The sequence below is a fragment of the Elephas maximus genome, chromosome 7 (genome assembly GCF_024166365.1).
Source record: "Elephas maximus indicus isolate mEleMax1 chromosome 7, mEleMax1 primary haplotype, whole genome shotgun sequence".
In the NCBI taxonomy this organism is placed as follows: domain Eukaryota; kingdom Metazoa; phylum Chordata; class Mammalia; order Proboscidea; family Elephantidae; genus Elephas; species Elephas maximus.
The window spans coordinates 85374708-85446796 of record NC_064825.1 but is presented as its reverse complement, the minus strand read 5'-3'; the positions used below and the strand labels follow the sequence as shown (position 1 = coordinate 85446796).

At 39.4% G+C, this 72089-nt stretch overlaps 1 protein-coding gene across 6 annotated transcripts; it reads right to left on the bottom strand.

Moving 5' to 3' along the window:
• Nucleotides 1-35773: 35773 nt before the first annotated feature.
• On the bottom strand, nt 35774-47864 carry ARL14EP (ADP ribosylation factor like GTPase 14 effector protein). Of its 6 annotated transcripts, none has more exons than XM_049890787.1 (6): nt 47776-47796; nt 46998-47578; nt 46826-46884; nt 42907-43396; nt 37714-37841; nt 35774-36685 (listed from the first exon to the last, which is right to left on the bottom strand). In XM_049890787.1, exons 4-6 carry the CDS (start codon nt 43330-43332, stop codon nt 36457-36459), a joined length of 783 nt encoding a protein of 260 aa, XP_049746744.1. In that variant the 5' UTR covers nt 43333-43396; nt 46826-46884; nt 46998-47578; nt 47776-47796; the 3' UTR covers nt 35774-36456. The 6 variants fall into 6 exon arrangements, with proteins under 6 accessions (XP_049746744.1, XP_049746745.1, XP_049746746.1 ...); XM_049890788.1 differs by having other exon boundaries at nt 46998-47076; nt 47774-47791; XM_049890789.1 differs by lacking the exon at nt 46998-47578 and having other exon boundaries at nt 47774-47863.
• Between the last annotated feature and the right edge of the window lie 24225 nt (nt 47865-72089).

Below are 72089 nucleotides of genomic sequence, written 5' to 3'. Positions count from 1 at the left end.
ACTGAGCTAGATGGGGATAGAATTCACTTGACTTTGAAGCCCTTGAATTTTCCACTTGCCTATTCTTTCTCAGGTTTAAAATATCCTAGAGTAACTTCTTCTCCTCTGTGCTGAAGTAGTGTTTAAGTAGATGGAATAGGCATACATTTAAAATATGAACATATAAATATGTAAATATATATGTATATTCATACATGTGTAATAAATTCAGAGGCAATAAAAGATTAAACATTTTACTGCATAAAAATAAACAAACATGTTGCAGGGTAAGAAATGCCATTTAAAAAGGTCAAAAGACAATCAAAAAGCTGGGGAAAACGTATTTGCAAGAATACCAAAGACAAAGGGCTAATCCACATACTACATAAAGGACTCTTTAAAATTGAGGGCTAAAGGAACAAAAACCAGATGGAAAAAAAAAAAAAAAGAACCGACCTTATACAAAAATGATGTAAAACAAGCCTTAAATGTATGAAAAAACATTCAGATTCACCACCCATATAGAGAAATGTAAATTAAACCAACACTTAACTACCGTTTCTCACCTATTAAGTTGTCAGGCTGTTGGAAACAAGTACTTTCAAATGTTGCTGATGAGAACACAACCTGGTACGACCATTCTTGAAGGGAATTTGGCAATACCTGACAAAACTATATATTCATTTATCTTTTGACTCAGCAATCCTAGGTCTAGGAATCTACCCTGAAGATGTATCTCTACTTATATTTCATGTAAGTAAATATATAAACAGCAAGATTATCCATTTCAGCATTCATTTTAGTTGTAAAGCATTTAAATGCCCATATGAAAGAGACCGGTTGAATAAACTATGGCATATTCATTCAATGGAGTACTATGCAGCTGTTAAAAAAAAAGCTGGAGTGGGAGTACTTATCCTATAGACTTGGTATTCTTTAGTAATATTTTAAATGGCAGCAAAACGTTTCATAGTACAGATGTGTAAATTTATTTAACCCAATATTTCCTGAAGTATATTTCACAGAACCCCAGTTCTGGAATATATTAAGAACTGTTATGTCATAAAGGGGTTCCATGGACAAATGAATTTGAGAAACATTAAGTTAAACAAGGTTAAATAGATTTATTTATTGCAGGACTTCTTTTGAGAAAAATATGCTGATATGCTTCGTGATTCTTCAAAAGAAGGATATAGTACATGTGTCCCACATACGATCCTCTGTGTGAGGAGTGTGTCAGTGTTTAGAGAATATTATGAGATGTTTCTGCAGAACACATTTTGAAAAATTACAATTTCCTTTAGAATATTCTTAATATTTCATTATCATAAGTAATGCTATCTTGGCATATAAATCTTGCCATATAATCTTGCCAGGTATCTCTGATTGACTTAAGATTAAATCTTAGCAGTACAATTGTTGGGTCAATGAATTTCTTTATACCTAATAGCCAAATTGTGCTCCTGAAGTAATGACATTCCTATTAGCAGAAGACACTCCTACCAGGAAGGAGAAAGCCATTTGGCAGAAGAGAAAGATAGATTTCAGAAGCTAAAAGTAGAGACTGTGGAACTGAATTTTATCAGAGATAGTAAAGTTGGGGCTAGGTAGCTTCTTTGAACTTTTTTACTAAAAGCATTTCAATACTGGACTGGACCCAACTCTTTCTTGGAATTTTTTAATGAGAGAATTTAGTACTGGTACAGAGATGGCTAGTTATATAGTAGTGACTGGAACTAGCTCAGTTTTTGCCAGTTTATAGCTACCAAAAACATTTCACTCATCCATCTACAATTTTTTCCCTAATGTTTTAAAAAGGTTTGATTCCATTTGATCAAATAATTCCTACACTTAGTCAGAATCAGGATGGTTGCCAATTTATTTGCAGTTTGGGGTCCAGAGGGACATGTGGAGAGTTGGGGGAGGGGCATGGTTATCCTCCTTGACATGGAAAACAAGGAGGCCTTTTGTCCTGACTTTACCAGCCCAGCCAGAGGCAGGTGAGGACTTAGAACTCTTTAACAGTCTGACTGATGTCAGTGCTTGTCCAGAGGGGGTAAAGTGTTGTTCAACTTCCTTTAGGAATGACAGATTTTTAGGTCATCATTGGTTAAATCAATCTGTGATGAAATTAGGAAACCCAAGCTAGATTAAAAAGAAAAAAATGTTTATAAAAGCTGATGATGCTCTGTCTTTGGGCTGCCATTCCATAATTATAATTGTATATGGAACTAGGCACCAGATTCGTTTTTCAGACAGTGACCTATGTGAAATTATGTGAAGACTCTAGGAAGACAAAGCAGTGCTGTGTAAGAACATCACTCCGGGAATGCAGAAGCCAGGGCTCTCTTTTGGTCTCTTCCAGTAAGCTAATTTGCCAACCAGTTGTGTGACCTTGGGAAAATTTCTTAACCCCTCTGGTCCTCATGTTATTTCATCTATAAAATTGGGACTTGAATAACCTCAATTTGTATACCCAGATATTGACAACAATGCAGAATCAACGTAGGGAAATAAAGCACTTAATCTGCAATCACAACAACTGTTCGTGGTGTATCAGTTATAGTTGGGCAGCAACATAGGTAAGGCAAGTTTCTCCTTCAGAGAGCATATTAGGTGCCACATGGCCTCCTTTCTGATCTTCCAGCCCATGAAATTCTTTTTTCCTTCAGGGCATTTGCATTTGTTACTAGTTTGCCTGAAAACTCTTCCCTTTGACCCGTAGCTCTTTCTCATTATTGCAATCTCAGCTAAAATGTCAGTTCCTCAAGAGGACTTGCCTGGCTGCCAATCACTCACTCTCTATCCCACAATTACCCTATTTTAATTTCTTCATACCATTTGAAATGATCAAAACTACTGATTTGTTCATGTGCCCATTACCTGTTTTCTCCCACCAGAATATAAGATCTGCAAAAAGATAGATCTTGAGGTCTTGTTCACCCTGTGCCTAGCACATTGCCCAGTAAGTACAAACGCCCTAAAGCTAGAAAACCTTAGTGGATTGAAATCAGAAAAAAGGCCAAGTGGTTGGAGCTTTTTGGGTGAGAGGAAAGAGGTGATGTCAGGGAGGTAGGCAGGGGCTAGACTGTACAGGGTCTTATTGGCTATGGTGATACGTGAAAAACCTTTGAATCTTCTCAAATGTATGTATCTTTAAAAAGTAAATCATTTGCAAACGTCTATACTTTTCTGACAGCAGTGGGTTATGCTTTACCTGTTATTAGTATCCAATTGCTTAGGGTACACCTCACAGTTGACTACCACATCCCAGTATGTCACAGTTTTATAGCTTTACCAGATAACCTCAAAGGGAGGGGATCTTAATCTGAGCTCCAGAGAGGGGGTTCAGAGAGTTTGTAGTCCCTGGAGTGAAATGAAAAATTTTGCTTGTAAGTGCAAGCATGCATGTGTGTTCCTGGGGAGAGGATCCATTGACTTCAGCATATTCTCAACGGGGCCCTGTAACCTCTAAGTTTAAGAATCATTGACCTCTGCTCTCAGCTCCCTCTGAAAACCATGGCTCTTGTCCTAGGCTGTGGATATGCCTGCTGTTTATTTAAATCACAGCTTACATTTGTGAACTATAGTCTTTTCAGTAAGCAGATAGGGAGTAAATGTGGGAAACATTTACTTCTTAAAAAGATCGATTAGCAAATGACATCATATGATGCATCAATGCCCGTGTGTTAAATAACCTGAGTGCAGGTGGCTGATTTTCCTCCCAATAACACTGGCTGAAATATCCACATAAGATGATCTTTCAATATTTGACTGTTGCCTTAAAATAGCTACCCTGATTTTTAAAAAGAACATAATTTAGAAACCCTTAGCTTATTTTTAATTTATAGTCCTTGAAAAAAAAATAAGTGGCTGGCCCAATCATTTATATGCCTGGGCAAAAGCAATACATCTATATAAAAGTACAGTGATATATTTCTGTTGCTAGTTTAATGTGCTGCTCCTCGCCCTGTATGTTCTGATTCATTGGAGAGTAGCAGTCATGTCGACAGGCGCTGTTCTTCAGTTCCCATCAGCAACAACTAAAGGCCAATTCAAGGTTGTGGTGGGGTCATGAATCTAACACAGTTGCTGATAGAACAATTTCCCTTCCACACAGCATTGTCAGTGGGACACACTGGGAATAGACAGGGAGGCTGGCTGTGTGTATCTCTATCTTCTTGCTTTTCCTTTTGTTTCTGAGCCAGTGTCTGTGGTGTGTACCAATCCAGTGCCATTAGGGAATAGAGGGCCAGTCCGTGGAAAATTGATAAGGGAGAAAATTTCTAATGCCTCAAGAATTTGGAAAAAAAAAAATCCTGTCCCTCTGTGCAAACAAGTCATCTAACAATGTGTTACAGGGGGTCAAGAGCAGAAAGAACAGAAGGAGGGGCAGAAATAAAGCCTGGCCTACGGGAAACAAGGGAAGTCTCAGGGCTTTACAAAGAACATGTTTACATTCCAGAGACTCTGAGGGTTAATTAAATAACTGAGTTCTCTGTTCTTTCATTTCCCAAACAGAGCCTGAGTGAGGGTGGATGCTGGCTCTGAAGCTGCTTTGTCTGTGCTTCTTACTCATTCTAGGCTGCTGCCCGAGGTGGACCAGAAAGCCAAGCCTTACCCCTGCCAGTTCACAGGGTAAAGGCAGGTTTAACATAAAACGAAGTCCAAAGGTAGAGAGCATCTTTGGTGAGACATTTATAGGTGATATTGTAACTTTTGTGAGCTAAACCTTGAGTTTTGTTGAGATTAAAGACATCTGGAAAGTGGGTGAAAGATTAGGAGAAGGAACTAAGCTGGTTGTGGGACAGGTTTCCTGAAATGAGTGGTCCCTAGTCACAGTGTCCAAAGAGCCTGGAGCCTGTTGACATTAACAGCATTTCATAGTGATTTTAAACATTGGACTGGGACCCAGAGAGGGTATACAGCAGTTAAGAACTCACCCAAGGACAAACTGTTGGGTGCAAAGCTGTGATATTAACCGAGGCCTAAGTCCAGAGCTCACACTCTTCACCTCTCAGTTGTAGATTCCATATCTAGAAGGTTAACCATGACCCATCCCACCCTCCATGTGTCCCTTTGGGCTTCAAAAAGCAACTTGGTTGAGAACAGTCCAGGTGATAAGCATGAGAATTCTTTGATCTAATGGACTCAAATGTTAATTTATTTGTTTGTATTGTGGTAAAAATATACATAACAAAGCATTTACCATTTCAACATGTTTTTTATATGTACATTTCAGTGACGGTAATGACTTTCATCATGTTGTGAAACCATCAGGAGTTAAATGTTTTTAAAACATTAGAAAAACATTGGAGACAGGTGAGTGAAATGTTTTGGTAACTGTCAATTGGTAAAGACCAAGCTAGTTCCAGCCACATAATTGACCATGCCTTGCTTCTTATAGCCAAGACAATACCTTAGCGGAATAATAATAATGCACACTAACTAAAAAAAAAAAAAAAAGAGTTGATAAGTGCATATAAGGGGCCAATCCCTCACCACAAGTCTGAAGTTCACTTGAGGGACAGTGTCTTAGTCATCTAGTGCTGCTGTAACAGAAGTGCCACAAGTGGATGGTTTTAACAAAGAGAAATTTATTTCCTCATGTAAAGAAGGCTAAAAGTCCAAATTCAGGGCACTGGCTCCAGGGGAAGGCTTTCTCTCTCTGTAGGCTGTGGAGGAAAGTCCTTGTCCTCAACCTTTCCCTGGTCAAGGAGCTTCTCAGGCCCAGGTACCATGGGTCCAAAGGACTCACTCTGCTCCTGGGCTGCTTTCTTCGTGGTACGAGGTTTCCAACTCTCTGCTTTCCCTTTCCTTTTATCTCTTGAGGCCACACCCCAGGGGAACTCCCTTTATGTTGGATCAGGGATGTGACCTGGAAAGGGTGTTACAAGCCCATCCTAATCCTCTTTAGCATAAAATTACAATCACAAAGTGGAGGACAACCACAGAATACTGGGAATCATGGTCTAACCAAGTTGAAACACACATTTTTAAAAAAAAAAATAGGGGGACATAATTCAATCCATGACAGTTACTCTGTCCTTTTCTTTTTCACAAGAGAAAAAAAAAAAAGTTGATTTTTTACATGACATTTTTTTCTATTATAAAATGAATACATTGTTACTATAGCACATTTTAGAAGTACTAAAAATAGGAGAGAAATTACCCAGCCATAGCCCTACTACACTAGTAGTATTTTAGTGTATTTATGCTTTACCTTTTTTGGATGCATAATTTCTTTTATAGCCATACAGCATATTTAATTTTGAAACCTAAATTTTAAAATTTGACATTTTCCCATGTCATTATAAGCTTTTAGTAAATCATTTTAACAGCTGTTAAATGTTTCCAACCAGTGAATATTCCAGAGTCTACCTAATGATTCTTTACTCCTGAACATAAGGTAGTTTCTAATTTTTTGCTAGTACAAGTATGTTATGATAAATACTTGGGGGCGTTTTCCACATTTCAGATTATTTCCTTAGGCCATATTTACAGAGAGAGGATAGCAGGGTCAGAAGAAATGAAAACATTTAATGCTCTTGAAAAATATTATCACGTTGCTTTATAAAAGGGTTGATTCCATTTGTACTACCGCTACTAGCAACTAATCCGACAAAACTGAGCTAAGAACAGCCCTTTGAGTTAGGACAAGGCTTACCAACCTCAGCACTATTGACCTTTTGGGTCAGATAATTGTTTGTTGTGGGTGCTGACCTGTGCATCGTAGGATGTTTAGCAGCATCCCTGACCTCTACCTACTAGATGCCAGCCAGTAGCACTCCTCTCTCCAGTTGTGACAACAAAAAATGTCTCTAAAAATCGTCAAATGTCCCCATGAGGGCAAAATTGCATCTGGTTGAGAACCACTGCCTACTAGGCAAATCTGCTACAAAAGACTAAAGATTTAAAAAGCAAAGATGTCATTTTGAGGACTAAGGTATGCCTGTCTCAAGCCATGGTATTTTCAGTCACCTCATATGCATGCAAAATCTGGACAATGAATAAGGAAGACGGAACAAGAATTGACACCTTCGAATTATGATGTTGGTGAAAAATATTGAATATACCATGAACTGCCAGAACAAACAAATCTATCTTGGAAGAAGTACAGCTAGAATGTTCCTTAAAAGTGAGGCAAGAATTTCGTCTTTGGTACTTTGGACATGTTATCAGGAGGGGCCAGTACCTAAAGAAGGACATTATGCTTGGTAGAGAGTCAGTGAAAGAGAAAGACCCTCAATGAGATGGATTGACACAGTGGCTACAACAATGGGCTCAAACATAGCAACAATTGTGAGGATGGTGCAGGACTGGGCAGTGTTTTGTTCTGTTGTACATGGGGTCACTATGAGTCAGAACTGACTAGACAGCACCTAACAACAACACATGCTAGTTTTGCCAACAAAGGTAGGTTACTTACTCTCCCTGGCTCATGATTTATTCATTGTGAACTTGGGATGATCACACTCAGCACAGGAGTTGGTATAAAAGATTAAATAAGTCAGGTAAGGTATCACAATGCTTGGCACATGGTAAGAGCTACTAACCATTTGCAATGCAGATGATGGTGTTAACACTTCTAGTACCCAATGAAATGTCCTGGCCTTTCTATGTGAATGAAAGAGATGAGTGTCTCCTTTGATAAATCTTTGCTATTCACTCATCCATTCATACAATAAATATTTACTGATCCCCTACTATATGCAGACATTGTTATAGGCATTGAGGATGCAAGAGTGGGTAAATACTGTACTCATGGAGCTTACATTGTAGTAGAGGAAACAGTAAATAAGACTGAAAGAGTAAATTATATGCTAGGAAAGGGAATAGGAATTGTTTGGGAGGTGGGATTGGTTAAAATTTTAGATAAGGTAGCAGTGCTAGATTAATTACTTTTGTGTGTGGCCTTTCTAGCCATGGTCTTGTAACTTCCACCCAGGTGACTAGGCAGGACTGTGTAATAGGATAATAGTGGCCCAGCAAAGGGATGGTCAGTTTTGCCTTAAAAGAGAGACAATTCCAGAGAAGAGAGGAGGATCCTACCACCAAGAAAGAATAGCCAGGAGCAGAGAGTGTGTCCTTTGGACCTGGGATCTCTGTGTTGAGAAATCTCCTGGAAGCAAGAGACAGAGAGAGAGCAAGCTGTAACCCTGAAGACAGTGAGAAGCAGTGGCAAGAGAGACCCAGCAGCAGGAGATGTTGCAGAGGGCTTCCTGGTCCATGGAGAGAGAAAACTGAGTACCTCTGGGGAGAGGCCTACTGCCAGAGAGAGGCGTGCCTGGGAGCCCAGTTGGAAAGAGGATGTCCTGATGGAAGAACTGTATCCTAAGTCCTGAGTCTGAATAGTAACTATTACTTTCCTTATAACAAACCCCATAGAAACCCTGGTGATGCAGTAGTTAAGCATTCTACTGCTAACCAAAAGGTCAGCAGTTTGAATCCACCAGCTGTTCTTTCGGAACCCTATGGGGCAGTTCTACTCTGTCCTATAGGGTCGCTATGAGTCGGAATTCTGTGTGGTCACTGCGGTGAATTCTTGAACCCAACAGCGAAGTAGAGAGTGCTGTGTGGGAGATGGTTGGTGTCAGAATTAGTAAAGATGGCGGAGAGAGGAGGCTTTGTCTAGCCTCTAGCTTATAGGAGTCAGCCTTACACTACTGATCTTGGTTCTCCTTCCCCCTTGTGGGATTGGAGAAGGTCAGTTTTTACAGTAGCCCAGGAAGTATTGAGAAGCAGCATTTGAGTCAAGACCAGATTTTTCCAAGTGGGTAACTGTGGTAAGAGCAGTCCAGATAGAAGGAATAGTAAGCATAAGGGCCCTGAAGCAGGAGCATAACTAGTATGTTAAAGGACTGACAAGTAGGCTGATGTGCTTGTGAGAGAGAACAAGGGAGAAAGTAGTGGAAGAGGTGGGTGTGGGAATCAAGACTGAGTGTTTGGGTGGTTGGTGGGTGATCTGATGATGAGGAACTTGGAGATCCTTTGCTTTTACTCTGAGTGAGATGGAAATCCACTAGATATAATTGCTTTATACACTTCAAAATCATTTTTGATAAGAAATCATTGAAGATAGAATAAGAAATGTAACAGTGCCCAACCAGGAATATAAATTGGAAGTTGAGAGTGGAAAAGTGGAAAATCCTGTTTCTCCTTGTTGACAGGGTTTACCTAGCCTAGCTCTAAAAAAAAAGCTCTAGATCTTCCTAATTTGGGAATTCCACCTTATCTCCACTGGGAGACCTAACATGGGTGAAGACAAAAGTTCAGGCTCAATAAGGAACCTGATTGCAGGGATTGGAAATCACCTCCCTAGGCGGAGAAGATGGGCTTTTTGATTCTATTCTTCCTGCTTGTGTGTGTGATGTTCCTGTCATGGAGTCAATGTTCTCCACAGAACATAGAACGGAACAATTTCCCCCCTCCTTGTATAAGAAATAAGACTTGTAAACAATTTATTGAAGGCATGTCCATTTCCCTTTCTCCTGAAAGTGATTGAAAGTTAAGTGTTGGAAAGAGAAGAAGAGACAATAACTAAAAAGAAAAATGTAGGGAGGTGAGGATGCTCAATCACAACATACTAGTAAGGCTGAAGAGTGACTGGACAATATTTGAAATGAATTACCTTGTCTCTTGAGGGACTTGGAATGTTGACTGTATGAGTGGTATGGGTTGCTCAACAGTCTTTTCTTCCAGTAGAACGACTCAGGTTTGTTTGTGTGGCTACCTTTATGAACGTCAACAAGTATAAACCCAAGTTTCAATGCTTTTACTCTTTTACTCCAAAATGACGTTAATCAGAATTAATTGCAGGCAAAAATCTCAACATGTATTTGAACTCAAAGGTGCATTCCATTCTCATTTTATGGAGCAAATCTCCTGCCAGCTCTGGCTGGGTAACTTGACTCGCCTGCAAAAGTCGATTCTCGGTGGGCAGATGTGTAGAAACAAGTTTACTAGTAGTTACCAGGAGCAGGAGGAAGGAGGGAAGGAGGAGTTATTGCTTAGGCAGTCCTGTTTCTGTTTTGGATGATGAAAACTTTTGGAAATAGTGGTGATGGTTGCACAACATGGTAAATGTAATTAATGTCAGTGAATCATACATAAAAAAAATGGTTAAAATGGCAAATTTCTTGTTATATACATTTTACCACAATAAAATTTTTAGGAGGAGGAGCTTCTATAGCTTGGGGAAAAGACTTAAGCTGAATGCAAATTGAATTAGCCTGATTGCTGGGTGTTTCATAAGGTTTGCAACATTTGAGGCGATTCTGTGAATTTCAAGGTTTTAAAATATCCCTTTGTGGTTTGTAAAAGTAAAACAGTTTAATCCCATTCTACCTTCTACTATTCATTTTCAGGCTTTCATGGCAGGATTTGCTAAAGGACCAAAGACAGCTGCCAACCCCTTAAAAGCAGCTTTCCTTTTTCTATACAAACGTCGCACAGGCAGATGGCTTGGGCCTGCATTTATTCATTTCCCAATATTCATTACCATGCTTTATCTTGGATTAATTTCTTGACAATGGCAGCTCATTGCTCTGTGGCCTCCATCCCAAAACGGGAATTCAGTTGCTGCCCTGGGCCAGTGGGCAGCTTCCATCTACGTGGGATGACAAAGATCTGCGGTGCTTCAGTCACCTGTTCTTTAGTCTACGGCCCTTCAATTTAGGCATCCAAGCTCCTGGGAGCACGCTCTGCCAGCCTGTCTGATGACTTTTAAGTCTTTCCTTGTCACCTTGTGGATGTGCCTTTTCAAAATCTATACCTTGGAGTATGAAGAAAATCTGGCTGTTTGTGTAGCCATAAACACTTTGTCACAGTTGAACATCTTCTACCCTCCTTGTGATGTTGTTTTTGTTATTGTTGTTAGCTGGCATGTGTTGGGGACCGATCCTATGCACAATAGAGTGAAACCTTGCGCAGTTCTATGCTACTCCCATGATCGTTTGCAGATCAGACCATTGTGATCCATAAGGTTTTCATTGGCTGGCTTTCGGAAGTACCTTAGCAGGCATTTCTTCCTAGTCGGTCTTAGTCTGGAAGCTCTGCTGAAGCCTGTTCAGCATCACAGCAACTACTGACAGATGGGCTGGTGGCTGCTCGTGAGGTACATTGGCTGGGAATCAAACCTGGGTCTTCCTCATGGAATGTGAGAATTCTACCACTGGACCACTAATGCCTCCCCCCTTTACGCCGCTACTACCAGTTGCTGATTCATGGTGACCCCATGTGTTTCAAAGTAGAACTGCACTCCATAGGGTTTTCGGTGGCTGAGGTCTTTTGGGAGTAGATCGCTAGACCTTTCTTTCCTAGGTGCCTCTGGATGGATTTAAACCACCAACGTTTTGGTTAGCAGCAAAGTGGTTAACCATTTGCACCACCCAGGGACCCTGCCACCGCGCCTTATACTAGAATGGTATAAATTTCTACAGTTTCTCCAGTTATTATCACCCCACAAGAGGCTCCATGAAGTAGCATGGGAAATTCCCTCCCTGAGTTTTCTGGCCACAGTGGATGATTTTGATGGTTTTAGGAAGCATACACAACAGTACTGGGGATCATACATTGATTTAACAGGTAAAACTTGGTTTGTGATCATCTGCAGATTAGGCTTCAGGACCAGGAATGGGGCTGTGGAAAATGATAGGCTAAGCTCAGCAATAGGAATAAACAGATATGGCTTTAGCCTGCTCTTGTTTCATTAGATACATCTACTTCTTTAGGTGAAGAAATATCAGAAACTGAACCAATTAAAAAACTTAGAAGAATCTACACTAATTTGGCAAATCCTGAATGGAATAGAATTCAAGTATTTTTTTTTTTTTTCCACTGAAACCGTGACTCAAACTAATATCACCATCAAGCCTATCTACCCCACCATATGTATGCTCTGGGAAGAGAGAGAGTGCAGAACTATTGAGCTGCTGAATAAGAAGCAAAGAATTATAAAAGAATATCAAATAGTTCTGCACAGTAAACATGAACTAAAGCAAAATTGTATCATTCCCCCGTTCCTATGGAAGACTGAACATTCTAGTAAATAAAATGAACTGCTTTGGGGAAAATTAATTCACTTTAGTGAAAATACAATTTTCCAACTTAAGAGTAGCTTCTGTATGATCAGCAAATGAATAAGAGACAATGAGGCTTCAAGTATCCTTTGGTCTGTAATAAACCAAGCATTATAACGAGAGTAATGTCTAAACAGCATTCCCTTTCTTGTGGTCCACACTGAAGAGAATGAATGGCCCAGCTTAGCTACGGAGAGACAGCTTCCAGGACAAGGAGGTGAATATGTCCTTCCTCAGCCTGTGGTGCAGGGAACCAGGACGGCTTGTAAACTTTAAGGACAGGTGTATCCTTTCTTTCTTCACAATTGAGAGTCTAGGATATCCCAGGTGCCTCCAAAATTGGCAGCAAGTAGGGTTAGCCAGCTATTAAAGAATGCAGAGGCTATCTGGAGGAACAGGCTCCTTCAGGCTCTAAGGATTCTTTGGCCTTTCACTAGAGGTCGTGTCCACCTAACACTCTGACAACCTGAGGGACAGCAGATGCCTGGCAAAGGGCTGGGATTTAGAAGAATGTCCACAGTGGCTTCGCAGCTTGCTTTCAGGACAAGTCCAAATCAGAGGCAGATCAAGATTAAGCTCAAAAAGAGAAGTTTTAGGCACTGAGTAAAACTCTACTTTCCTGATTACAGAAATGAGAGCTAAGGCGAGAGAGTGCTCATGAGAGATCCCAGGCAAAGAAATCAGGGCAGGCTGCCAGCTCACAGACTGAGCTTGGCAAACGGACAGCAGAACTCTGACAGGGAGTTTCTCTGTGCATGTTAGAAGAAGGAAGACTGGATCTAAATGCAGCCAACCTATTGATTTATTCTCTTTGTACCGGACATGGCTTTTTATTAAAGAAAGCAGATATTCAATAGTGTTAACTAGTAATGGGAATTGACTTTTCACTAATTGCACAGACCTTGGCATTAATACACTTTAATGGAACCTGGGCTCTGCATCCCTGAGATCAATCCTGAAGTTTTTCTCCAACTCTTTCTGGTCAAAGGACATGAATAGCATTATAACCAAGGGAGGCCTTTCTTAACCTTTTTTTTTAATTCATGGAATGAATAGGATATGAAACTTTCTTTAATTCCAGAGAACCAGAGGGAGGAATAACTTTGTGTCCAGTAAAACACATAGAAAATCTGTGGTCTGAATTGACTGTGAAGTGTGGGGTGGCTGCTAGGAGTTTGATTATGCAGGCTAGAAAAATAGTTCGGCTTCCCATGCACCTGGATGGGTTCTGCCTTTGCTGGATTCTCTGAGGCAAAAGACTCATCACTTATTTATTGTTCATTTGTTAGATTTATTAAAAGTCAATGGGATTCCTGACAGCTGCTGAGCTCACATACGGGCCTGGAACCAGGGATGTGAAAATACATGCAGCTCTGGTGAACATCTACAGCAGAACCTGACCTCACCCAAAGGCAAAATAGCATGAAATGCCAGATTCTGCCACGAGGGAGGGACATTCCTGAAATTCCCAGGGATGGCGAATATTCCATCCCCAGTTCTCCTGGGTTTATTGCTAGATTCTTCCTTTGGCCACATAGGACTAAGAGGACCCTCAAAGATAATGAGACTTCAAACCTAAACCTCCAGACTGTGAGGTACTCAAGGAGGGTGTTTTTATCTTTTTTATCTTTGAATACAATGGTTGGAGTCAGAGTCGAACGTTGCTTTTGGGTGCCATTCCGTTGATTCCGACTCAAAGTTGCCCCATGTGACAGAGTCGAACAGCCCTATGGGGTTTCCTAGGTGGTAGTCTTTATAGGAGCAGATCATCAGGTCTTCTGCCCCGAAGAGCGGCAGGTGAATTTGAACCGCCAAACTTTCGGTTAGTAGCCCCTTTCAGTTAGCAGCCCAGTGCTTAACCATGGTGCCGCCAGGGCTCCTTCAGAGTCAGACAAACCCACTTTAATTCATGGCTTGACATCTTTCTAGTTGTGTGGCATTAAACAAGGCAGCTTCTCTGAGCCTTTCTCTGTGTCTTCATTTGCAAAAGAAGAATAGAAACATTCTTCTCTGGGTTGTTGTGAAATTTTAAATAAGATACCATGTGTAAAGCTTTTAAAAAATTATTGTAATAAATAGATATATTTATATACAGAGAGAACAAAATATTGGCCTTTGAACATTCTTCACAGGTACAATTCAGTGACGTGAGTTGCTTTCATCATGTTGCACAACCATTATCGCTATACGTTTACAAATTTTTCCATGATTTTTAACAGAAGCTCAGCGCCCCCTAAGCAATGATCCCCCCTTCCTCCCTCCCTCCTGCCTGTCCTGGTAACTACTAATAAACTTTGGTCTCTACATCTGTCTATTTTAGGTATTTCGTATAAATGGAACCATAGAAAATTTGTCCTTTTCTGACTTATCTCACCCAGCATGATGTTTTCAAGGTTCATCCATGTTGTGGCATGTATCAGGACTTTATTTCTCTTTATGGCTGAGTAATAGTGTATGCATGTAACATATTTTGTTTACCCATATGTCTTTTGAGGGACATTCGCTTGTTTCCATTTTTGGCTATTGCGCATACTGCTGCGATGAGCATGGGTGTACAAGTTTCTGTTTGTGTTCCTTCTTTTAATTCTTTTGGGTACGTGCCTAGGAGTAGAATTGCTGAGTCAGATGGTAGTTAACTTCTTGAGGAACCACCAAATTGTTTTCCACAGTGGCTCTACACTTTTTTATTCCCGCTAGCTATGGATTAGGGTTTGAGTTTCTCCACATCTTTGCCGACAACTGTTGTTTTCTGTTTTTTCAACATCTTGGAATCTTTTGTACTTAGGCATTGGGCATTTGGTAAATGCAAGTTCAGTGAATAGGTTTATTCCTTGACTCAACAATTTCTGTGCCTACTATGTGCCAGGCACAGTTCTGCAATGCATAAAGAAGACACACCCTTAGACCACATGGTGCTTATACTTTGGTGGGGATACGGGTAATAAACAAATAAATGAATTAATAACCTATCTAAAATGTAATTTTAGGTAGTGATAAGGGTTGTGAAAAAATTAAGCAAGATAAAGAAATAGATAATAACTGTATATGTTTATGGGAGAGAGAGAGAGAGAGAGACATGCTGTGAGATGAAGGGATGTGAGGAGGACAAGTGAATAAATAAACAAGGTTGCAGGTACCGGTAACGCACTCTGTTCAGCATGTTTTAGTTCCTCTGACCATGTACAGCAAGATGTAAAAAAAAAAAAAAATGGCATAGCAGCACTTACAAAAATAGCTTGGGATGGAGAGTGGTTGGCAAACAAAGGTAGAAGGTGCAAGTTATTTGCTTAAACTTACGGGTAACTCCTCAGCAACTCTCTCTACCCTATGAATTCTTGTGTTCTAGGGTTTCTACTACATAGCGAGGTAAGGGAACTCCCATTGTCTAAGCCTCCTTAATCTTCCCATCTTTGGCCTTGCCTCTTTTGTTTTAACCACGCCCCGCCCCACCACCAAACCAGGACTTTACCTCGAAAATGCATACTACAATCTAGAAATTTCTCTACTACATTTTTACTTGAGGGGGGCAGGAAAATCCCTCCCTTGTCATATCTGACATCCGTATCTCCAGACTGGCCTTCTAGAAGTGGACAGCCATGGACACAAGATGTCTCAGAGTTAGAGGGAGTTTCTGCTTTCGATTTGGCCTTGCAAAATATTACACAACTAGACTGCCCCATTGAATTATTTTCAGCAGTAGGAATTCTTCAGTACCCCGTTTCAGACCAGGCTCTAATTTGAAAGTAATAACATTTGGGCAAAGCTCAGAAGCACTAAGTTGCTGCCTAGGGCTTGGTGGGTTTTGAGGTAATTGGTTTTACTCAGTTGCTGATGCTTCACTTGGACAAATGAGAAATCAAACTACAGCTCAGTTTGCAGAAAAGCCCACGTCAGCAGTTTTGTCTGACTACTATTTCAGAGCTTGTTATGTTATTGGCAATAAAATGCAACTAATATACCGTTAATTAATATCACATCTTACAGCTAATTTATCACATTATTAATCAGAGTGATAAAGGCAAGGAAAATGCAGCTCACCTTTAGTGTCTTTTCATCTCTTTTAAGCAACCGCATTTTTGCGCAAATATGTGTTTTGGTCAACACTACCAAGTATTTGGTGGTTCCTGGATGAGCGTGTTCTATTTTCAAACAGTAACTTGCCCCTCAGGAATATTTTATTTAGCAAGACAGGACTTAAAGTGAAAGGGTAACCATTTCTGATCGTAACCTTGGCTTTGAGCTTCTAGTAATTATCCTTTAATTGCATTACTCTATTTGAAATAGCGTTGTAATTGGAAAAAAAAACAATTTGACATTCCCTGATGCTTACTCTGACATGCACTATTTGCTTTTTATTCAAATGTAAATTTTCTCCATAATACTATCAAAGAAAGAAAAAAAAATTAAGCAAAATTGAAATGTCAGTAGCAATTTCTGACATGCAGGCAGTGTCATTCACTCGTGCTGTCTGGAAGGCAAGACTTGCAGTTTAGATGGGGGAAAAAATCAAACTGTGAAATTAGCATGCTCTGAGGAGAGGAAGAGATGGATGGCAGAATTACAGGTCTATCCCTTTGGGATATGTGTCCACTTCGCACAATGGCTTCAAAATATCAAACAAGCTGCCAGCTATAATTTTTGAATGAATAATCCCTCCTGCTTACAATAAAAAATGTTTTTCTTTTTAAAACTGAAGGGTAAGAAGCTTAACTCTAAACTTATTTCACCTTAGGCGTCTTGAATGTGTAATTTTCATTTGGGGCATGTGATAGACAGCCTCTAAAATGGCTCCAATGATTTCAGTCTCCTGATTATCACATGTAATCCCTTCCCTCTGAGTGTGGCCTGGACCTAGCGAGTTGTTTCTAAGGAATAGAACATGGCAAAAGTAAGGGGATGTCAACTCCAAGATTAGGTTACACAAAATACTGTGCTTCTGTCTTGGGCTTCCCTGTCTTGTTCTCTCATGTGCTCACTTTGAGGGAAGCCACAGCCATGTTGTGAGCTTCCCTGTGGAGAGAATGTGTGGAAACTGAGGGAGGTCTCTGTCCTACAGCTAACAAGGAACTAAGGCATTCTGCCCAACAGCCCATGAGGAACTGAATCCTGCCAACAATCATATGAGTGAGCTTGGAAGCAGATTGTCCCTCAGCTGAACCTTCGGATGAGACCACAGCCCCAGCTGGCACCTTGACTGCAACCTCATAAGAAACCTTAAGTTATAGTGGCACCTGGCTAAGTGGCACCAGATTCCTGATCCAAAGAAGCTACAAGGTAATAAATGTTTGTTCTAAATTGCTAAATTTTGGGATAATTTGTTATGAGGCAATAGATAACTAATACAAGCTAGGAAAGGGTAGTTATTAAACAAATAGTAATAGTAGATATGCTTGGCTATCCTTAGATAAGTCATATAACCTTTCTGTGACTCAATTTTGTATATTTATTATAGGTTCCATGTACTCACAAAAGTTTCCTGAATTGTAAATGAAATAGTGGATTCAAAAGCCCTTAGAAAAGTACAAAGTACTGTACATATATGAGACGATTAGTATTAAAAATTTCTCATGGGTTAGACAACAACTCTCTCGGCCCCATGCCCAATGTAGGACTCAACGGTGCAGTGAAATGCACATTGGTCCACGTATCCATAGACCTGGAATCTAATCCAGGCGTTTTCACTAACTAGCTGTATGACCTTGAGAAAGCCACTCAAGCTCTACCAGTTTCAATTTCATGATCTGATAAACCTTTGGGATGCTGAAAGGAAGGGAAACAAGACAAGTAATTTTTGATTGATGAGAGCAGCCTAGGAGCATAAAATATATAAAAGTAATTGGGACCCTTTGGTCAAAAGTGACAGAAATCCAGCTTGAAATAGATTATCTCCAAGCTCTACTCTAGATTTAAAAACAAACATTGATTTTAAGTATTTGTTTACCTTCTATTAAGTTTCCAGCAGAATGTGACTGTAATTTTCCTTCACCAAAGAGCCTACTTTTAAAGACTTTTGCATGTCAGGTTGAGCAAGAAAATATGTTCCTTGAGAGCATGGTTAGTCAAGTGAATTAGTTATGCACGCAGGCACTGAGCACAGGCGCTAGGGGAATGACGTCTAGAAGCTAGGCGTGATAGAGTCGACCACCAGGGCCTATTTCTGGTCGCCTGATTCCTCTATGCACCTCTCAACACTTACTTAGCCTAGAAGAGACACCTTTATTTCAGAAGGAATCTCACATACTACTGGTGTCTGAATTTTGTAGCAATGACCTTAATGTTATAGGGGCAGTGCAGGCACTTACATGACCCTGAGAGTAAATGCCCCCCTTAATTTGTTTTTTGTTTTGTTACCATTTTAACCATTTTTAAGTGCATAATTCAATGGCATTAATTACATGCACAATGTGGAATCATGACCACTATCAATTTCCTAGAGAAACTCTGTATCCATTAAGCAGTAACTCTCCATTCCACCTTCCCAAATCCCTGGTAACCTCTACTGTACTTTCTGTCTCTATGAATTTGCCTGTTCTAAGATGCTTCAATAAAGTGGAATCATATATTTGTCCTTTTGTGTCTGGCTTATTTCACTTAATGTAATGTTTCCAAGGTTCATCCATGTTGTAGAATGTATCAGAACTCCATTCCTTTTTATGGCTGAATAATGTTTCATTGGATGTATATGCCACATTTTGCTTATCTCTTCACCTGTTGATGGAAACTTGGGTTGTTTCCACCTTTTGGCTATTGTGAATAATGTTGCTATGAACATTCCCATACAATATTTGTTTGAGCCTCTGTTTGCAGTTTTTCACTATAGGCAGCTCACTTGCTTTACCCTCTCCTGGCCCTGTGTTGTTTCCCCTGGCCCCAACAAACATAAACAATAGGACTACCCCCTTCTTTGTAGGCAGAGTAAACAGCTGCCTCTGCAGAGACTTCTGAGGACTCTACGAAGATTCCCTTGACTGAAACTATCTTCCTTATTGGTCTTCATTAATATCTAAAAGTCTAAGCATTAAGTTACTTCTTAAGGCAAGAAGGTGTTGGGAAAAGTACTTCAGATTTGGAATCAAAAGATATAGGTTAAATTCAAGCTCTGACAGGAAATAACTGCAGGAACCTGGATAAGTCAATTAATTTACCTGGGACTAACTTTTCTATCCCTGGGTGGTGCCAAAGGTTAACCAATTTGGCTGCTAACCAAATGGTTGGAGATTTGAGTCCACTCAGGGGCACCTTGGAAGAAAGGCCTGGCAATCTACTTCCAAAAAATTAGCACAGTTCTACTTGGACACATGTGGGGTTACCCTGTGTTGGAATCAACTTGAGGGCAACTGGTAACTGGTACCTTTTCTATTCTGTAAAATGAAGAAGATAATATCTGCTTGGTCTTTTTGTGTTTTTATGTGAATCAACTGGAATATTGATTGGAAAATTTTGAAATTTGAAAAGCAGTATGTAAATGCTTGCTGTGTTTCTTAAGGTTAAAGCATTGTTCTTTTGGAAGGGTATAAACTATATATTAGTAGTGATGAGGTTATCTGATCAACTCCTAGGACACTGAAAGGAAAGAAACAGGCTGATAAGTTTTGATTGATGAGCACAGGCTGTGAACATAGGTGTATTAATCAGGACTCTGAAATTCCAACTTGAAATAGTTTAAGGGAAAGAAGAGGGAGTTGCTAAAAAGGCATCACCCTTAACCTAGAGAAGAACAAGGGTTGAGCTGGTCCTTAGGGAAAATTGGAAAAGCCTTTCAAACTCTACCAGGACTTCTATTTCTCTTGTGGGTCAGCTTCCTTTTCTCTGATGCAGACTGTCTGCTTTTACGTGCTGTTGGAGCTCCCAGTCTTCAAATCCTGTTGCGTCTATCACCCAAGGGAGGCAGGTTCTCTCCTGAGTTTCAGTTTTAAACATTCCAGGGAAGGATGCTGACTGGCTTGGCTGGGGTCAAATGCCCACTTCTGGACCAAATGAGACCAGGGAGGCAGGATCCCCTCAACAGAGGCCTTTCTGGAGAACTGGAAATGTCTGGGAGAAGCCCCCTAAATGTTATATTCTGCAATAGTCTATAGCCAGGTGGCTGGGCCTCCACATACAATTGTTTAGGTTGTACGGTGTGCTGTACACAGCAGCCCCACTAGGCTGGGGAGGAACAAAAAAAGCCACAGAGGCTGCATGAAAGCACTTCATTCCTCAAGAGGACATATACCACAAAAGGTAACAGCAAAAGAAGCTTTGCAAAATGTTAGTCCTAAAGAGAGAGGTTGGAAAAAGGGTTCACTGGGGGAAAGAATATGCCTATGCCAGAGTACCCCGTCTCAACCCTTTGGCTTACAGCCAATGAATGTAAGGCACTGGACTGGTGTGGCTGATAATTCCATTTGTTCACAGGCATAAACCTCTCCACCTTTTGCATTGGTGGAATGGAATGGAAAACTCAATTCCACCACAAATAGGAATGGAAAAAATGAGAAAAATACAAACTGACAGTTCTCTTTGGACTTCAAATAAATGATTGTTCTTCCCAATGTTTTTGGTGGCATATGTGAAATTGTCTGGGTCATTAATGTAGAAGGGACTCTAGTCATCTGCACTACTCCTTCCAGGATAATTAGATGGCACTAACCCCCTCCAACCTCCCCTCCAACCTTCTTGCTTAATGCTGCTGGGTTAGTCATCCTTAAGCCCACACGCTTTAATTTTGACTCTGCCCTGTTCAAAAGCCATCCATGCCCTCTCCCTACTGCTTATAAATCAGAGCTTTGAACTAGTTCTTCTCGGTTCAGTCATGGCCAAGGAGGCAACACTGGAAGAGACCTAAATTTAAAAAATTTGGGTGACCCAGAACCATAACCAGAACGGGAAAAATTATGGGTTGAAGCCTTGCTAGAAATTTAACCTCCCTCTTAGAAAACAAGGGCAGCATACATGTTGCATAGCAACCAAATCTCTTGCCTGGAAGATTTTACCTGGAGTCAGAAATAGCAGCAGCTGGCTCAAAGATGGTGGCCCACCACTCCGCTTTGAATGTGTTGCTCTACTTAGTCCTGGAGATAATCCATTCTCGAGCATCAGTCTCCTGAAAGGGCTTACTATGTCTCTTCTGAGTCTCTCATTCTAGGGCTTCGACCCATGATTTTTCCCATTCCAGTTTTGGTCCTGTGTTACCCAAATTTTAAAAGTCTGGGTTTCTTCGGTTTTGTTTTGTCAGCCATGACTGAAACAATTCAGACCGGAAGCCCTATTACAGACTCTTCTTCTGAGCACCCAAGTCCCGTAACACTATGGCCTTAATCTGTCTTTCCAGATTCATCTCCCACTCCCTCTGTTGGCCCCAAATATGCTCAGCTGAGTCTCATTGCCAAGGACTGTTTCCTCTTCCTGGGATGCTCTGCCTTTTCAAAACTTCCTTGTTCTTCTTTTATGAAACCTTTCTTGATTCCCCCAAGTAGATATGATTTCTCTTTCCTATCCCCAGACTCATTGTTTGAACTCTCTTACAGCACTCACCATATTCTGTCTTAAATAATATTTGCACTTGTTATAGCCCCTTCTTCCAGGTGTAAAGATCCTTGAAAGGAGGTAAAAAGATGGTACTGGTAAACATACATTTCTTAACTATATGCTTGTACTATTTGATATTTTAAGTCACTTAATCTTCATGAGAACATTTTTTATAGAGGAAAAAGCAAGACACAGTGAGGTTTAGTAACTTGCCCAAAGGTCACATGGCTAAGCGAGATTCAAACCCAGGCAACTGCTTCCCCTGAGTCCATGATCCTGAACACAATATTACTCCACTTCTCATGGATGCGAGACACATTTATTATGAAGCCAACAAAGCCCCTTTCAAGGCAATAGATTCAATTTCGTATTTATAATTTTAAGTTCTTTTCCTTAAAGAGGTCCTCAAAATTGTATTCATTTCAGGCCCTATAATACTGGGATGGAAATAGAATGTCTTGCTTATATTTGAATCCTCTTAAACCTTCTTTAATAATGATCAATATAATGATGATAGTCTTTCCAACGTTTGTACACAGCATTTGCAAGGCACTCTCTGATATCTCAGATGCATATCCTTACAACAACCTGGAAGTTAGGCCTGGTTGTTGCCACTTTGACAAATGATGAAACTGACCTCAAAGAGACCGAGTGATTTTGCCTAAGGTCACCCAGCTAGTAAGCGATGGAGTGGAGTTAAAACTCAAAGCTTCTGTTCCCATATGTCATGCTTCCTCACTCGGATATTTGCTGCCTGTGTGTTCTAAGAGCCTTTGCAGAGCTTAGAAGATGGTGCTCCTCCCCGCTCCCACCCCATACAGACCCATTTGAAGAGCACTCCATCACATCCAACAATTATCTAAATTGAAGTTGCCCATCCTGCCTTTTAAGTTCTTCTCCAGCTAATGAGCCTTTTCAACCAACACAGCGTGCTTGATGTTAATCATACAGAGAAATGCAAGCTAAATCTGTTCACCTTTGAAAAGATAGAGCCTAAAATGCATAGAGGAGGAGCCCTGATGGTGCAGTGGTTAAAGCCCTCGGCTGCTAACTGAAGGGTCAGCACTTTGAATTCACAGCCACTCCAAGGGAAAAAGATATGGCAGTCTGCTTCTGTAAAAATTTACAACCTTAGAAACCCTACGGGGCAGTTCTACTCTGTCCTACAGGGTCACTATGAGTTGAAATCAGCTCATGGCAGTTGGGTGTGGTTTTTTGGCAAAAAGTATAGAAATTACATTTAACTTCTCAAGGCCTAATCTTGATAATTTTTTGGTGGAAACTTCCTCGACCACCTGTCTTCAAGAGACTTTCAAAGCTCTCAAGCAATTGTTAAGAGATACTAGAAATACATTTGCCTGTATCTTGAGATTTTTGGTAAGTAGCCTACAATTTATTATTCTACATTAAAGAAAGCCTGGAGAATTACGTTACAAAGAAGCATTCAGCTTTCACAGCTGATATGTAAACATAGTCCCAAACCAGAAAATCCCTGGATGATTAGACCCAAAAAAACCAAACCCATTGCTGTTGAATCTATTCTGACTCTTAGTGACCCTACAGGACAGATTAGAACTGCCCCATAGGATTTCCAATGCGGTAAGCTTTACGGGAGCAGACTGCCACATTTTTTTCCTGCTGGATGGTTAGAGTGATGTCTAAACACTGACCTAGGGGAAATCACTCTATGTCCACAGTTATTTGCAAGGAAATATGCCATTTCCAACTGTCGTGCAGGAAAGTGCCTCCACTAGGGGGGACTTGTCTCCCCTCCCAGATTTTAGTGTTCCTTAGTAAAGAGGCGATCTGAAGAAGCTGTTGAGACCTCAGGCTTTGGAGGTAGGCCTGCCTGGCTGGATGTGACCCACAATTCCTGCCCTTACCAGCTGTGTGGTTAATGCTTGCTACTTAACCTCGTTCATTGACTCAACACATATTTACTGAAACAAACAAACAAACCCACTGCCGTCAAGTTGATTCCAACTCATAGCAACCCTATAGGACAGATAAGAACTGCCCCACAGGGTTTCCAAGGAGTGCCTGGTGGATTCGAACCACTGACCTTCTGGCTAGCAGCTGTAGCTCTTAACCACTATGCCACCAGGGTTTCCCATATTTACGGAGCACCTACTAAATGCCAGCCAGTTTTTAGGTACTGAGGATAAAATAGGGAACCAAAAAAAAAAAAAAAAACCTACTCCATGGAACTTCCATTGGTCTGCAAAATGGAAATAATCATAGTTCCTAATTCATAGGGTTGTTTAAGGATTAAAACGCTGCATGGTACCTGGCACATGTCCATTACTATAACAAATAGTTAAACAATTTTTACCTCAATTCTAGATTAAAAAAAAACAGAAACAAAAGCTCAGGTTTGTTCATTTGTTTATATTTTGTCTCCTCAAGTCCTGCTTCTCAGAAAATTCTAGAGGGGCTTCCTTTGATAACCAAAACACTAAACCATTTGCTGTTGAGTCGATATTCTCTGAATCTAAAATCAAACTCATCACTATCAAGTCAATTTCAACTCGTAACAATCCTACAGGGCAGAGCAGAACTGACCCACAGGTTTTCCTAGTCTGTAAATCTTTACGGAAGCAGACTGCCACACCTTTCTTCCACATTCCCTTTATTGAGCCCAGGTAATCCAATAAATAATACCTGGTTCTTCAGGCATCGTGGATGGGAACCATGGCATTAGGCAAGGCAGCAGGAGGGACAAGTATATTTGGTAAACCTAGTCATGGTCCGAATTTGCTTGGCCTTCCTCAAGTACCCTTTAGCTACAAACTTTATAGCAGCAGAGATATTCGTGGAAGCCCTTTGTTTCTAGTTTTATTCTGAAGGGATTCTGCTATTACTTTACTGCTGGAGTGTCTGTCTGTCAAGAACACTATTAAGGAGTTTCAAATGAAGCATTTAACCTAAATTCCTGATGTATACAAATATGTCCCAAATGTTGCATAACACATACTTCTACTAAAAAATTATCTATCTGAAATTCAAATTTAACTGGTTGTCCTGTATTTTATCTGGCAGCTCCTTTTTCTATTGAATAAGAAATTGCCATTTAGTGGGTGCCTGTAATAAGTTCTTCACCTGGTGCATTTAATCCTCACAATATCATTGTTATCTGTGTTTTTATACACAAGGCAGTTGTGCCTGCAGAAACCAAGTAAATAACTTGTCTGAAGTCACAGAGCTGAGAAGTGATGGAGACAGGGTATAAACTCAGGTTTGTCTGACTTGAAAGACTATGTTTTTCCCCCTAATTAAAAATACTTATAATTGTAGTATGGACCGGATCTACAATAGTTCACTACAATCTATTCCGATAGAATAATTGATTTCCAGTTGAAAGAACAACATATATAAAAGTGAGGTGGGTGAGAAAGAGGACATGATGTTCTTCTCCACTGAATATTTAGAAGAAACTTTTTCCCCTTAAAGAATTTAAGCAAATAGCACTCTACCTTATGAAACTCATATGCTAAATCTACACCTTCCCCAAAACGGGTTGACCATTTCACTGGACGTTTGTAGTAAAATATCGCCCTCTTCTGGACAAAAGAGCTTCGTACTATGGAAATGGAAACAAAGGACTTCTAAAGTTTGCACAAAAGTAAAATTTCAACTGTGTGTCCAATTAGACAATGAAAAACCATTGTTACTACTCATGAGGTGTACACATTATTATATATTACTCCTCAGAACGGAAGCAGAAAGAAGTTTTAGAGCTGGCTGAGCAATAATTTTCCATCCATTTTTATGGAGGTGTCTGAGCGGTGGAAACTCTGGTGACGTAGTGGTTAAGTGCTACGGCTGCTAACCAAAGGGTCGGCAGTTCAAATCCGCAGGGGCTCATTGAAAACTCAATGGGGCAGTTCTACTCTGTCCTAAGGGGTAGCTATGAGTTGGAATCGACTGGACGGCACTGCGTTTGGTTTTTGGTTTTGGCCTGAGTGGTAGGGATGGAAGCAGGTATAAAATTTAACTTTAGGGCACAGTTAAGTAATCGAACTGTAATAATACCCAAACCATCAGAATAAAAAATTTCCAACGAATCCTGAATAGGCAGGATTTCACCTGTGTAAGATGAATGGAGAAAGAATAGAGTGTAATGGTCAGCATTTGTATTTGCTTCTCTCCACATCGGTAAAAGGAGAATTATAAAAGTAGTAGCTTCATAGGACAGGTGGAGCGATAAATAATATCTACCAAACGTAGTGTATTCCTAAGAGTTAGGATACATGTGTACTGGCATTTTTTTTTAATAATTTTTATTGAGCTTTAAGTGAACGTTTACAAATCAAGTCAGTCTGTCACATATAAGCTTATATACACCTTACTCCATACTCCCACTTACTCTCCCTCTAATGAGTCAGTCCTTCCAGTCTCTCCTTTTGTGACAATTTTGCCAGTTTCTAACCCTCTCTACTCTCCCATCTCCCCTCCAGACAGGAGATGCCAACACAGTCTCAAGTGTCCGCCTGATACAAGTAGCTCACTCTTCATCAGCATCTCTCTCCTACCCATTGTTGTACTGGCATTTTTGTTATTAGGCCTGTCACAATTATTTATTAACTGTATAGAATCAATTATTTTAAGTCCTGGAGCACAAAAGTCAACAAGGAGGAAGTAAAAAAAAGTATAAAGCCAGTTTTTTTCTGAGGTGTCCCACTTTATTTTTACTGAAGTTTTTGCTAACAGCAAAGATTTCTCAAATCAAGTATTTCTCCAAAATTTGTCCAAACTTTATAAAGAGTTGTATTTTTTAAAAGGAAACCAATGATATCCCCACAAGGAAGGACAGAAACCTCAGAAATATATGAACCTATGAAATTCACACCAAAGATAATCTGTACTTTGTTTTATCTAATTTCAAAACTTGAAAAAGTTTTAAAAACACATCAATACACTAGAATATCAAAAAATATTAAAGTATATCAGTGTCTATTATAAATGATTAACAATATCAAGCTTTCTAAAATATTATCAAATATCAAAAAATCATTATGCATTTGACTTTTGGGGCACATTACAACTGGAACTGATATTTAGGAAATGTCGATCTGTACAAGTTCCCTTTTCTCTGGTGAGAATTACTGCCTCATGTTCCCTCTCAAAGACACAGACTTGAGTGTCCTGTAAAGGCAGGAGGGGAGAACAGGAGCTGTTGATGCTTAAATCTACCTTTGCTAGCAATGGAGCCCTGGTGGTGCACGAGTTAAGAGCTCAGCTGCTAAATAAAAGGTCCTATAGGGTTTTTTTTTATAGGGTTGCTATGAGTTTGGTGTACTTTTTTTTTTTTTTTCCCTAGCATTGTATTACAAATCACCAAATTTGAGGCAATGAAAAACCACTAAGTGCCTGACAAGTTAATTTATTCAGACTCAGGTATTAGAATTTTCTGATCATTTGACCTAGGACTGAGTTCTAGCTATGAAACATTGGGTTATAGAGAAAATGCTTCAATTTTTAAACATTAAATGCTTTAAAAGCCAATGACACCAATCAAAATACCAAAACCCAACATCTTAATCACAAGTCTCTTATTTTTATCTTAGAATTTCAAATTCTCACAGCGACCTACTGCAGGCTATGCTACATTTGTCTTTTAAAGGAGATTGAGGTAAGGTCCATGAGGATTATATAGTGAGAAGATTCTGCAAGGATTTGAAGGAAGAAGGAAGAGAAGACTGTGTAAGTCAGAGCTGCTTTCTCTCTTTTCTTAAAAATAGAAAATTTCCCAAGGCCATGAGTCTTAAATAGGCCACTGTACCCTTGTGCCCTGACAGTTTTTACCATCAGGTGAGTAGAGCTAACTATCCATCTGGTTGTTGTTGTGTACCATCGAGCCGATTCCAACTCAGAGCTACCCTATAGGATAAGGCAGAACTGCCACAAAGGGTTTCCTAGGCTGTAGTATTTATGGGAGTAGATTGCCAGGTCTGTACTACCTTGTATTCAAACATTTAAGGGCTAATCAAGCAGAAAAATGACTTGATTGGCTCACTTAACTGAAAAGTTCGTGGTTGATTTCAGACACAAATAGACCCAGGTACTTAAATCCTATCCTCAGTAATTTGGCTCTCTTGGTCTTTGGGTTCTGCTTTCATCTATGTTGTTTTCATTCTACAGCAACTCTCCTTAAGTGGTGATAAGATTAACCACCAGCAGGTTTAGTCTTAAATCTACAAAGCTTAGGGACCTCATTGAAAAAGAGCATCTCTGCTTTAGTCCCATCAAGGCTGATGCTCGTTGGCTTTGAATGGCCTGGCTAGTCATGTGTCTACCCTTAAACCATTCTCTGAGGCTAGGGGGACCCTGTGCTCTAAAAAGGTCAGGCTTCTGTGCTGCACTCACCCCTGGAGCCCAAAGTGAGATCAGCCTCAGCTGCATGGGTTGGGAGTGCAATTAGCAAATTGTGGTGCTAATACTGTGTTGTTGTTAGATGCCGATGAATCAGTTCCATCTTGGGTGACCCCATATGTTCATAGCAGAACTGCTCCAGGGGAGTTTCAAAGTTATGACTTCTCAGAAGCAGATTGCCTGTTCTGTCTTCTGAGGGACCTCTTGGTAGGCTCAAACCCCCAATCCTTTTGACTAGTAGTTGAGCACTTAACCTATTGCAGCAGCACCCAGGGACTCCAGGCCAATGCCAGAGGGGAAATGATACTAGGCATACAAAGCACAATTGAGCTTTAACTGGGGTAGTGGGGGGAGGGGAACCCCTGAAGAATTTTTCCAAGGAAGAATCAAATGGATTTGATAATATGAGCAAGAGAAAGGAGTAAAAAAGACTGAGTTCACTGGCTCACCTGAGGCCAAATACAGCCAAAAATCTAGCAAAGGGTTTATACTTTCTGGAATCCAATTAGGAATAAAGACTAATTACATTACCCTCTTGACTTGAACTCTGAGGGATCCCCATGCTGGGTCAGAATGGAGTTGGCCTTCCAGGGCTCAGGCCAAACCCCAGACCAATTAAATCAAATATCTGGGAGTGAGGCCTAAAGAAAAGTACATAGATTTTGATGTTTCACAGGTGACTCCAATGGACATCGGAGAGTGAGAACTACTGGTGGAGGGCAGGAGCCCTGGTGGTGCAGTGGTTAACAGCTTTGCTGCTAACCAAAAGGTTGGCAGTTTGAATCCACCAGCCACTCCTTGGAAACCCTATGGGGTAGTTCTGCTGTGTCCCATACAGTCCCTATGAGTCAGAATCAATTTAACAGCAATGGGTTTGGTTTGGTTGGTGGAGAGCAGTAGTTGTCGAAGTGTGGTTTCCAGACCAGCAAATCCATCTCACCTGGCAACTTGTTTAGCAATACAAATTCTCTGGTCCATTGTTTTAGAGTTATCCAAGGACACAGTACTAACAGATGAAGGAACGTAACTTTATACCTTCAGTCTCTTTTAACTAGAAGAGCGGTTGTAAGGCTCTTTCGATGAAAGAACAAACTCCTTATTAGGGTTTCTTCAAGTAATGGGGTGTTTGTTGCAAGCATACCTGCAAAAATAAGGGGAGTATTGACTGTGTGGCTAGGCTTCGTTGAGACTGGATTACTTTCAAGATACTACAGATCTGACAGCAGCTCTGGTGATGCAGTGACAACAGGCGCAGTTGTTGACTCTCAAGTGTTTAGGTATAGAACCTTAGTGTTCCATTATAGTGCCTTGGCTCTTCTGTTTTTCCATCTTTCCTTACACAAACTTGCTGAATTCCTTCTCCTTTATCTCATTTAAATTCCTGAGAGAATCTGATTGGCTCAGTACATCATCACTGTCATTGTTTGGGCAGTGCTTCCTTCACACTTAGCCAACCCATAAGCTTCTGGCCAAGATAAAGACTAGTTTTCCTTGGGACAGGTCTTCAGACAAGCCCAATCAGTTGGGACCAGGGGAAAACAAAATGCAGAACATAGCCATGCAGTTTAAGAGTCTCCTAGGGCCATGTCCCCCAAAAGGTTTGAGAAGCCTTCTAATACGGGGTGAGGGCATGTCAAATAGTGTGAGGCTTGGTCTGTCAGTGATGTTGTTTGATGATTTTTAAACCTATGTGCAGTTGTTTGACCCAACAGGGCATCAAGGAGAAAATAAGCATTTGCTTATCTACACCTTTTGAGGCGGAGTTAGAAACTTTCTAACAGAACACTGAAGAATGAGATTGTTTCCCTTTCAAACATTTTCTGTAGAAAAGTCTATGTTGATAGACCAATTTAGGAATGCCACGAGCCAAATTATTTTGGAAAAGAAAGATTAATCTTTTTATGTGTATGCACTAAATTCTAAGTTCTCTATTTTATGCAGAAATTCTCTTTGCATTGTCACATTCAGTAAGCCATAAACGGCCAGAAGCTTGTTGGCATTTTTTAAACTTCACATACTAAAAAACAAACATAACAAAAACCAAAATCCTCAAGTGATAGTTTTCTCCAGATCACTTCAAATTGGTACTCTAAACTCTCTTTTAATAAATGATTGCCCTCACTCGATTAAGATGAATTGAAAAATAGAAAAAGTCTAAGTCAAAAGACTCTGGGGAAGACATGAGATTATTATTTTAAAAACCTTAATGATGCCACAACTCACTGGAGATTCCTAGGTCATTTTACCTCTCCTAATGCTAAAAAAAAAAAAAAAAAAGGTATTTTACCCAGAACCTGTAGAGCCCACTTAAGTGGTACCACTATTGCCATTACTGCTTACTTTATCTTACAGCATCAAATAACTGACTTAATTTTTGAAATAACTGTAAGTAAATACTACCTTGAAGCCCAAGTAACAGTAAATTTGGGTTAACAGAAGATAATAAAAATCAAAATTTAATTTAGATTTATCATTTTGTTCAATATAGCTAATGCTATTGATAACAAAAGGGATACTTAGAACTAGTATTTGTATTTTGAATAGTTTCAGGCCTCCTTTGTAAGTTTGTACTTTTTTCCAATCTCGGTTTTAGATAAGGTCTCTCTTGCTAAGACAAAGATTCTGCAACCTTGAGTAAATATCTGATTTTTATTTTACTTTTTTATTCATCAAAGTAAAATATGCCCTCACCTCAAAATGTGTATCTGAAAAGATCTTAAAAAAAAAGCTACCATCCAGCAATCCAAGTTTACAATGATCACATACTCACACTTCTTTTATCTTTCTCAGTTATTAGCTATTTAAGTTGCGAGGTTTGGAAAGCTTTGGTCATTTTAACAAATGTTTGCAGACATTTTAGTGTTAATAAATCCATTTATATAGAAACCATAATCTAGGGAGATTATGACAACAAAATGTATTTGCTTTCGTGCAATAACATGAAATAAGAAAAATAAAGTTTGTAATAATTGTTTCACAAATTATCAGTTATGGTTTCAAGAAAAAAACTGGTCACAATACATTTTAGTTATGTCACTTCATAGGGGTATAATTACCTTCAAACTGCATTTAAAGATATAGTATTACTAACCCAACTGAGCTAATAATTTGCTTTATCTGGTAAATTTCCTTTACTTTTTAGAAAAAGGTTAATTACCTTGATAAAACGAATCAACCCTCACAACTAGGCCATTACAAATAATTTAAAAGTTGGGGGCACATACTATAGTACAGAAATCTATTATACCTTTCAAACTAAGTGTTCAGTGAAGTGTTTGAAGATTCTTTTAAGAAAGACGTAAAAGCATTACTTCCCCAAGTTCTTCCATTCATAAAAATAAATGAAGAGAAATCCAGAAGTGCCCATGTACATTTCTGTATCCACACCATATTCTTAAAAAAAAAAAACCTAACACAGTTGGCAGCTGCTGGGCAAGACCTAAGAATGCTAAAGGGAAAAGCCATTCTACTTTGAGGATTTTTAAAAATACCCCACTTCAGCAGGCTATTATGTAGACACTAGTGTGAATAGTTGGGAAGTGAAGAGATTTAATGGAAGCAGCAGCAGTGGAGAGTTTATTTTCATGAAAATACCAGTAGATGTCAGCAAAAACTAAGGCAGCGACGCGAATTTTGCACAAGGATGTTAAGCTATTTGTAGCAGGGTTACCATAATGTAAGTAATAATCTCTACTTACCAAAACTCAGCCTAGACAAGACATCTCAGTTTTATACATCACGACTCAACTTGTAATTACCTTTCTGGTGATGGGAGGGTTGGGAGAGGGCACAGTGGGATCTCATCTTTCAGGGTAGCAACAGCTCTTTCAAAGGACTAAACCATTCTGACAGTTGTGTTCACACAAGCTGTCTTGGTATAACAAACCAAACTAAATAAATTTTAGTCATCCATCTTCACGTTAAAAAAATCAAATGGTTTACAGAATACTTCATATTCCCCGGACACTCTAATGTTCTGGGGTTCTGAACGTGGAATGTTTGAGTACGTAAATACGTGTATTTTTCTGGGGAGACAGTTCATAGCTTTATTCAGCTTCTCACACGGGTGCCTGATCTCCTACAAGTTGAGAACCATGCTGTAACTTAGTAAAATTGTATTTATTAATAAGTAATTGTTTATATATATATATATATACACTTCAAAATTCATCTGTAAAAACTACTTGATTGAATCCATGCCAGGAAAGCAGTTTTAGAATAGACTGTTAGGTTGTGGAACAGCTTGTTATACAGAATGAGACATTAAGATATTTTAAAAATAGAAGAATCCTATGTACGATATTCCAAAGGTATTTTCTTACATTTGTAGAAAGCAAATAGGAAAATGATCATATGGAATGCCATTTTTAACCCAAATATAGACACACATTTCTAAAGTCAGTGTTTGTGGTTAAATGAAAAATTTCTTTTAGAAGGATCAGCACAAAGCTGGCTCCTATGAGGTGGAGGTTAAATATGTCCCAAATGTCCAACTTTTTCAAACTGCTGTACCACTCCATCATCTCTAATGTTAAATAGTTCTCTTCCCCTCACTACCCTCCCATCTTTGGGCTCAGTAATTTGCTGCAACGTCTCACAGAACTCACGAACTGTACTTACTGTTCAGTGTTTTATTTGGGAAGTAGCAGGGTACAACTCGTGATCGGGATCAACTTGGAAGTAACAGGAAAAACAACTCAGGATATAGTTCCTGGATCAGGACAGGTTCTTTTCACCCTCTGCTGCTAGGCCCTGCTGGGGACCTTTTTGGGCAAGTGTTAACCTCTTAGCTCCATGGGTCGGCAAGCCCCACAGCAGCCATCGCATGCCAGTCTCCTGATACCTACCGTCTACCACTACCATCTCTCGCTGTCTTCCACATTACAGCTCCTCTGTCTCCCTTTAAGCCTAGTGAGATGGCAAAACTGACCAATCCCCTCGTTAAGAGTTCCATACACCTTATTTACATGCTATCTCCACAAGGGGGCCATGTACCTTATTTACATTATTAGCAAGCTATCCAATCCCCTTTGGTTGGCTACAAGCACCTCATTTGCACAGTCCCACCAGTCACTTGGTTGGAGTTACAAAACCATGGAGATCCATCACAATGCAGTGGTCTGATACTAACCTCACTCCAAAAACCAAAATCAAACCCGTTGCTGTCAAGTTGATTCTGACTCAGTGACCCCACAGAGCACAGTAGAACTGCCCCAAGGGTTTCCAAGGCTATAAATATTTACAGACTAAATCTTTAAAGATTGCCACATCTTTCTCCCACAGAATGGCTGGTGGGTTCAAATCGAAGACCTTTCAATTAGCAGCTGAGCGCTTTAACCACTGTGCCCCCAGGGCTCCTTTATCTTCTCCAGTAAGGCCTGCAATTTTAGATTAATAGCATTCGAAAATAATTTAGCTACCTTGCATCATATTCATGTAAAATAAAAAAGGTCTAGATTTCATTATATTCTATATTTGTCAATAATATTAAAAAATAGTAAGTGAACTTGTGATGTAATTTTCTCAAAGACGCTACATTTATTACAGCCATGCTTTAAAGGAGATATACCGTTCTCTGTAAACACTGTGCATGCTCATTAAAAGTTTGATTTGTTGAATGGACATGATGAAGTCACTGACAAAATCATTCAAGAAATTTTACCGTGAGGATGTAATTATTACTCATTTTTGAAATACAGAAATGTCTATTTAGGAATCCTGAAATATAGTAGTTTGAATTCTGAAGCCATTTATTCCATCAAAAAGATATTTGCTTTAAATAAAAAATTAGTTTTAAATTTGTCCTCAAGAGCTGAAGCAGTGTACTAACTCGTACTTAAAAGCAACAAAAATGATGTTGCTCGTAATGCAATTAAGGTCTAATAACCCTAGAGAAGCCTTGGTGGCAGTGGTTAAGCAATCAGATGCTAACCAAAAGGTCAGTGGTTCAAACCCACCAGCCACTCTATAGGAGAAAGATGTAGCAGTCTGCTCCCGAAAGATCACAGCCTTGGAAACCCTACAGGGCAGTTCTGCTCTGTCCTATACAGTCACTATGAGTCGGAATTGATTCCATGGCAATGCGTACGAGTATGGGTAATGATCCTGGAGTCCTTGGGTGGTGCAGTTAAATGCTTAGCTACTAACCAAAAGGTGAGTGATTTGAATCCACTCAGAGGCACCTTGTAAGGAAGGCCTATCTACTTCAGAAAGATCACAGCCATAAGAAAACCCTACGGAGTGCATTTCTACTCTGAAACACATGAGGTTGCGATGAATCGGAACTGACTCCATGGCTACTGGTTTGGTTTTTTGGTGGGGAATGATTGTGGAAATTCAAATGAAATTGGACTCTGTTTGCATTTTCTAGAATAAAGTATTTAATTCAGAAAAAACAAAACAAGTAGTTAAGTAAATAAAATTATTCTTTTGCCAGTGCTTAGCTGAAATATATGGACTAAGGAATTGATAACCTAATTGTACTTCTGATAACCAGATCAGTGAACAATTACAGCTTAAAAACGACATTTAATTCCATGGTTTAAAATGGCATTTCATCAAAGTAAAACCAGTCATTTTAAAGAGACAGCATAAGTACAGGAATAAAAATAAATCTCTAACGGTCAATTCAACTGGCTGTTTAAGTTCAAATTGCTAAAAACTCATTTGGTTAAATTGAAATACTTTATTTAGGGAAAGAAAAACTAAACAAAAACCTAATTTAGGGGCAATGCCCAAGGTGACAGAAGTTTTTAGACAGAATGACAGGTAGCCATCTTAGCAAAAGGGCAGAGGGAAGATACCAGCTCCAACCCCATCCTTAAAACAACACACTCTGAAATAGCAATCCATTTCCAAAATATTTATTTATACTTTATGTCTTAAGCAGTGTTTCTCCACCTTTTTTTCATTATCACTTCCTTAAGGAGTGTTTTTAGGCCATTTTATCCTAATTGGCACCTCCTCCCATAGAATTCTAATACCATAGATATGTCTATCTGCTTATGTACTGTATATTTTCTGAGATTTAAACATTAAAAAAAAGATTTTTTTTGTCCCCTCCAAGAACAAATTTCACCAAGAATACATGCTTAAACAATGAAAGGTTTATAATATTAACACATTTACTTGAAAAGCAGGGAGAATAAAAAGAAATTATATGTACTAACACTTAAATACGTAGACTATTTCCAAAATAGTTTAACACTCAACTACTCAGTTGTATCAACATCACTTTTTCCTGAAGTCAGGCACTGTTGTCAGCTACAGTCAGTCCTAATTTTGCACAGTAGTGTGGAACCACAAAATGGCCATGTAAAGCTATCTCAATAATCAATATGGTAAATTATGATTGTTCCATGACCTTTATACATTTTTGTCAAAATATATTAAAAATTCTTACTGTTGGTCATAAACATATAACGAAATGAGAAAAAAAAAACCAGGAAAATAAATGCTTTTTCAGTACACTATAATTTCTAACGTTAGAAACACTGAGAATCAAGGTATATTTCACTGTAAAAAACTAATCAAGAGTACTATAAACATGCTTGTCTTCTTTTTGTCAAATAATTTATGATATTAAATGAGCATCTTTTGTACACTGTGGAAAATTTTTCATACTCCCTTTAACTTAGACCAACTGCGACATTTTATTCTTTGTGCTTTCAATGTGAAATATTTCCAACAGTTCCTTTAACGTGAAGTTTTCTGGCATCACTTCCTCTGGTGCAGAGTCATCCCTTTCATAGTAACTACTTCCCTAATTTATGTTGATAAATGTGTCTTCACTGAGTTCCTCTGGCTGCATATCTGGAGTCTGGCTCTGGATGTTCTAGAGTCTTTAGAATAGCAGCAGGGTCAACATTCCCAAGATCAGTTATTTCTTCTAGAGCTCTATTCATGTTTGATTCATATTTCCCTTTCAGTGTTACCACTTTTCATTTCTTTGCTGCACCACATTTGTTGGCCAATTTTCTCTTCTGATGATCCATTTTTGTAAACTGTCACTCTCACAGAGTAACAGATGTGCAGTGACCAATCATCGATAGATTTTAGAAGTGATGTGGTCACTGCTCATGATCTGCATCTGTTATTTACACAATGAATTGAGGACTGAAGAGCAGGGAAGTTTGCACTTTATGCAAATTACTCACAGTTAATATATTGTGGTAACTGAAATTTCAACACTGTTGTCAGAGAGACTGGTATTATTTAACTAAAGTGTGATAACTGAAATTTGTGCATACTGGAACTGTGCAAATCGAGGACCACCTATACCCTACACTCTACTTGTTTACAGCGACCCAGACAGTTGGGCTTAAAGCTGACTGCCCATCTAAATTTAAGTCAAATAACGTACCTGAAAGTAACCCAAAAGCAACAATTGTGCACTCTGAGATGCTTTTCAAATCTGTTATTGGCAATCAAGTTTAAAATGTTAGTATAATTTCAGAATTACAGTTTTACAATAAATAAAGGACCTTCAAAGGACCTCATAGCTTGATACCACAAATTACCCTGCATGCTTATTATGAATTATTTCTCCTCCTTCTATTTCAATTTGCTCATATAGCCACTTGCGGTCACAGCGGCATTCAGCTCCACATTTGGTAGAACCACAGGCAGGACAAGCATAGAAACATCCTAAGCAATCTTCATCAAGGCAGTCGCAGAGGTCCATCCCACTGAAAATCAGGAGACCCTGGCTATCATAGACCTTACTTTTTGCCGGTATCACCTGCCTGTAAAATAAAACACAATGAATTACATTGCACATATATATACATGTATTTTAATATTTAACTGGAAATATGCTAATAAAAATTTTTAAGGAGATAAAATATTTCAAATTAGAGGTGAGGACCTGCAGGGGCGATCCATAACTGACCAAGCTCAAGGCTAAAAAAAAAACGACACAAAAATCAGTGTGTGAGAAGATGAGGCATAACTCTAAAAAGCATTAAGACAAATCCAAAAAGCTTTGAAGTCCATTTAAAAGTCACCTTATCAAAGGAATGGAAAAGAACTTTGTCCAAAACCAAGTATAGTTCATAGTAGTACATTTTATTGGCTACCAACCTCTTTAGTGCTTTGTGAACATAGTTTTGTTTGTATTACATTATGCTGCAGGGTTGGTTTTTATACTGCAATTAATGTTTTTTGTTCTTTAATGGACGCTACTAAATCTATATCTAAAAATATTTAAATGACTCAGTGGAAAACCTTAACAGATGGAATTAATGACGTATGTAGAGATGCTGATTGCATTTAAAAATAATTCTGAATGACTATATTAACATTTGTCAATCTATATTTTAGAAATGCTCGAGTCATGTATTATAAAATTTTAGTTCTCTCATTCATTCTATTGACTGTACCATAGTACATTTCTACTTCAGACATTAAAAAATAAAAAGGAACCTTTCATTCTCATAAAACTTACTTTGTAGCTATCACTCAGAGATATACTAATTATATAATACATCATAACACTTTTCCAAAAAGAAACTTATTTTAATTCTAAGAAGTATGTTTTAATTCTCATGCCAAAGGCATTATTTTGTTCACTTCATTCCTACCTTCTTAGAGCTGAAAAGGATGTCTTAATTTTAAATGAATAAAAATCAAGGCTCCCAGAGGTTCTTAGTAATATCACACCATCCAATTTAAAATATTTACCCCCAAAATTCAATACGTAAGAGAAAAAAGGGGGAACAATAAAGTTGTGAAGCAGCAAGCTAACGTATATCTTAAGTAACGCATAGCCTACCTGTCTGAACCAGCGGGTGTATTTTTTGTAAACCTTCTTTTTTCTCTTTTACCGCTTTCTGGAGCAAATTCCGTTTGCTTTCCTGGGTTTGTAAATTGTAACGACCTCAAAGCTTTAGCAGTTTTTCCCTGAATAAAGGTAAAAAAATTAAAAACTCAAAACGTTGATTTAAAAAAAAAAAAAAAAACCCAAACCCACCGCCGTTGAGGTGATTCCGACTCAGTAGGCTATACATAGATTAATATTTCGCTTGTTATTCATCCAGATCAATTCTTAACCTGGAATCTTAACTTGAAAGAAGGACAAGAAGTTTTAGAACCCAAGTGCAACAAAATTGAAAAGGTCTGTGGACCGCATCCCCCCACCTGTCTATCAGTTTGTCCTACTGTATAGGCTGTTTTCAATCGGACAATCATATAGTCTAATATGCTAGGAATAACACTTGAAGAGGAATGGTGTTGCATTCATCGTCAAAAAGAACATTTCAAGATCTATCCTGCAGTACAACACTGTCAGTGATAGGATAATATCCATACACCTACAAGGAGGACCCATTAATATGACTACTATTCAAATTTATGCACCAACCACTAGGGCCAAAGATGAAGAAATAGAAGATTTTTTATCAGCTGCAGCAGTCTGAAATTGATTGAACAAGCAATCAAGATGCACTGGTAATTACGGGTGTTTGGAATGTGAACGTTGTAAGCAAAGGAGAATCAGTAGTTGGAAAATATGACCTTGGCGATAGGAACAACGCCGGAGATCGAATGATAGATTTCTGCAAGACCAATGACTTCTTCATTGCAAATACCTTCTTTCATCAACATAAATGGCAACTATACACATGGACCGCGCCAGATGGAACACACAGAAATCAAATTGACTACATCTGTGGAAAGAGACGATGGAAAAGCTCAATATCATCAAGTCAGAACATGGCCAGAGGCCAGCTGTGGAACAGACCATTAATTGCTCATATGCAAGTTCAAGCTGAAACTGAAGAAAATCAGAGCAAGTCCATGAGAACCAAAATATGACCTTGAGTATATCCCACCTGAATTTAAAGACCTTCTGAAAAACAGATTTGATGCACTGAATACTAGTGACCAAAGACCAGACAAGTTGTGGAATGACATTAAGGACATCATCCATGAAGAAAGCAAGAGGTCACTGAAAAGAGAGGAAAGAAAGAAAAGACCAAGATGGATGTCAGAGGAGACTCTGAAACTTGGTCTTGAACATCGGGCAGCTAAAGCAAGAGGAAGAAATGATGAAGGAAAAGAATTGAACAGAAGATTTCAAAGGGTGGCTTGAGAAGACAAAGTATAGTATTATAATGACATGTGCAAAGAGCTGGAGATGGAAAACCAAAAAGGAAGAACATGCTCGGCATTTCTCAAGCTGAAAGAACTGAAGAAAAAATTCAAGCCTCAAGTTCCAACAGTGAAGGATTCCATGGGGAAAATATTAAATGATGCAGGAAACATCAAAAGAAGATGGAAGGAATACACAGAGTCATTGTACCAAAAAGAATTAGTTGATGTTCAACCATTTCAAGAGGTAGCGTATGATCAGGAACCGATGGTATTGAAAGTTGTCGTCCAAGCTGCTCTGAAGGCATTGGCAAAAAACAAGGCTCCAGGGATTGATGGAATATCGATTGAGATGTTTCAACAAACAGATGCAGCGCTGGAAGTGCTCAATCGTCTATGCCAAGAAATACGGAAGGCAGCTTCCTGGCCAACTGACTGGGAAGAGATCCATATTTATGCCTATTCCCAAGAAAGGCGATCCAACCAAATGTGGAAATTATAGAACAGTATCATTAATCGCACACGCAAGCAAAATTTTTGCTGAAGGTCATTCAAAAATGGCTGCAGCAGTATATCGATAGGGAACTGCCAGAAATTCAGGCCGGTTTCAGAAGAGGACATGGAACCAGGAATATCATGGTTGATGTCAGATGGATCCTGGCTGAAAGCAGAGAACACCAGAAGGATGTTTACCTGTGTTTTATTGACTATGCAAATGCATTCCACTGTGTGGATCATAACAAGCTATGGCTAACATTGTGAAGAATGGGAATTCCAGAACACTTAATTGTGCTCGTAAGGAACCTCTACATAGATCAAGAGGCAGTTGTTTGGACAGAACAAGGGGCTACTGACTGGTTTAAAGTCAGGAAAGGTCTGCATCAGGGTTGTAATCTTTCAGCATACCTACTCAATCTGTATGCTGAGCAAATAATACGAAAAGCTGGACTGTATGAAGAACAGGGCATCAGGATTGGAGGAAGACTCATTAACAACCTGTGTTACGCAGATGACACAACCTTGCTTGCTGAAAGTGAAAAGGACTTGCAGCACTTACTAATGAAGATCAAAGACCACAGCCTTCAGTATGGATTGCACCTCAACAAAGAGAAAACAAAAATCCTCACAACTGGGCCAATGAACAACATCATGATAAACAGAGAAAAGATTTAAGTTGTCAAGGATTTCATTGTACTTGGATCCACGATCAACAGCCATGAAAGCAGCAGTCAAGAGATCAAAAGACGCATTGCACTGGGTAAATCTGCTGCAAAGGACCTCTTTAAAGTGTAGAGTCAAGAGATCAAAAGACGCATTGCACTGGGTAAATCTGCTGCAAAGGACCTCTTTAAAGTGTAGAAGAGCAAAGCGTCACCTTGAAGACTAAGGTGCGCCTGACCCAAGCCATGGTATCTTCAATCCAGTCATAAGCATGTGAGAGCTGGACAATGAATAAGAAAGACTGAAGAACTACTGACGCCTTTGAATTGTGGTACTGGCGAAGAATATCAAATATACCATGGACTGCCAAAAGAACAAACAAATCTGTCTTAGAAGAAGTACGACGAGAATGCTCCTTAGAACGAAGGATGGCGAGACTGTGTCTTGCACACTTTGGACATGTTGTCAGGAGGGATCAGTCCCCGGAGAAGGACGTTATGCTTGGCAAACTACAGGGTCAGCAGAAAAGAGGAAGACCCTCAATGAGGTGGATTGACACAGTGGCTGTAACAATGAGCTCAAGCATAACAGCGATCGTGGGGATGGCACAGGACTGGGCAGTGTTTCGTTCTGTTGTGCACAGGGTTGCTATGAGTCGGAACAGACTTGATGGCACCTAACAACAACAATGGACCGCATCAAAGTTTATGAGTTAATTTATGAATAACATTTTCATTTTCTGATTTTAGCCTTGGGCATATTAAAGCAGAGGACGGGCATGGTGACCACTGCAATGGCTGCTGCGAACATGGGAGCGAAGGCAGAAAACTGCTATATAACCCAATGGCACATGACTGAGGTTCCTAGTAATGATCCTGAGTCCTTAACATAAAGTTCTGTTCCTATATATTTATGCATCTTCAAGAGCAGAGAATTAATTTGGTTTCTAGTTCTGAAGCAGAAATATAAACTTTTAAAAACGCTCTAGTAAAACAAAATTTTCATGCTTAAGGGGTTAAATTTGTTATTAGTGGGGAAAAAGGTTTATGTGATAGACATTCTACAAAAGCCATGGACAGGTAAGGTGCAGAAGGCATTTAAAGCGACAGTAACAGCAAGTACCCAGTGTAAATTGCACATAACATTGGATCCTAGAGATGTGCCTCTGAATGGATGAAAAAAAGTAAAATACTACATTTTATTTAAAAATTTAATTAGGTTTATATTTATTAATTAAAAAGAGAAAGTTAAAAATATTTCAAAGCAAGAATTATAAAATGATTATTTTTAAGTAGACATTTTTAGAAGTGCTCATTTGACATACTTGTCCTCATTGTATATACCAAAGATAGCTTCATGAAATCTTAAATTGTTTGATACTGTTAAATCTGCATTGTTGTTGTTGTTATGTTCCCTTGAGCCAATTCTAATTCATAGCAACCCCACAGGACAGAGTAGAACTGCCCTACTGGATTTCCTAGGCTGTAATCCGGGTCTGGGTAATCTTCATGGAAGCATATCACCAGGTCTTTTCTCCCTTGGAGTGGCTGGTGGGTTCGAACCATTGACCCTTCGGTTAGTAGTTGAGCACTTAACGACCACTGTGCACCAGGGCTCTTTGTAAGCAAGTAAATGATAAGCTTTTCGGTGGAAGATTAAACAATTTCCATGGAAGACAAAAAGAAAAAAAAACCTGTTGCTGTCAAGTCGATTCTGATTCGTAGTGACCCTATAGGACAGAGCAGAGCTGCCCCATGGGGTTTCCAAGGAGCGGCTGGTGGATTCAAACTGCTGACCTTGTGGTTAAGAGCCGAGTTCTTAACCATGGTACCACCAGGGCTCCTTCCATGGAAGACAGCTATAAAATATTTATATTTTACAATGTAAAAATGTACCATATTTTTGACCACACACACACACGAAAGGCCTAAAATTAGCCTTCACCATACCAAATACAAATTCATAAGTAGAAGTGAAGGATTTAAAAAGCATTTAAAAAACCCACTCAAGAATGGGACAGTATGAAAGGATAAAGAAAGGCTGAAACCAGAAACAATTATTGCAAGTCATCTCTCCGATGCTCCTTTTTAAAGTAGTAATTTTCAAATCCTTTAAAAAAGGGGGAAACTCATCCTGCTATTATACAGACTCCCACTATATACAATGGCATGTCCCATTGAGTTACTTTGGTATCAGAAAAGAAACTAAGCTAGTTAAGTCCTGGCTTTGCCAGAATGTGCGGAGGTCCCTGGGTGGGGCAAATGGTTCGAGCCTGACTGCGAACCTGAAGGTCAGTGGTTTGAACCCATACAGCCATATCACGGAAGAAAAGCCCTGGCGATCTGCTTCCACTAAGATTACAGCCAAGAAGACCCCGGGGAGCAGTTCTAACCTACAACCCATGGAGCCGCCAGGTGTGGGGATCAGTCCTGTGGCAACTAACAACAACCACAATGTTTGTGCACTAGGGGCTGCTTAGGAGTCTCTGGCACATTGTGTTATTCCTTTCCCAAGCCTTCTTTTTTTTAACCACCGAGTACTAACCTTGACTATATGGAAATATTTACAAACACCATTTAAATTACTTTCACCTCCCCAACATTATATTCACTGTATGCTAATAAATATAATAATGTAAATATAATTTCCTTATAGTCAAACAAAATTCTATGTTGCAGAAGCCATCTGGAAGGAAAAAAATGACATGCGTACATACATCTGAATCAGGTTTTCTTTTCTGGCGCTCTTCAGCATCCACATCCACACTTCCATTGATTATCTGCGTACATTTTGGACAAAGCTTCCAACCAGGTACAAGCTGTCTTCCAAATTTTGCACTCAGGAAGGTGGCATCATCTAAGTCAATCACATGCAAATTTTTTTTGGCTAGTTTTTTGTGTATGTTAAATGGGTCACAACAGGACTTCTGCAAATCCTCAAATCTGTCGATGTAAATTTTTGCATGATGGAAACAGATTGTATTGTTCCCAGACAGTGTCATTCCAGTTCTAAGTTGAAGTAAAAGCATATCATTTGATGACAACTCTTGCAAAGTCTTGAAGCCTGTATGACGAGTATAGTATGTTTTATGGCACTCATTTGTAGTACGAAGCTGGACTCCCACTGAACAGGGATCCATCATTCTTGAGTGTAGCAAATTTCCCCTGTTTTTATTTTGCCTTGGGAGTTCTCTCTAGTAGTTCACCCTGGAGAAAATATGAAAGAGAGTCAGATTTGTGCTGCAAAACTCTTACCTGGGAACTGAAAAAGCATTTGATAAAATTCAACACCTATTCAAAAGAGAGAAACTTCTTAGCAAGCAGGGAATAAAAAGGTATTAACCAAAAGCTGACAGTAACATTATATTTAATCATAAAACATTATAAGTATTTCCTGTAAAGTCAGCACTATATAAGAATACCTGCTATCACGGCTTCTATTTAACATTGTATTAGTAGGTATTTTTTTTTTTTTTAGTAGGTATAGGAGTCCCCGGGTACTGCAAACAGGTAATGCACTTGCACATTAACCAAAACGTTAGAGGTTTGAGCCTGCCCAGAGGCACTTTAGACAAAAGGCCTGGAGATCTACTTCCAAAAAATCAGCCAGTGAAAATCCTATGGTGCACAGTTCTACTCTGATACACATAAGGTCACCATGAGTTGGAATTGACTTTGACGGTAACGGGTTTGTTTGTTTTTGGTTTATACACTGATTCATACTCAGTAGCACATCAGTACCCCTCACGTCAGTGAACTACCATGGTTAAACTATATTCACCTTGTTAAGCGTGTTTTATGCTCAGAGACGTCATACATAGGTTAGTGTCCTAATCTACCCTTAGGCAGTTTGCTTACGCTCTGCCAAAGAAAAGTCAGGCCAGCTCAAGGACGGCAGAATTTCAGGCAGTGGTCTAATTGGTCACTGTCTTCTTTACATTATACCCTCTGGTTGCTCCTCCTGTTATACTCCTCAAAGTCCTCATTTCTAGCTCCTTCTGTCCTCTTCCCCTTGCCTAATATTCTGCAGTAGAGCTCTTTAGATCTGTTTCATAGCAACTTTCTTTTGCTCTTTTTGGTCTGCGTTCTGCCAACGTAGCCAACACTTAATATTTATTTTCTTTTCTGTGACAGTCAAGCAGCTTCATGTTATTCCCTTCACCTGCAGTATGGTGCTATGCTCTTTCATTACCTACCTAGCTCTTTCCTTAATAACAGTCAGAAAAACATTCCTATTTACCGTCCAAGGACCAGCACTGGTATCAGCTGGGGACTTAATAAAAACGTAGAATCTCAAGGCTGGCCCCAGTCAGAATCTACATTTTAACAAGATCCCCAGGTTGACTCATAAGCACATTACAGTTTGAGATGCACTGCTTCAGTCAATTCAATTAAAAGGACATCGATCAAGCATTTACTGTATTCTATAAAGCATTTAAACAAATAAAAAAAAGGCATAAGAAACACACACACAGACATGTACCTGCCGTACATGAAATCTGACACTACTGAAGATGATAGGGGAAAAGGCGGTATAAGTCTGATAAAACTAGCATAGAGAAAAATATCTGGTTCAATGGAAACTGCATTGCTGGGAGCACATCCTTTTGGGTTATCACATTCTGACTATCTGGGGGCTCTATGTCTATGCCTCGATATTCTTCCCCCTTAGCAAGATACACCAGGAGATCCCGGTCTTCAAGTACTTTCAAAACTATACCTGATGAGGTCCGGTCTACAAATAGTAACACTTATTTAATTCCTGGAAGGGTCTCCTAAGGTCTTCCAGTATGGATGCTTGGATGAATTTCACTTATATAGTTATTTTTAATTTCAAATACCAAATAGGCTCTTTTAAAAAAAAAAAACAAAAAAACCTGCACTTCAGACTTTCTCCTCTCCTAATCTGAAATGCCAGTACTTTGGTTTCAGTGCCTAAATATAGCAAGCTTTGCGATTCTAAGATTAACATTTAGTATTTGTATATTTGTATCGTACCCAAGAAAGAATAAAATCATTGTCGAATGGATTTATTAGACCCCTTGTTCTGCTACCTTAGGTAGTAAAAACAAGTATCTGCTCCTCATGTAATGTGAACACTACCAGCTCAGAAAATTATTCAACTTCACATTTTTAGTTTCAGATGTGCTTTTAAGCATTACCTTTTGCTAGCCATTACCAACCTATAAGGTAGGTAGGCTACACGGATTGAGGAAGCTAAGAGAACACATACAAGGCAACAATGCTAGCAAATCCTCCTAATGAAATAAAAGAATTTCATCCACTCCTACCTATCACCCAAATTAGTAGCCTCGGTTATGCTATACAACACTCATGCCTTCTGCAATGTTAACTTTTTGTGTGCCTATCTTCAAATACAAACTACCCACACTAAATGTGAATGGCCACTACTGAAGGATTAAAGAGCCAAGGTAATACAGTCTCTATTCTCAAGAAGACCCAAACAAACAAAAAACCCCAAATCCATTGTGGTCAAGTCGATCCTGGCTCATAGCAATGCTACAGGGGAGACTAGAACTGTCCTATAGGGTTTCCAAGGAGTGGCTGGTGGATTCGAACTGCTAACCTTTTAGTTAGCCCCTGAGTTCTTAACCACTGCGCCACCAGGGCTCCCAAGAAGACCCAGGCAGTTAAAAAAGGTAAGGGAATTTAAAACAAAAATACAGTCCATAATTCCATTTACAAGAGTTGGTTAAAGTGCCAGATACAGTACTAAATACACACATCATCTCATTAATCATTACAACAACCTTGAGGTAAGTACAATTATCTCCATTTATAGATGAAGAAACTGAAGCTCAGAGTTTCAGTTACTGGGCCTAGCACAATGACATAGAACAGACACTCAGGTATATGCTGAACTGAAAACCAAATCAAACCAAGAAAAAAAAAACAACATCTAATTTTATTTTATATGCTCAGTCCCAAAATAAGCAAAAAGCACTACTTTCAGGTCATTTTGGGAAAAATGTAGCAAAGTGTCCGGGCTTCCAAACCCCATTTTCAATTTGTCCCTGTTTCTCTGCTCCTTAAAGACCAAATAGAGCAGAAGTGGGATTTCAACAACTGAGAGGTGGTTTTCAGACTAAGAGGAATTAGCATAGCTCCTCCTTCTACCTTACTCTGGATGTGGCCAAAACTGCAAACAATATTCTTAACATGGCTGATGTTTAATAAGTAATTGTTAAACGGAAGTGCAACCAATCTGTTGAAAAACTGTCACCTTTTCCTAGCATGGCATAACTTGTTCCAATCGTCACATACTCCTGGTCAAAGAGTACTAACAAAGTTCTTTTAGACTTTATGCCTTTATATTATCCGTTTGGAAACCCTGGTAACATAGTGGTTAAGTGCTATGGCTGCTAATCAAAGGGTCGGCAGTTCGAACCTGCCAGGCGCCCCTTGGAAACTCTATGGGGCAGTTCTACTCTCCTATAGGGTCGCTATGAGTGGGAATCGACTAGACGGCACTGGGTTTGTTTTGTTTTTTTTTTATTATCTGCTTGGAATGTCTTTGTCCCTTTCTGTGACAGGCAATGTCAACTTATCCTTCAAGAATGAACACCAATGTCTTCACCTATCTGGTGAAGTTTTATCCAAATACTTTTGTTATACCTTCTTCTTCCTCTCTGCACGACACTTTCAGTGTTTTGAAACTTCTCTATTACTTCTAGCTGTTGGAAGGAAAGAGTTATATGGTATTATTTTCTGTATCACCCAATGCAAAAGAATATTTCCAGGGCCTTCCCTTTACAGCACCATGAAATTCCTTTTACATAGCACTCACCACATGCTTTTTTGTTATTAGCCTCCTCCAATGTATATTAAGCTCTGTGAGACAGGAATCACCTGTGTTCTGTTCCCAGCTGTAGCTCTCTAGGCAAATACCAGCACTTAGTAGACACTTAACACACGTTTTCTGAATACATGTATGTTCAGAAACTGCCAGAATCTCACCCCAAGGAGGCCGAGTCTTCCAAAATCAATGGGACTAGGTCCCCTGGATCCTACATTATTGCCACTACAACCTTTCAGTGGTCGCATGCATAATGCCCCCAGTTCACAGTGTCAATCAAAATGATTCAAACCACCAAGTACGTCCAATGAACACCTACTGTGTTCATGGTACCGGGAAGGGAAAATAAACACTACTCGGCTAGGGCTGAGAGGGTTCTGACTGAAAAAAAAAAAAAAAAACGAAAACAGGAGAGATACAAGATGCACACGGGGTTCAAGGCCATATTAGCTGTCACCAAGCTGTGCTGAGCTTTAAGGGCTCCGGGCCTCCAGAAGAGAGGGGACAACCCGCAGAGGATCCAGAGGCGGCAGGACCTTGACACGAGGCGCCTTCAACGCACTGTGAGGAGGCTGGGGGTGGGACGCAGCGTGGGGAGTTTACAGGGAGCCCCCGTGATCAGTTAAAACTCTTCCTCCCCCACCACTCCGGGCCTCCTCCCCCACCACTCCTCAGGGTCATCTGTGACACCGCACGGGTTACCTCCCGACCCAGAGACCCGTCTCCACGCCCGCCCTCCTTCCCCCAACCGTCCCCAGGCCCCTTACACCTCAGCGTAAGCTCTCCGTCGGCCCGGCTCAGGCAGGACCTGCGACCTCATAAACCAGACTTCCGGGCCGGCTTTTCAGGAAATTCCCGCGCTACCACTGAGAGGACGGCGAGGCAAGGCTAGAGAGGCTCAGCACTACCATAAAGAGAGAAGCCGGAGCAGCCTAGAGCGGAACCGCGTCTGGCGGCTCCCAGGGGCAAAAAAGGCAGAGAGGCGTGACCCGGCAAATGATTCAAGGCTAGGCAATAGTTGCTTCAGACGTTGCCGTGTTTTTACTGTATCGTTTCAGAGTTTTGGGATTTTAGGAGGTCCCTAGGGGCCATCTCTTGCAAGATACAGGTCCGGCTAATTTGGATTGTATTTGCAAATCTCTACGGCATCTTCTGCACCCAAATACCCCTAACGCCTGAAGGAGAGTGAATACGTTGAAAATCGTACCTCAAGAAGGGACCCTATGTTCACGGTCTTACGTTCTATTTTATTTCTTTCAGCCAAGGGGGAATATATTCCAAAATGCATCTCTTTTATTTTAAACTACAAAGGTAGTTATGTTTATTGCTTCGAATAAAATGCAGGCTCCGGGAAGATGTTTGTACATTATCAGAGGGAAGAAACATTATCTTCTATTCTCCTATTGTCAGCCACAGTGTAAGCACGTATTAATTTTTAAAGTGGATTTTCTTCATTTAGATTCATTGACAGCTGTTGTCTTTGTTAGGTGCCGTGGAGTTGGTTCTGACTAATAGCAACTGTCTGTACAGATGAAAGAAACACTGCCCAGTCCCGCGCCATCCTCACAATCTTTGCTGTGTTTGAGTCCACTGTTGCAGCTACTGTGTCCATCCATCTCTGCAGGGTCTTCCTCTTTTTTGCTGACCTTCTAGTTTAGCAAGCATAATGGTCCCTCTCAATAACATGTCCAAAGTAACTGAGACAAAGTCTCAACATCCTCGCTTCTAAAGAGCGTTCTGGATGTACGTTTTCCAAGGCAAATGTGTTTGTTCTTCTGGCAATCCATGATATATTCAATATTCTTCGCCAACGCTACAATTCAAGGACAACAACTCTTCTTTGGTCTTCTTTATTCATTGTCCAGCTTTTGCATGCATATGAGGCAATCGAAAATACAATGGCTTGGGTCAGGCACACCCTAGTCCTCAAGGTGACATCTTTGCTTTTGAATACTTTAAAGAGATTTTTTGCAGTAGAGTTGCCCAATGCAATATTTTGTTTGATTTCTTGACTGCTGCTTCCATGGGTATTGATTGTGAATCCAAGTAAAATGAAATCCTTGACAACTTCAATATTTTCTTCATTTATCATGCCGTTGCTTATTGGTGCAGTTGTGAGGATATTGTTTCGTTTATGTTGATGTGTAATCCATATTGAAGGTGGAATGTAGTCTTTGATCTTTATCAGTAAATGCTTCAAGTCCCCTTCACTTTCAGCAAGCAAGGTTGTGTCATCTGCATAACGCAGGTTGTTAATGAATCTTCCTCCAATCCTGATGCCTGTTCTTTTTCATATAGTCCAGCTTCTCAGATTATTTCCTCACCGTACAGATTGAATAAATATGGTGAAAGGATTCAACCCGGACACACACCTTTTCTGATTTTAAAACACATAGTATCCCCTTGTTCTGTTTGAACAACTGCCTCTTGGTCTATGTAAAACACATAGTATCCCCTTGTTCTGTTTGAACAACTGCCTCTTGGTACCAGCAGATGAAAAATGTGAGATAGGGAAATAAAACAACACCCAAGCTTTCTAGTTGTTACTAGTAGTATCCCTACAGTAAGGTGTTCTCTGGACTGAGCCTACTGTCTTCCATACCACCTCCATGCTACTTCCCAACCACATAGGGTTTTGCTGTTCACTGTGATACACCAGTCTTAGAACTGGGGAATGAAAGAAAGGCAAAAGCGTAATGGATACTCCCTGCAGCTGTGTCTTCAGGAGATTCCATTAAATAGTTCTTGCTTACTCATTTTCTATATTTAAAGCATCCTAGGAATTTTGCATTATCTTGCAGGCTACTAGCCTACTTACTATCTATGGTTAACATTTATGACTTTTGTCCATTCCTAAGGAAACTGCAAGTAATTCACTATGGCTGGAGAGGAGAAGCTGGAAAGGCAAATAAAGGCCAGATAATTCTCTTCTGATGATATATTAAGGGGTCCCTACATAAAAAAAAAAAAAAAAAAAATTTATTTATTTTTTAGATGAGTCGGAGTGGACTTGAAGGCAATGGGGATTTTTTCTTTCTTTTTTTGGTAGGTGGTGCAAAGAAGCCCTAGTGGTGCAGTGGTTAAAACACTGGGCTGCTAATCAAAGGGTCATCAGTTCAAACCCACCAGCCACTCTATGGGAGAAAGATGTAGCAATCTGCTTTTGTAAAGATTTACAGTCTTGGAAACCCTATGGGGCTGTTCTACCTTGTGCTATAGAGTCTCTATGAGTTGGAATAGACTTGATGGCAGGGGGTTTGGATTTTGGGTTTAGGTGGTAAATAGTTAAGCATTCAACTACTAGCTGAAAGGTTTGGTGGTCCACGCCCACTCAGAAGTGCCTTGAAAGATAGGCCTGGTGATCTGCTTCCAAAAGGTCACAGCCTCGAAAACCCTATGGAGCAGTTCTACTTTTCATACACGGAGTCACCATGAGTCAAAATCTACTCAATGACAAGTAGCCATAACAATGCTGTATTAGAGTTATTGGATTTTGTCCTGAAGAAAACTGTAAGGACTGTGGAGAATGAGTGAAAGGTACAGGCCTTGGCAGAAGGGCCAGGTGAGATCTGTTGCCTTAATGTGGGTGTGTAATGAGAGGGTCTCAATCAAATAAGGCAATCAAATAATCCCCTCACCCCAAGCGGACAATGTCTGAAAATGTTTTTGTTTGTCATAACTAGGCACCTAGTGGGTAGAGGACAGGAAAACTACTAAACATCATATTATGAACAGGACAGCCCCCACAACAAACAATTATCTGGTTCAAAATTTCAATAGTGCTGAAATTGAGAAACCCTGAAGAAAATTAAGAAAGCATAGTAGGATAGAAATGAAGCAAATAGAATTAGTTGGATTTTGAAAAAGATTTGATGTAAATGTGAGAAAGAAGAAGAGAATGACTTCCAGGGTTCTGGCTTGAATAATTGGAAGAATAAAAGGAGGAATGTGCTAGGAAGAATAGAAACAAGGAATTAAATGTTAGATATGTGAAGTTTGAGACATTGAAGTGAAGACGCACAGTAGGCAGTTGGAAGGAAAGATCAGGAGGTGAGAAGAATCTAAGCTAGAAAAAAGAACTTTGGGAAATGCTAGTACGTGAGTGATAGTGCTATCCTTTGTGCGAAGATGAGTTACCCAGGGAACATATAGGGTAGAATGGGAGGAGGCCTGAGAATAAATCCAAATTTCTGGGCCCTCATTCCAACTTACTGAATCAGAATCGGTATCAATTAACCAGTTTACCAGACCAGAATCTCTTCATATAAGGTTCAAGAATCTGCATTTTTGGCAAACAACCCAGGTGATTTTGCGGCATACTATGAGAACAATTGATTTACATCTCAGACAGAAAAGAAGTCATGTGGTTAGTGACTAGAGTATTGGACAGCATAGCTGTAGAAAATCAAGTAAGAAAAGAACTTTTGTTCATTACCCACTGCCATAGGTGGCGTGGCATGAGTGACGTGGTGAGGGAAAAGGCAGAATGTACCCAATTAAAAAGTGAGAAGTCAGAGATGACAATAGCTACCATAGAAAAAATTTCCAAGAGGCTTTACCATGTTAAGTATGAAGGGCCTTTTTCGTAAACTGTTGAGCGTGAATTTTAAGATCAGACAACACAATTCAGTTTTTATTGGTTTTAACAATTACATTTGGACTTCAGCTTCTGCAGAATTGCCCTCCTGCTGGGAACAACTAGGAAATTAGGTATAATATATGAAGTTATGATTTTCAGGGATCATAGTCCTGTATTACCTGTTGTCCAATGTCTGAAAACAGTTATTTCATATATTAGACCTAATTTCCTAGTTGTTCCTAGCAGGAGGGCAATTCTACAGAAGCTGAAGTCCAAATGTAATTGTTAAAACCAATAAAAACTGAATTGTGTTGTCTGATCTTAAAATTCATGCCCCAGCTCCCTGCCTGAGCATGTAGCAGAGAAGGGGAACCCAAATAGAGATTTCAATAACTGGAGGACACAGAGATGAGAATTTAGAGGCTAATGGGCAGAATATCAGAGAAGGGAAAGTAGCAGAGGGAGTCTTGGAGATCTGTAAAGTCCCTTCTTGTACCTTTGAGTGAGTACTGATCTGTGCAGTGGAAGGGTGAAACTCCATGAGGTTGGGAAAAGAACCATCAAAAAGTAGTAGGCTAAACAGTTTCTGGTGCTTACATAAGGCTGGAATAGTTCATGCTCTCAAAGCCAGGGTAGAGAGGCTTTGTAATAAGCAATTATTAGTCTCTACCAATCAACATAAAAACAGCTTGGACATGGCCAGGCGTCTCTCTCTTCTTGTTGTCTCAGGCCTTTCTATGTGATCTCTCTGCTTAGGTTATATTGGTCCTCCTCACAACATGGCAGCCTCAGGGTGGTTGGATTTCTTTACATGATGGCTCAGGGGTCCCAGTGCTTGGGTTCCAGCAATCAAGGTGAAAGGTGCTTTACCTTTTACGACTTAACCCCTAAAGTCATTTAGTGTTACTTCTACTCCATTCTATTGGTTATGAGCAAGTCACTAAGATTGGCCCGGATTCAAGGGGAGAGATCCATTTTTGGACATGTTTAAAAATGCTACAATGCTTAACCACTATGCCACCAAGGCTTCTACATGAAGTTAGAGACTATGAATATGTAGAAACATCAATCTATGATATGTGAAAAATTAAAATTCTCTCCTAGTATTTGGCTGTCTTTGTGTGGAACCAGAGCTCTGGTGGCATAGTGGTTAAGAGCTTGACTGCTAACCAAAAGGTCGGCAGTTTGAATCCACCAGCTGGTACTTGGAAACTCTATGGGACAGTTCTTCTCTGTCCTGTAGGGTTGCTATGAGTTGGAATTGACTCAATGGCAATGGGCTTGGTTTTGGTTTTGTGGGAGGCCAGTGAAAGCAGAAAACTGGATTAATCCAAGGCAGAGGATTTGTTAGTCAGATGCATCAGAAGAACAAGAAAAAGGAGTTCAGATTTTGTCAAGGAGGTCACTGGATGATAAGAATCCCGAGAGGACACCATGTTGGCTTAATTTACTGCAGTATTTCCGGAGCCTAGGACTATTTGTTGAGTGAGTGGATGGTTGAAGTAATAAATTTATGAAAACAACAAACAAGTAAAACAGGAAAACCTGATCGCCAGTGAGAATGCGAGGAGAACTGAGGCTCTCAAAATCAAAAGGAGATGAAGGTAGTGATGGAGTTGGAAGAAAAAGCATTTGTGATCAGAGCACAGAACAGGAGTTTAAGGTAACAGCTGGTGGAGCATTTCACTGTGAAGACAAGGCCCAGCTTCTCATCAAAGACACTTCGTGGTGTGCAAAGGACAGAGAATTAGGAAGAACATGAAACATTAGCAGGCAACAGATCCCAAACTTGGGATGGGATGCATGGCACTCTGAAAGGGCATGTGGGGAAAGAAGGGGACGGATTCTTAGTAAGTTTTTTCTTTTTATAAAATTTCGTATTGAATACTATCATGTTACAGAGAAGTGTACAACTTCAAATTCTATAGCTTAATCAGTTTTTACATTTCTAATATTACGACCCAGATAAAGAAATTACCAAAATCCCGGAAACCTCCTTTATACTCCCTCCTAGTTGTTAGTACCTGTCACCAAGGGTAACTACCATTCTCTTTTCTCTTATTACAGATTAATTTTCCCTGTTTTTGACTTTGAACTTTGGAATTATGTAGTATATATTCTTTTGTGTCTAGCTTCTTGTGCTTAACATTATGTCTGTGAAATCCATCCACGTTGCATGTAGCCACGGTTTTTGTCACTGATGAATTGAATTTTTGTATATGAAGGCAACATGATTTTGTTTATCCACTCCCCTGTTGGTGGACATTGGGTTGATTCCATTGGGGTATTTACAAACAATGCTGCTATGAATATTCTGTCTTTTGGCATGCATACCTTCACACTTTTTTTGGGGGGGTATGTAGCAGCAGAGAGTGAAATTGTTGGATCATAGACTATATATATGTTCAGATTGAGTAGATACTGCCTGAGAGTTTTCCAAAATGGATGCATGAATTTGCACTTTTTGCAGCACCAATTTACGTTATTCAACATGCTCACTAACACTTTTGCTGATTTTCATTTTAGTCTTTCTGGGTGGGTAAATACTTGTTTTCTAAAGCTAAGTTGCTTCAGTGCAACTTGTGGTACAAAACAAAGCAAAACTCTAAGTGGGCTCTGGCATCAGACTGCCTAAGTTCAAATCTAGGCTCTGCCACTTGTTAATGGGATAACTTCTAAAGTCACTTAAATTCTCTAAGCTTCAAATCCTCGACTATAAAATATGGGTAATAGTATCTACCTTACAGGGTCATTGTGGGAAATAAATTTTATACAAACACACACATAGACACACACATAGTGCCTGACACATACAGTAAGCTTTCAATAACTGGTAGCTATGATTATTTTCGGTACTATTTATGAACCACCAATTATGTTTGGAGACATTGGAGTGCCCAACTTACATGTGTTCTCTTATTTATGGTATGCTGTATTTGAATCTTGAGCGATGAATATTAAACTGAGGAGTGTAGCTGATATTTGAACCTGAATCTCTTGCTTTCCCCCTAGCCACTTTATACCCTCCGTCTTCCTTGGAACAATATTTAAGAGTCAAGTCATTTAAAGACATGTGACATAGGGAATCTAACTCATGTCTGGGCAGTCAGACATACTGAAACTGCACTTTTAGTTTCTTCTGTGTTTTCTCATTTGAAGCAAAGATTTCAGACTGTTGTGGGGGTGGCGTGGGAAGGAGATACAGATCTGTCCACAGCTGCTACTCAAAATCCTAGCCATGTAACCAGGAGAGAATTTGGCTCAGTTTAAAATCCCAGGACTCATCATTGCCATCATAATCATTATTGTATCAATTAAGATTCATTTGGATGTCCACAGTGTCTTTGGCACGGCATCAAGGAAGGAAGCCGATGATTACAGGAACGGTTTCAACCATTTTGCTTATGTATGAGATTGACACAAATGGCGTAAAGAAAAAGAAATAAATCATTAAAATTTTGTAATTCAACAGCACTTAGCATTATAAAATATTAGAACTAGAAAAGGAGCCAACAACTCTGTTGCATAGCTTCTTCATTTAGAGCTTGATGAAACTCAGTTTCAGAAAGAGTGATGTTATAAAACCAATATGTGAGCGACAGTTGGTACAGGTTACACAACCAGTGGGTAATCAGGAAAGCCAAAATTCAGACGCAGATCTTCCACCCCAAAATGCAGTATGTCGTATAAATAAAAATCACATTTTTAGAAAATTAGAAGAAAATATAGTATTTTTCTTTTGAATGTGCTCTAGGAAAATTAGAAGTCAAGCCATTAGATAGTACTGGTTTTGCCTTTTTAGCCATTATTAGTGGTGGGAAGAAAAGGTACAGACTGATTTGGTGGAGATGCTGTGGCTTTGGGGACTTATTTAGGTTCACACATCCAAATATTTTTGAGATTCCGTGAAAGAAAGAACCCTTCTTTGGGCTTTTGGGCAGACCTTTGAAAAGTGATACTGCCTACAAACCAGCAGAGGGAGAACAGAAACCTGTTTTGCCAATTTCAACCAAGTTTCTTCTCACTCTGTTTTACTTTTAGCTTATCTTTACCACATATTAGATACATTTCTTGACGGTGGTGGGAAAAATACAATCTTTCCCTGCGGTTTGGGGAGGGCAGAGGATGCTTCTATCACTGAACTGGAGTTTTATGTAATCTATTGGTGGTTTTTTTTTATCGGTCAATAGGCTATCAGATGAGGAGGGGTTGGAAAATTCTTAAGCTGTTTATATGGTGCTCACATGCTTTTCTCCATAATAAAGGGTCAATTGAATGATTTTAAATGTTATATACATCAAGATCAATTATATAGATACTTTTCTCACCTCTAATAATGATTTCTAAGAGAAAGTGGCAATTAATATGGCTCGGAATTATCCTGTTAGTCACCATGACTTTGCTATGTAATAGGATAAGTTTGCTACCTCTAAAGAAAGTTTGAAATAATGAACTTTTATGACTAGAGTTTTAGAAATAAAACTCAAATGTCAGTTAGTTGAAGTCATCACCTACTAATTTTTCCAAAATATCTTCAGTAAATTCACACATTCATTTATTGGTTTGTTTGTGTCTCCAGAGGTTCAGAATCCAAAATCAAATATGATGCACACTTGTCCTCAAAGACTTCACAAGAGACTGATAGAAAACAGATCACTGAAATTTTAACGTCAACGTTAGACATATGCATGGGGGTGCATAGAAGACAGGCAACTCAAACAGACCAATAATTATGAAAATGGCATGGGACTTGGCAACATTTCCTTCTGTTATACATAAGGTTGCCATGAGTCATAGCCAACTCTACAGGAACTAACAACCATAAAGTGTGCTTCCTAGAGAAGGGTTACCCTGAGCTAAGTCATAAGGGATGTGTAGGAATATACTAGACATATTCCTTAATCTGACAAGTCCTTCTTACTCTGTTTTTCTTGGTGCTGCCCTGCCCCAACCAGAGTTTCATGGTGAGAGCTACCATTCAGTACACTAATACACTACGTCCTCGGGTCAAATGTTTGGCCCATGAGTGAGCATCTGACACCTGCTGGCTAATCAGCATGGATTTCTCAGCATGGAGCCCAGTGAAGCTTGACAACTGTCAACTGCTTTGTATTCTGCCATTTTGGGAAGGGAAAAAACCAACAACAACAATCTGTAGGAAGAGGGAAGAGTTAACATGAACAGAGCCAAGCAGAGACAAGCTGTGGAGAAAATGTGTCCTCACAGCATTAAGTCTCTGGCTCTATTGTTACCCACATGCAGCCACATCCTTGTTTTTCTGTGATGTTACATTTCAGTATCCTTAAAACAAATCTCACTTTTTTCTCAAGCTAGTTTGAGTTAGCATTCATTTCTTTGCAGCCCTAAGAGTCCCAGCTGGTGTATAGAGTAATCGAGGCAGAGAGAGAGAATGAAGAATATTTCAGCGGCTGCATGAACAAACTCCTAGAGACTTAAAACAGCATGGCATGTGTAGAGAAATATAAATGGTTCAGTTTTGCTGGAACACAACGGGAGAGAGAGAAAAATTCTAAGAGATGATGTAGGAGATATGTCATTTTAAGGAATTGGAACTTTACCCCAAAGTCAATAAGAAGCCTTAGAAAGGGATTACACAGGGAGTGACACAATCGCATGGATGGTTTAGATAAATTATTCTGGTGGAGGTTTCTCCAACAGCTTTCTTTTATCTCTGAGTTTATCAAGTGTTGTTTCCTCTCCCAGGATCTTTGGGATAGGGGGTAAGGCATGAAGAATGTATTCTCATTAACCAGAGCAAACACTAAGGCCATGACTTTGTACTACTTCCATTTTAATTGCTGTTTAACAGTCCATTTTCCCCTACATTCCATAAACACCACTACAGCAGAGGCTATGTCTACTTTGTTCAACACGAAATCCCAGGGCCTAGGGTCCCTATGGAGCCCTGGTGGTGCAGTGGTTAAGAGCTCAGCTGCTAACCAAAAGGTTGGCACTTCAAATCTACCAACTGCTCCTTGGAAACTATGATACAGTTCCACTGTGTCCTATAGGGTAGCTATGAGTCAGGATCAATTGGACGGCAATGGGTTTGGTTTAGTTTAGTTGTTCATGAGTGGGATCAACCTGAGGGCAACTGATTTACTTGTTACCTTAGTACCTGGAAAAAGTGCTTATTCAATTAAAATTTTCTAAGTGAAAGAATGAGTGAAGGGATAAATAGGGATAAGGTGGAGAAGATAAATTCAAGATATATTTTGGAAGTAAATTGTCAGGACTTGATGGATTTGATAAAACTAGCTGCTTTACTGAGCATTTATTATGTGTCATTTGGGGGATTGAGTGCTTCGTATACATTATCTTTTTTGGTCTTCACAATAATACTCTATGTATATGTATCATACCTTTTCCCATTTCACAAACGAGGGGAAAAGAAGCTTAAAAGGATTAAGTATTAGGTCAAACCATACAAAATTTCCATTCTAACAACTTTCCCAATATAATGAGTTGAGAGCCGGGACCTGTTCAGTCCTAAACTTTGAATTCTCCTTAGTCACTGTGCTATACTACTGTACATAGGTGTGATGAGTTGGTAAGAAAGAGGACTCAGGGTAATTCCCAGGTTTCTTAGCTAGATGATGGTGTCTCCAACTGAAGTAGAAAATACAGAGTAGGGATAGTTCTAGCAATAAAGGTGATGAATTTGATTTGGGACATAAAGAGAGTAAGGCCTGTGGTATCGCCACCAGATAATGTCTGGCAACTTTGCATGGATTTGAAGACAACTTTGCTGAAGATTTGTATATCATTAGTCTTTATGTTGTCAATGAAATAAAGACATTAACTGAGATCTTACAGGGAAAGTGTGTTGTATTAAAAGAACATTGCATTAAAAAGGGCTCAGAAAGGAGGAAAATACCACAGGAAACATCACATAGGAGACACGGAAGAGATAGATTGATACAAAGAGAACCCAGAGAGTACAGTGCCATGAGAGGAAAAAGGAAACTTCAGGAAGGAAGGAGTGATCTACTGTATCAAATGAAACAGAGAACTTCTGTAAAATATATACTGAAAACTGTCCATTGGATTTAACAATTAGGAGTTCATTGGTTTCCTAAGTAAGAACGATGTTAGTAAAGTGGTTGGGCAGAAGCCAGACTACAGGTGATTGAAAAGTGATTGGAAAGTACAGCCAAGAATAATAAATAATACTTTTAAGAAGTTTGAATGGAAGGATAAGAAAGAGTTCAGGTATTAGGATTCAGGAAGAACAGAAATTAAAAAAAAAATAGGAAGAGAAAGGCCCTTGAGTGTATTTACTATGTTTACGATTTACCTATGTAGAAACTAGTTGAGAAATTGAAAATACAGGAGTGGGGATCAGAAAAAAGGGCCCAGGAAGGAAGAAGGAAATAAAATTTAGTTCAGAGATGGAGAAGTACACCTTGACAGAAAATAGGGTGGAGTTCCTGAGCTTATGGGAAAGTAGGTGGGAATGTATGCCAACATAGGCAGGAAAGCAGCATTTTGGGGGGGTTATGCCTGATGGGCCTAATTCTCTTGATTTAATAGGAAGCCAGGTTATCTACTTTAAGTAAGACCTTTCTAAGGAAATATAGGATAGGCATTATGAGATATGGGAAAGCAAGCTGACCAAGGATGAGTAAGGAACTGAAATTCTGAAAGAGGGTCCAGCCAAGGTAGGAGATTATACGTGGTAAGGGCAACAATTAGTATGGTTATGAGATTTCCTTTCCAGTGCTTAGCTTTCTAGTTGACTGAGGAGTGACGTCAGATTGTCATATTGATCCAAAGTTTGGATTCTACTGTGTCAACTGCAGTCGAAAGACAGTTGTACAAGGGATGCTAGTGTAGGGTGCTAGTATAGTCCAAATCTCAGAAATATGTAAAGATATAGCTAATAGATATCAAAGTGAGAGTGATGTTGACCATATTCAGCTTCTCAAAATAACTAACCAAAAATTGGTACAATGACTCTTAAAAAAAAAAAAAAGAGAGAGAGAGAGAAAGCCTTCATTTACAAGGGAGATATTAAAAAAAAAAATAAAAATAAGTGGAAATTGGTGAGGATTAGTAAAGATATTTTTTGGGAGAAAGCTACAGCTCTGCTGAAAATCTTTCCCTCTTCACAAGGTAGAAGGGTAGGTGGTACTTTGCTTGGCATCTCAAGTCTAGATGTGGGCTGCTTCCAAAGGAATATTTAGAAAGCTTAATAAAGGAAAGAGGTGATAGTGAACTCATGTTTGACTCTCACCTTGAAAATTTAGAAGGCATGATACAGCTTAGCAAACTACTTTGTTGGCATAGTACTTGCTTCTATTTATCACTGTACTGCAGTTCTAGGCAGTACAATAAAGCAATGGGGGAAAAAAGACATACGAATTGGGAAAGAAGAAATAAAAATGTCTTTATTCACAGTCAGCATCATCATGCATGTAGAAAATCTTAGAGAATCAACAAAATTGCTACTAGAAGTATTGAGTTTAGCTAAACTCAATATAAAAGATCAGTATAAAAAGTTAATTGCATTTCTATAGATTAGTACAGAATAACTGGAAACAGAAATTTTAAAGAACTATTACAATAGTATCAAAAATATGGCATGCTTAGAGACAAACTTAGCAAAACTTATGTATGTTCTCTATGTTGACAAATATAAAACATTGCTGAGATAAAGAAGACAAACAGAGAGAGTTAAGACGTTCATGGATTAAATATCAATGTTAAGGTGTAGGTTCTGTCCAAATGATTGTATATATTTGTGAAACTCATCAAATGTCCATTTAAAAATTGGTGAATTTTACTGCAAGTTACACTTAACAAATAAACAAACTAAATAATACAAAACAAAACAAAACCCAGCAGCTAGCTTGAGGGAGAAAGAAAGAGGAGAGAAAGAGAGTAAAGCTGACTCATCCAACTTTGCAAGAGCAAATGACCTGTTACCATTCTGCAGGGAAAGGAGAGAGAGAACACACTGTACTTTTCAATACAAATTAAAGTGAAGGTTAATATCCTGGACTGTATAGTTTTACTTTCTGAATTGAGAATATGGTTTTAACTTGAAGTGACCATAAGATCATCTATTACCTAAACTGAGAAATAAAGTCATGAGATCTGTAAAGTTTTAGTGGCAGAGAAAGATCTTTCTCTTAATAATTTTAAAGGGCCCTTGTTGTTAGGTGGTGTCCAGTTGGTTCCAACTCATAGCAACCCTACGTTCAACAGAATGAAACATTGCCCAGTCCTGTGCCACCCTCATAATCTTTGCTATGTTTGAGCCCATTGTTGCAGCCACTGTGTCAATCCATTTTGTTGAGGGTCTTCTTTTTTGCTGGCCCTCTCACCAAGCATGATGTCCTTCTTCAGGGACTGATCCCTTTTGATAGCAGGTCTGTAGTATGTGAGATGTAGTCTCACCTCCTTGCTTCTAGGGAGCATTCTGGCTGTACTTCTTCCAAGACAGATTTGTTTGTTCTTCTGGCAGTCCATAGTATATTCAAAATTCTTGGCCAAAGCCATAATTCAAAGGCATCAATTCTTCTTTGGTTTTCCTTATTCATTGTCCAGCTTTCACATGCATATGAGGTGATTGAAAATACCCTGGCTTGGGTCAGGCACACCTTAGCCCTTAAAGAAACATCTTTGCTTTTTAACACTTTAAAGAGCCTTTTGCAGCAGTTTGGCCTAATGCAATAAGTCCTTTGATTTCTTGACTGCTGCTTCCATGGATGTCGATTGTGGATCCAAGTAAAATGAAATCCTTGACAACTTCAATCTTTTCTCCATTTATCATGATGTTGCTCATTGGTCCAGTTGTGAGGATTTTGTTTTCTTTATGTTGAGGTGTAATACCTACTGAACGCTGTAGTCTTTGATCTTCATCAGTAAGTGCTTTAAATCTTCTTTGCTTTCAGCAAGCAAGGTTGTGTCTTCTGCATAATGCAGGTTGTTAATGAGTCTTCCTTCAACCCTGATGGCGTATTCTTCTTCATATATTCCAGTTTCTTGGATTATCTGCTCAGCATGCAGATTGAATAAGGATGATGAAATAATACAACCCTGAACACCTCTTTCCTGATTTTAAACCACACAGTATCCCTCCCCTTGTTCTGTTTGAATGCCTTTTGGTCTTTTTACAGGTCCCACATGAGCATGATTAAATGTTCTGGAATTCCCATTCTTTGCAATGTTATCCATAATTTGTTATAATCCAGACAGTCGAATGCCTTTGTGTAGTCAATAAAACACAGGTAAACATCTTTCTGGTTCTCTGCTTTCAGCCAAGATCCATCTGATACCAGCAATGATGTCCCTCATTCTATGCCGTCTTCTGAATCTGGCTTGAATTTCTGGCAGTTCTCTGTCAGTGTACTACTGCAACTGTTTTTGAATTATCTTCAGTATAATTTTACTTGGATGTGACATTAATGACATTGTTCAATAATTTCCTCATTCTGTTCTGCCACCTTTCTTTGACATGGGCACGAATATGGATCTTTTCCAATCATTCGGCCAGGTGGTTGTCTTCCAAATTTCTTGGCATAGAGGAGTGAGCACTTACAGTGTTGCATCTGTTTGTCGAAGCATCTCAATTCTGCTAATGGCTTCAGTGCAGCTTGGACTTCTTTCTTCAACACCATCGGTTCTTGATCATATGCTACCTCCTGAAATGATTGAATATCAACCAATTCTTTTCAGTACAGCGATTACTTCTTTTCAGTACAGTGTCTTCTGCTTCATTCATTTGATTTTTTGCTTCTAGAATCCTTTAACATTGCAACTCAAGGCTTGAATTTTTTCTTCAGTTCTTTCAGCTCGAGAAATGCCAAGCATGTTCTTTCCTTTTGGTTTTCTAACTCCAGGTCTTTGCACATTTCATCATACTACTTTACTAAACCCTCATGGCATAGTGGTTAAGAGCAAGGTTGCTAAGCGAAAGGTTGGCAGTTCAAAGCCACCAAGCACTCCTTGGAAACTCTATGGGACAGGTCTACTGTCCTGTAGGGTCACTATGAGTTAGAATCGACTTGAGGGCAACAGGTTTGGTTTTTGGTTTGTCTTCTAGAGCCACCCTTTGAAATCTTCTATTCACATCATTTATTTCATTATCTGTTTGCTTTAGCTACTCTATGTTCAAGACCAAGTTTTAGAGTCTCTTCTGACATTCGTTTTCTCTCTCTCTCTTTTTTTTTCCTGCCTTTTTAATGACCTTTTGCTTTCTTCATGTATGATGTCCTTGATGTCATCTCACAACTTATCTGGTCTTAGGTCATTAATATTCAATGCATCAAATCTATTCTTGAGATGATCTCTAAATTCAGGTGAGATGTGCTCAAGGTCATATTTCAGATTATTAATAGATGTTTGCAGCTGGTTCTCCTCATTTTGAGTTGCGCTACATTGGCTAATGAAGGTCCTGAAATCTTTAACTCCATCCGTGTCACTAAGGTTGACTCTATTTTGAGGAGGCAGCTCTTTCCCAGTCGTATTTTGAGTGCCTTCCAACCTGAGGGGTTCATCTTATGGCACTGTATCAGGCAGTGTTCCACTGCTATCCATAAGGCTTTTATTGGCCGATTTTTTCAGAATTAGGTCCTTCTTCTCAGTCTGTATTAGTCTGTAGGCTCCACTGAAACCTCTCCACCATGGATGACCCTGCTGGTGTTTGAAATAACAGCGGCATAGCTTCCAGCATCACAGCAACATGCAAGCCACTATAGTATGACAATCTAACAAACCAGTGGTGGAAAGGGCCTGTAGGAGGCAAAAATAAAGTTGTGTTTGATCTCATATCATGAATCATGCTTGTCCAATGTACTTATTATGTTGGCAAAAGAGACTTTCAGAAAAGTAGCTATGAGGTTTAGGGTGGGCAGACAAGAAAACAAAGCTAGGAGAGGAAAGAGTGACTGGGAAAAAGAGGAGGAAGCAAATGAATAGGGATCGTTATTTGGGGGTGTATGAACAGGAGAAGTTGCCCACACAAGTGAGCTAAAATGATAGGAAGTTGTGCTTTGTTAGTTTTTATAGTTACTGGAATAAAAAATTTTGTACCATTTTCTTTTTAGGTTTTAACCTTTGCAACATAGTTCATTCATGTATTCATATAATCAGTCATTTATTGATTCAATAAATATTAAGTGCCAGCACATTGCTATGGATTGGAATACAGAAGCAGACAAAACACAGATGCTGTCCTCCCAAGATTTATAGTTTAGCATGGAAGGTAGGCAGATAGCTTTGTTTTTAATTATTTCCAGAAGCTAGCATATTGCTTATTAAGTGCATAATAAATTCTTGTTGAATTAAAAAAAAACACATTTTATAATGTGTCTGTGTGAAAAAGAATATCAAAATCATCCTTTAAGTTCTCTGTTGTTTATGGGTAACTGCCATTTTCTCAATTAAGAAAAAAAAAACTCCGGCAGTGTTTGCTTTTGCCTCTCTCCTAAATGCTCGACTGCTGACTGAAAGATAGGAGGTTCAAACCCACCAGTGGCTTCGTAGCAGAAAAGACCTGGCGCCTTGGAAACCCTATGGGGCAGTTCTACCCTGTCATACAGGCTTGCTATGAGTTGGAATTAACTCAATGGCTTACAACAACAACACCAAAGATATACAGAAAACCTTATTCACCCAGAATTTCCATGGGCCTAGAAAATCCACTTTTGGGAGGTGAGGGCTGTTTTCAATTAGGAGAATCAGCCTTTCTTTGCATGAGGAAGAAAACATGTAGGGAGCATAGGCTTTTAGAAAAGTCAGCATAAGGGGGTTAGCTGAGAGAAAGAAAAATGAAGGAGCCTGGCGAAAACACTATGTCAGATAGCAAAATGCACTACAATGAGATTGTCTTACTTATGCGGCTCCACACATCTCTAGAAAATCTATAAAAATAAAGATGTGGCTACCGTGATTCGAAATTGTGTGTATTCTAAAAAGGCTTCTAGGCCTGTAGTGACACAGGAGCAAAAAAAAAAAAAAAAAAACCCGAGCAAATTGAGGAGTGGAGGAAGAAGGAGGAGCAAGCATGGTGTAGAAATGGTGTGGTGGTTCCAGGAGCCTGTGGACTGAGTCAAAACAGAACTACTTGTCCTATCCATATAAATTATGAATTAAAAAAATAAACAAAAATTTATTTACTTTAAGAAAGGAGTGTCACAAGGTATAAGAAAAGGAAGTTAAAACCAGAGCAATGAAGTCACCAGCTGATGCTCTATGGTGGCCTGGGGAAGTCATATCATCTACTGTGGGGGGAATAGCCCCTGGGAACTAGGACAGAGACATAGCTTTGATTTGTACAAGGCAGAAAGTTGGAATTGAGATTATCTGCATAAATCCAGGGCCTTGGAAGTGCTGTCCCTCAGTGAAAGCAGAATTAGAAAAACTTGATTTAAAAATTTAAAAAATACCCTGAGAAATCAAAGCTTCAAGCTGGTCTCATATGCAGATGTGAAGTCTCGGTTGATATTCTTCCCTGGAAGCAGAATATTCAAACCAAATTTTCAACATGAACACTAATCTTTCATACCAATGAAATCCTAGGGTCTTCAGTGGAAGCAAAATTCTTTGTATACACACTTCCAATAATCCAGAGCCTAAGGGACTCTCAGGAAGAGATTGCGATGAAAATTTATAAAGCATAGAAGAAAATAATTCACAAAGCTGTTGCTGTTAGGTGTTTCTAGGTTGATTTTCGACTCCCAGCAACCCCATGGGAGAGAGTAGAACTGCCCCACAAGACTTTCTAGACTTTGCAATGTTATCCATAATTTCTTATGATACACACAGTTGAATGCCTTTGCATAGTCAATAAAACACAGGTAAACCTTATTGTGGTATTCTCTGCTATCAGCCAGGACCCATCTGACATCAGTTATGAAATCTGTGGTTCCATATCCTCTTCTGAATCTGGCTTGAATTTCAGACAGTACCCTGTTGATATAATGCTACAGCCGCTTTTGAATGATCTTCAGTAAAATTTTACTTGCATGTGATATTAATGATATTGTTTGATAATTTCCACATTTGGTTGGATCACCTTTCTTGACAATAGGCATAAATATGGATGTCTTCCAGTTGGTTGGCCAGGTAGCTGTCTTCCAAATTTCTTGGCATAAATGAGTGAGCACTTCCAGCACTTTATCTGTTTGTTGAAGCATCTTAGGAGGTATTCTGTCAATTCCTGGAGCTTTGTTTTTCGCCAATGCCTTCAGTCAGCTTGGACCTCTTCTTTCGGTACCATCAGTTTCTGATCATGTGCTACCTCCTGAAATGACTGAACATGGACCAATTCTTTTTGGTAAAGTGACCCTCTCTATTCCTTCCATCTTCTTTTGATTCTTACTGTGTCGTTTAATATCTTCCCAGTAGAATCCTTCAATATCGCAACACTAGGCTTGAATTTTTTCTTAGTTCTTTCAGCTTGAGAAATGCTAAGCATGTTCTTACCTTTTGGTTTTCTATCTCCAGGTCTTTGCACATGTCATTATAATACTTTCTCGAGCTGCCCTTTGAAATCTTCTGTTCAGCTCTTTTACTTCATCATTTCTTCCTTTTTACAGCCCTCCAGGGATCTCAACTGAGAGCCTGTGGTCTTTATTACCTATTGCCATAGAGTCAATTCCGACTCATAGTGACCTTATAGGACAGAGTAAAACCCACTGCCGTCTAGCAACCATATAGAATAGAGTAGAACTGCCTCGTGTGGTTTCCAAGGAGCACCTGGTGGATCTGAGCTGCTGACCTTTTGGTTAGCAGCTGTAGCTCTTAACCACTATACCATAGGATGGAGTAAAACTGCCCAATGGGGTTTTCAAGGGTGTAAGTCTTTAAGGAAGCATACTGCCACATCTTTCTCCCATGGAGCGGCTAGTGATTTCAAACCACTAACTTTTAGATTAGCAGCCGAGTGCTTAACCAGTGCGTCATCAGGGCTCCACTATTTTTGCTAGGTCACATTCTCTACCTTTTGTCTCATTGGCACTGTCAGACTATTGAAAACTCTACTCAATTTTTAAGTAGTATTCTACTTAGCGTCTTAGCCTCTTGCTCGTGCATTTAAAACATTTGGTGATACGTGAAGCTTGCCTCTCTTGGCTGTCTTGGCAGAAGTGGTCTCCACATTTTGTTTTTTCTGTCCTGTGAGATTACCAGAAAATCTTTCAGCTACTGTGCATTTTCACAACTGTGCTCTTCCCAGGTTCTTAGCCTTTACATAGCACCAAGAACAGAAAATGCTTCAAGGGTATTTGGCTCACCTCTCTCTGCTTTGCCTCATTTTAGGATCTTGACCCTATAAGTCCTGACTGCTTCAGCAGGTCTCCATGCTTTCAAATATACCTTAAAAAAAAATCTTTTTCTTTCTTGTTTTTCTTGATTGGAGCAGTGGTCTGCTACAAGCTATGCTATTATAGCTGGAAATGGAAGGCCTCTCACTTCATTTTTAGTCATGGTTAATTCTGATCCATGCTCTACCAACATTGACTGGAGAGTCACTTTATTATCACTATTATTTCTGTATTGTTATATCTGTTTCTACAATTATCAGTATGACTGCTAATGTTCTTAAATCTTTTAGTCCTTAATGAAATATTGGGGAAGCACTGAAAAAACTCAAATGATTTAATGAAAAAAAGAAAAAAAAACAAAACTTTTGAGAGCTATAAAAAATAAAAATAGGCACCATTTATCAACTACCAAATGACAAGTGAATTATATGTACACACACATATATGTACATATATATGTATATATCTATATGTTGCCTCTATTAACCATAATTTATAACATATATATTATTGTTCCAGCTTTACTGATAAGAAAGCCAGAGCTCAAATTGGTTAAATAACTTACCCTTTGAGAATTCAGATCTGACTGACTTTAAAGTTCTCAGAGTTATTTCCCACTTATCCTTGAGACTCCACTAAAGCTTAGGAAGACTCTGTTCTTTCCTTCCCCTCACTCTTAGCTGCAGAGTCACTTACTATAGCCAATCCAGCCTTTCTAGGTGATATCCTAAAGATACAAAAATAGAAATAGTGAAATTGGGCCATGCTTATTGTACCAAGAGGATCAAAATCATTTTAATGAGTGAAACCTACTAGTATTAATGCTAGTCTAGTGACTACCAGCATGTACTCTGCTTCAGGCAAAGTTTAGCTGGCTGGGGATAGGTGGAAAAATCATAGATGAGGACTCCTTTCATTTAAATAAGTTAGCAACGCCATGACATTCATTATCTATACCAAAAAACCAGACCCACTGCCGTCGAATTGATTCTCACTCATAGCAACACTACAGGACAGAGTAGAACTGCCCCATAGGGTTCCATGGGCGCAGACTATCACATCTCTCTCCAGTGGAGGGGCTGGTGGGTTCCAACTGCAGTTCTTTTGGCTAGCAGGTGAGTGCTTTAACCACTGTACTACCAGGGATCCTTCCTTATCTATAGTCCCAAAGACCCAGTGCTGTCGAGTCGATTCCAACTCATAGCGACCCTGTAGGACAGAGTAGAACTGCCCCATTATCTATAGTAGTTATTTTAATCAGAGAGTACTATGCGGAGCCAACTTGGAAAATGTTGAATAGACCAGGTGGAATTTTTTGTTTTACTTGCTAGCTTAGAAGAAAGTTTCATGACATCAACGCTGAGAAGTAGACAAGGCCTAAAAACTGGTCTTCCCGACCTCTTGTTTCAGTGCAGATTCTAAACCACCCATTGTTTGTGACTTCTTGCTCTCTAGCCTCCTTCTGCAGTGCCCTACATATTTATCCCAGGCCATGTGATATTTTATTCTATTCTAAATGGGAGAATAATGGGAACTCAAGTTATGATTATGAATACTCTACATTTTCCTAAGTCAGATGTTAGCAAAGTGATAGTTGATTATTCTAATTCATTGAGAAACTGAGGGTTTACTTTAGACTGTAACTCTAACAACGTTTGGTAATAGTTCAGTACAGATATCACCTATTACAAGAGAAGAATTTCATCTTACTGATAGCTTTTTCAAATATATTCAAAGTTGAGAGGATGATGCAAAGCTTTTCTTTCCTATTGCCATTAGGTTATGTTTCAGTCCAAACAGAGTAACAATTGATGAACACTGACAAATGCCTTCTTTTTTGGTCTCTTGTCCTTTTATTGACTCTGTTCCCTTCCTCTGCCTACGCCCAGCTGGACTCGGGTCCATTTTTTTTGCCCCAAGAATTCCATTCTAGGTTCTATCCTTTAATGGCAAAGACTAACTCTTATTTTCTTAAAATGGAATACCAATAAGACAAATATTTCTTTTGAATCATAAATCAGTCTTAGAGCATTAACGTAGTTGTGTTTTGTTGGAAGAAGGTACTTTGTACATCAGAAATCATAGTGGAAAGTGGTGGATAAAGGAGTCCTTATACTCCAAGATGAGTAATAAAGACAGTAGGATGACATGACTAACGAAAGAGAAGATTTTAAGAAGTTTTTCTTTTTTATGTAACAAATTCAGATTTCTCTAGAACTCTAGAGATCAATTCATTCATTTAACAAATGTTTCTTAAGCATGTACTCTGATTCAGGAACTAGGTAGGGTACAAATAGGTATGTATTAGGTAAAGAACAAAGATATGGCTCTTGTCTTGGCTAATAAACTAGTTGGGAGTACAGATAGCAGACATGTTAAAAACAAGCAAGTAGTGATAAATACATAGAAGAAAAGGTAGATAATGCAGTTATAGGGAATATGGGCAATGGAAATGTGTGCATATGGTAATTAGATATAAAAATAGAAGTCATCAGTATACGTTGTTTTTGTTAGGTACCGTGGAGTCGATTCCGACTCATAGTGATCCTATGTACAACAGAACAAAACACTGCCTGGTCCTGTGCCATGCTCACAATAGTTGCAATGTTTGAGCCCATTGTTGTAGCCCATTTGTCAGCATACAGATGGCATTTAAAGCTATGAAATCATGAGAACAAGGGTAGAAAGAGGAGAAAAGAGATTCCTGGTATAAGCCCTAGAGAATTCACTTTTTTTTTTCTTTGTCTAAATGAAGTTAAATCTGGTTCCACCTGCTGATTGCTTGAAAATTTATTATCAGGCATTCTATTTCACAGCCTGCTTTCCCTTGCTTGGTTTTTTTTTTACAAGAACCCTGGGGACTTAAAATTTTCCTAAAGGCCAACAGAACAGTCTGTTCGAGGTTAATCTCTCCAGCGTGTGCTCCCTTTCTGCTCTACCGAGTTTAACCAGAAGGACTCTCACTTAGGCTTCCAGGAGTGTGACATTTCTTAGCTAATCATACCCTTCTGTAGGCCTTTCATTTCACAGGCAGTTTAAGCAGGATCAGTCCTCACACCCATGGCCAACCTGCAATTATAGAGAATCAACACCACTAACCTGCCTGATAACCAGCTGCTGTGGAGTCTATTCCAAATCATGGTGGCCCCATGTGTGTCCGGGTAGAACTGTGCTCCACGGGGTTTTCAATGGCTGATATTTCAGAAGCACATCACAAGGCCTTTCTTCTGAGCCAGATCTCGGGGGACTAGAATTTCTGACCTTTTGGTTAACAGCTGAGCACCTTAACTCTTTGCACAACCCGAGGTCTCCACCTACTAAATAACATTCTATAAAGCCTCCATTCTTTTCTCCCTTCCAAAACTTTTTTAATTGCCAAAATGGACCTAGACCTTTGAAGCACGAATACCTGTTTGGAGGCTGTCTTCAGCGTAGTGGATTCCTGCCTGATAACACCTCCTTCTGGCCCTGAGAAACAATATGGTTATTTTTCGCTGGTGGCGCAGTGATTAAGCACTGGGATTCTAATTGTAAGTTTGGCAGTTTGAACCCACCAGCTGCTCTGAGGAGAAAGATGTGTCAGTCTGCTTTTGTAAAGGTTACAGCTTTTGAAGCCCTGTGGGGCAGTTTTACTCTATTCTATAGGGTCACTATGAGTTGGAATTGACTTCATGGCAATTTTTTTAAATTCTTCCTTAGATCTTATAAAGAGTCCTTAATCATAGATCTTATGAAGGCCTTAGAAATCAAATCCTGATAACTTTCCTGGGTGATGGGGATGATATCCTTCTTTCCTTCCTCATGGGTATAGAGAAACAAGGCAAAATTATTATTTCAATAGATTATTCTGCCACTCTAAATGGAGGTTGTTGTTAGGTGCTGTTGGGTTGGTTCCGACTCAGCAACCCTATGGACAATGGAACAAAACACTACCTGGTCCTGCACTTTCCTCACAATCCTTGCTGTATTTGAGCCCATTGTTGTAGCCACTGTATCAATCTATTTCTTTGAGGATCTTCCTCTTTTTTGCTGACTCTCCACTTTACCAAGCGTGATGTCCTTCTCCAGGCCCTGGTGCCTCCTTGCCATCCTTGCTTTTAAGAAGCACTCTGGCTGTACTTCTTCCAAGACAGGCTTGTTCGTTCTTCTGACAGTCCATAGTATATTCAATATTCTTTTCCAGCACCATAATTCAAAGGCATAAATTCTTCAGTCTTCCTTATTAATTGTCCAGCTTTCTGATGCATACGAGGTGATTGAAAATACCATAGCTTGGGTCAGGCACACCTGAGTCCTCAAGATGACATTTTTGCTTTTCAACACTTTAAAGAGGTCTTTTGCAGCAGGTTTGCCCAATGCAATGTGTCTTTTGATTTCTTGACTGCTGCTTCAGTGGGCATTGATTATGGATCCAAGTAAAATGAAATCCTTGACAACTTCAATATTTTCTCCATTTACCATGATATGTTTATTGGTTCAGTTGTGAGGATTTTTGTTTTCTTTATCTTGAGGTGTAATCCACACTGAAGGCTGTGGGCTTTGATCTTCATCAGTAAGTGTTTCTAGTCTTCTTCACTTTCAGCAAGCAAGGTTTTGTCATCTGTGTATCACTGGTTGTTAATGAGTTTTCTTGCAAGCCTTATGCCCCTTTCTTCTTCATATAGTCCAGCTTCTCAGATTATTTGCTCAGCATATAGATTGAATAAGTGAGGTGAAAGGATACCACCCTAATGCACACCTTTCCTGATTTTTAACCACACAATCTTCTCTTTTTCTCTTTGAACAACTGCCTCTTGGTCTATGTACAGGTTCCTCACGATCACAATTAAGTGTTCTGGAATTCCCATTCTTTGCAGTGTTATCCATAATTTGTTATGATCCACACAGTCAAATGCCTTTGCATAGTCAATAAAACACAGGTAAACATCTTTCTGGTATTCTCTGCTTTCAGCCAGGATCCATCTGACATTACCAATGTTATCCTTCATCCCACATCCTCTTCTGAATCTGGCTTAAATTTCTGACAGGTCCCTGTGGATGTACTGTGGCAACTATTCTTGAACCACCACTTGTCTATCAGTATATGGTACAGTGTTGGCTTGCATGTTTTTGTGATGCTGGAAGCTATGTCAATGTTATTTCAAATACCAGCAGGGTCAATCATAGTGGACAGGTTTCGGGAGAGCTTCCAGACTAAGACAGGCTAAGAGG

Coding starts and splice junctions, on each gene's coding strand:
- ARL14EP (XM_049890790.1), bottom strand. CDS start 43,332: ATGATGGATCCCTGTTCAGTGGGAGTCCAGCTTCGTACTACAAATGAG. Junction 37,842..42,906: donor AAAGAAAACCTGATTCAGAT/GTATGTACGCAT, acceptor ACCTTTATTCAG/GGAAAAACTGCTAAAGCTTT. Junction 36,686..37,713: donor ACACCCGCTGGTTCAGACAG/GTAGGCTATGCG, acceptor TTTATTTTACAG/GCAGGTGATACCGGCAAAAA.